This window comes from Sapajus apella, unplaced genomic scaffold (assembly GCF_009761245.1).
Source record: "Sapajus apella isolate SASKATOON/1434 unplaced genomic scaffold, GSC_monkey_1.0 scaffold168, whole genome shotgun sequence".
Taxonomy (NCBI): domain Eukaryota; kingdom Metazoa; phylum Chordata; class Mammalia; order Primates; family Cebidae; genus Sapajus; species Sapajus apella.
The window spans coordinates 2,029,245-2,098,248 of NW_022437108.1; the positions used below are offsets into that span (position 1 = coordinate 2,029,245).

At 58.5% G+C, this 69,004-nt stretch overlaps 2 protein-coding genes across 2 annotated transcripts in view; one reads left to right on the top strand and one right to left on the bottom strand.

The window, feature by feature from the left end:
- Positions 1-5,807: 5,807 nt before the first annotated feature.
- On the top strand, positions 5,808-43,523 carry CSPG4 (chondroitin sulfate proteoglycan 4). The gene is made up of 10 exons (XM_032267339.1): positions 5,808-5,982; positions 24,733-24,896; positions 26,561-30,097; positions 31,576-32,058; positions 32,351-32,527; positions 34,150-34,348; positions 34,449-34,583; positions 34,727-34,893; positions 39,998-40,181; positions 40,505-43,523. Exons 1-10 carry the CDS (start codon positions 5,895-5,897, stop codon positions 42,337-42,339), a joined length of 6,969 nt encoding a protein of 2,322 aa, XP_032123230.1. The 5' UTR covers positions 5,808-5,894; the 3' UTR covers positions 42,340-43,523.
- A 12,301-nt stretch (positions 43,524-55,824) lies between these two features.
- Positions 55,825-69,004, bottom strand: part of SNX33 (sorting nexin 33) — a 14,981-nt gene continuing 1,801 nt past the window's right edge. Inside the window, exons 1-2 of the mRNA XM_032267334.1 lie at positions 68,172-69,004; positions 55,825-61,067 (exon numbers count right to left, since the gene is read on the bottom strand). The exon at positions 68,172-69,004 is cut by the window's right edge and continues 1,801 nt beyond it. Coding sequence (XP_032123225.1) covers positions 60,814-61,067; positions 68,172-69,004 — 1,087 coding nt within the window. The 3' untranslated portion in view covers positions 55,825-60,813. The remainder of the gene's footprint in view (positions 61,068-68,171) is intronic.

A 69,004-nucleotide genomic window follows, 5' to 3' on the forward strand; every position in this document is an offset into this window, starting at 1 on the left:
ATGTGCCCCAGGCCTGAGGAGGTGCTGGGAACCTCTCCATTCCTAAAAACCCAGGAGGCTTTGGGGCCCTGGGGCCTGTCACCTCCACTGATTCCTGACTCAGACTGGGGATTTGATCTGAACCCGGTGAGCTGCGTCCACCTCCGGAACCAGATGCCTGCTGGCTTTAGACAGGGGGCCTGTCACCACCCAGGACACCATTAAGGAAACTAGGGCCCAGAAAGGATCAGGGACTTGACCAAAGTCTCCTGTCACATCAAAGTAGCAGAGAGAGAACCAGGACATGAGACCCAGGGCTCTCCTTGGATCACAGTCTCTGACTGAATAGAAACCAAGCCGTGCTCAATGCCTTCCAGCCAGCAGGCACAGTGAAGGCTCAGAGCAGCAGGCAGGACAGGTGTGCAGGCGTCCAGAGGCCCCCGAGGGACCGCAGGCCTCACAGCAGAGGACAGGGGCCCATCCCCTCCCCAGCAGCAGCAGACCCTCTGTGTGCCCCGCATGCCCATGGGGCAACCGAGCCTCTGATTTCTCGGAAGGGAGGCCTGGGCCAGGCTGAGGGTGACCCAGCCTTGGTGGCCTCGGGTCAGGGCCAGTGCTGCCTCCTCAGCCCCATCCACGTGAGCTTTTCCTGCAGGAGGCTGTGAGCCCTGATGGTCCGCCAGTGCTGACAGGGCCGGATCTGGGGCTGGAACCCCCACCCTCCTGGTGAGGGGGCGGTCTCCAAGCATTTCAGGCCTGGGGAGCCCCCTGCCTTCCTCCCCGACTGCTTCTGCCCATCATCCTGGTGCAGAGCTGTTTGGGAAATCAAGTCACCCCACACCCCAGCAGATCACAAGCCACCCCAGTTTGTTTCCTGTGCTCCCTTCCCTCCACCTCTGACAGACCCAGCTCGCCCCTCCAAAGTCCCCAGACTGTGCTCTCCTATAAAATGCATCATTCCTCTGGGGCCCTGGTGTCCAGGGGTGCCCCCCAACACCTCCTCAGGGCTTCTGTGGATCCCTCACTTGTAAACCTAGCAGCCACGGCTCAGGGCCACCTCTACCCCACTTTTGGCCACCTCCAGCCCACCCCAACTCCTGCCATTACCCTGATGGCTCAGGCCTCCCAAGGTCCACCACGAATGCCCTGGCCTCCCCGATCCCAGACCTCCCCATGTGCAGACCCCTTCACTCCCTTGCAGCCCGGACCCCACTGCCATCCTGGGCTTCCCACCACTTCCCGCAGCACTGGCAGCCGGTCTCCCTGGAAGGCCATCCCCTGCTTCCATCGCTGAGACCCCACCGCTGACCCTGCCCTCCCTACACTTCCTCCTCGTCCTTCAGGCCCCTCCAGACTTCACCACCCTCCTCGTCCAGCCGCTTTCCTGGAACATCCCAGCCCTGCGTCCCCAAGGTTGGCCTTGTCCATCTGCACCAGGCAGCTAAAGCTGCTGGGGACAGTCTCACGGCCGGAACCCTGGACCTGCCCTCCTTGCCACCTGCCAGCCACCTCACCTCTGGGCACCCCACCCTCCCTACTTCCCCACCCCCAGAGGTCATCCCCAGTGTGGTTCACTCTCCTCTGTATGCCTGGCTGTCCCTCAGTCCCCGTCCACCTGCCCCATCAGGCTGGGCTCTGAGAAGCACCCCTCACGATGGCCTCAGAACCACCGCGTCTGCTATCATTCGCTCCCACTTCCCAACTGGGACGCTGTGGATTGGACAAGGACTCCCCACGATGGCCTCAGAAACACTGCGTCTGCTGTCATCTGCTCCCACTTCCCACCTGGGACGCTGTTGGACAAGCACCCCCCACGACGGCCTCAGAACCACCGCATCTGCTATCATCCTCTCCCACTTCCCACCTGGGGACGCTGTGGATTGGACAAGGACCCCCCACGATGGCCTCAGAAACACCACGTCCACCGTCATTGCTCCCACTTCCCACTTGGGACGCTGTTGGACAAGCACCCCCAACGACGGTCTCAGAACCACCGTGTCCCCTGTCATCCGCTCCCACTTCCCACCTGGGACGCTGTGGATTTCACCCCTCTCCTTGGACTTGCGCCTCTCATCTGGCTCCTCCTGTCACACTCTAGATGTCCTAAGTCCCCTCCATCTATTCAAAACTGTCCCTCCCCCGCCCCCATGCTTCTCCGTCCCCACCTGTTCCTCTCTGCCCAGCCACAGACCACCTTCCCCACAGAGGCGTTTCCCAGTCATCTCTATTCCCACCTCCCGCTCACACTTGCTTAGCAGGAGTTGGCTCTGGGCCCACTGTGCCACCCGAACCAGGCTTAACTCCATGCCTGCCACCTGCAGGTGGCACCTGCCTCCCAGGGACACTCTTCTGCCTCTTCTGCACGGTCTCTCTGCCTCTCTCGGCAGCACTGGCCCCAAATGCTGGCCCCGCCCCGCTCCTGCCACCCCTCCTGCCGGCTCCAGAATGCCCTCCTGCTTTCCTCCGGTCTCTCAGATGCTCCTGCTCCGCGCTCTTCCTGGCTTCCTTCCTCAACCTGACCTTTCAATGTTGGCGTTTGCTTATTCATTGCAAAGGGGAAACCGTAACTTTACAGGGGAGAGGGCTGGCAGGCATCACCTCAGCCAAGTGATGCAAGTCAGCATCCCGATGATGACCCTATGGATGGGTGCATCTTGTTTGTTTTTTGAGGGTTTGTTTTTTTTTTTTTGGAGACAGAGTCTTGCTCTGTTGCCCAGGCTGGAGTGCTGTGGTGTGATCTCAGCTCACTGCAAGCTCCGGCTCCTGGGCTCAAGCGATTCTCCTGCCTCAGACTCCTGAGTAGCTGGGATTATGAGAGCCTGCTACCATGTCCAGCTAATTTTTGTATTTTTAGTAGACGGGTTTCGCCATGTTGGCCAGGCTGGTCTTGAACTCCTGACCTCAAGTGATCTGCCTGCCTTGTCCTCAAGGTGCTGGGATTATAGGTGTAAGCCACCGCACCCACCCAGATGTATGTCTCTTGATAGGCTCTGTAAGAAGAGAACGGCTTCACTTCCCAGGCGTTCCCACCATGATGCAGAACCTGAATCTAATCATGAAGAAACCAGACACACTCAAACCAAAAATCACCTGCAAAAGAACTGGCCTGTATCTGTCAAAAAGGGCAACATCACAGAAGACAACGAAACACTGAAGAACCGTGCCAGATGACGGACACCCGGAAGACAGGATAACTAAATGCAATGTGGACGCTGGGGTTTTCTTTTGCTATAAATGATACTATTGGGCCTCAGGTTTCTGCCAGTCTGCCTGGCATGGTGCTGTTCATCACTGTCCTGGGTTTGAGTCCCAGGTTACAGGCTGAGCGAATGCCGGGCCTGTGTGTGCTGGAGCCACGGCATCCCTGTTTCACTGAGAGCCTCCGTTTCATCTGAGGCCAGGACACTGTCCCCAACACACACGCTTCCCAAGGTTGTCAAGAGACCAGGTGAATGTTTTGTAAACTGGGAAGCCCCAGCAGAGACGTGTGAGCCGGGATTACTGGGAGAGATTACCGCCCTGCTGGTTGCCAGGATTACTGGGAGACATTACTACCCTGCTGGTTCCCGGGATTACTGGGAGACATTACTGCCCTGCTGGTTGCTGGGATTACTGGGAGAGATTACCGCCCTGCTGGTTGCCCAGATTACTAGGAGAGATTACTGCCCTGCTGGTTGCAGCTATTTTCCAGTCCCGTGTCTCTCTGCCCAGCCAGCAACAAGGCAGGGGGAGGCTCCCAGCTAATCCCAACTTGAATCTCAGCTGTGGGCGGGAGTGCCCTGTCTGGAGGCTCCACAGACATCTGTGTAGTTGGAGAACAGGGAAGATGGGGAGGGGAAAGGGCGGGGGAGATGGAGCCGGCAGAGATCTTCACCCAAATTTTTGATTCATAGAGCAGAAGCCTTCTCTATTCTTTTTTTTCATTCCTGAAAAGAAAGCTCTTTTCCTCCAAACACAGTCTTCCAACAGCCCTCTGACCCCAGGCCCATAGCTGGCCAGTAATTAGTCCCTAACGAGGACCAGGTGCCCTGGTGACTTGAGGAGAAGGAAAAACAAGGAACAGGTTGTGGAATCAATGGCTTCACCGCCACTGAGGCCTGCCTGGCACAGCCTCCATCCCAGGCCTCCTAGGGTACCCGGATGGAAGCGCTTAGGTTTGCCTAGATCACTACAGAACAATAGTCATTTGTTTCTTAGTCAACCACGGCAGGCATTTATTGCACACCTACTGTATGCAGCAGCCTCTGGAGGGGACGTTTCAAGCTTTGCCACAAGGGAGGTGATACGTGTAAAGCTGTATGTAAACCATGAATCACAGGGATGTACAGGATGACAGAGACAGAGGAGAAATGATAAGCATTTATTGAGCACCTACTGTATGCCAGGCCCTGGGCTAGGCACTTGAGGTACATTAAAGCATTTAACCTTCATCAATCCAATTTCACAAATGAGGAAACTGCCACAGAGAGGTGAGGGGACTTCTTCAAGCCAATTAGGAGAGCTGGGATTTGAACCCAGGTCTCTCTGGTTTCAAGACCAGTACTCATAGCCCCCCACACACACAGATCAGGCACCATCACACCTGAGCACTGCACTTAGGGTCAAAGACCTGACCCCACCTCTGAGCAGCTATGTAAACTAACTCCAGTCCCTTAATCCCGCTCAGCCTCAGTTTCTTCATCTGCAAAATGAGGCTCGGTTTCGTTGCAAAGTATGAAGTGCTGTACATACTGTGGGATTGTCACTGGTCAAAGGCAGGAGCTGGCAAGAGGGCACAAGGTGGGGCTGTGCTGGAGATGGGCTGGAGCAGACAGATGGAGGGACCCAGACAGAGGAAGGAGACCAAGGCCGGTTAGCACTGGGACTGGACAGAGAACAGGCAGAGCCTCTAGGCCCCGGAAGCTACAATAACATGGCCTTTCTGCCTTTTCTCCTCCTGTTTGGGACTAGGCTGATGTTGCTGCCTGGAGGGGAGCCAGCAGAAGGGCCCTAGCCTGAAGCTGTTAGGTAGGAGCTAAATCCAGGGCCAGATTTCCAGGAGGCAGCCTTGGGAAGTTGAAACACCCAGATTCAGGGGTCAGGAAGCCTGGGTTTCTAGGCCCCAAATGGCCAGGGACCTACTTTCCACCTGGAGCCTTGTAAGAAACACTTTCAACTTCATCTACACTTTCCTGCTCCATACAATGGGGAGGCGGTAGTCCTCACCCACCTTGTAAGGTGATTTTGAAGCAAATGTCACTGCCTTCGGGACTGAGAATTTTTCTGCCCTGTGAGGAAGTCCAGACACCTCTCCTTTTCAGACAGGGAGACTGAGGCCCTTCTGGGCAGAGAAGGTCACGGTTGCAGCCGCGGGCAGTGCGCCACAGGACCTTGGGCGGTGCCCCTGGAGTCTGCAGAAGTTCCCAGGAGGCAAAGCAGCCCGAAGGCCGCCTGTGACCGTGGTGGCTGTCTGTCCTTCCTTCTAAGGCTGGAGTGCGCCTGTGGAGGGGTCTCCTGAGCTCCCGAAAGGCAGAAAGGCGGGAAGTGGGGGCTGGCCCAGCTCGTGCCTCCTCCCCTAGGGGGTCTCCCGGGCTCTTGGGGTCAGAGTTCAGGGTGTCTGGACCTCTCTATGACTTTGTTCCAAGTCTTCAGGGTGGGGCTGTGGTCTGGCGCAGCTGTAAAGGCCCCCTCACCCCTGCCCCGGTGAGAAGCAGCCCGCACGGGCCCTTTAAGGTTGAAGGTGGGGGCAGATGGGGGAGCCCAAGCCTGAAACCCGAGCGCGCGCGCGGGTCCGCGCCTGCCCCGCCCCCGGAGTTAAGTACGCGGACACCCAGAGCCGGCCCGCGCCCAGGAGCAGAGCCGCGCTCGCTCCACTCCGCTCCCAGCTCCCAGGACTCCGCGGGCTCCGCGCAAGTCCCGCCACCCAGCCCGCCGGGATGCAGTCCGGGCCGCGGCCCCCACCTCCAGCCCCCGCCCTGGCCCTGGCTTGGACCCTGGCTATGATGGCCAGACTTGCATCCGCAGGTGAGTGAGGAGCCTGAGACCCCGACCCAGCCTGGCGGAACTAGAGGGGCTCCTCAGGGAAGGAAAAAGGACAGGAGGAGCCAGAAGTGGCCCCAGATCGCGAGTCAAGCAGGCTGCGCTTCTCCCACCACAGGCTGGGGTTGTCGGGGATCAACCCTGGAGTGGACACGGACCCCGCTATCTCAGGTTATGGGGTTTCTAGCTAGCCAAGGCTGTCCAGTTGGGGGTAGGAGCAGGCGACCCAGGCATGGATGGCCTAGGGCGTGGCTTTGCCCGTTTGGAGTGTTCGAGACACCCAGTGGGGCCACCCCAATGCTGGCTGGACTTCATTTGCCAGACAAGTTTGAGGTGACCATGTTGGGGCCCCAAGGGACCCAGTGACAGTGAGAAGTGGGTCTTGCAGCCTCAGCTGCCCTGGGCCAGGAACGGGGAGGGCTGCAAGGTGGGAAACAAGGAAGGTGCCACCCTGCCCTCCCTGTGAGAAGCCCCACGCACCCCTCCAGCTGCTCCCCAGCTCTGCCCCTTCTCCCTCCGCTTGCTCCCCTATGGACCCATCTGCCTATCCACCACTCCCCTCCTCCTTCTGCCCTTCTCTCCCTGCTCCTGTTGGTGACAGGAAGGACCCCCCACTCACCATCCACTCAGCCTCCTAGAGGCAGAGCTGGTGCCCCTCAGATACCCTGTCTCCCGGCGGGGGCTTGTCCTACAGATAGCCCTGGACCACCCCCTGCCACACCTCCTCGTCCTGGCACGGATGCCTGACCCAGCAGAGGCTGAATGGAAGTTTGCTTTTGGAGAGGCGCTGGGATACATCCCCTCTTTGTCCCGATGCCAGAAACCCCACATGACAGCGTTCTTCCTTCAGCCAAGGCAGCTCTAGTTATGCCGTAAGAACTGCGGCCTCAGGGTGCACCCATCATCACCTCCCATGCGTGATTCAGTGCCTCAGCTACCTCTTCGGGACCATTCCCAAGAGCAACGTGGAGCGAGGAAGGGCCTAAGCCTCCTTCATCGGGGCCCAGGCCACACCCTTCTCCCCTTCAGATGGAGCAGCCAGGTCTCAGAGAGGGCATCACGGGGTTCCTGGGAGGGAAGTGAGTCAAGGGAGGACCCCCCCGGGGTGAATCAGTGCTGGATCCCCAGGCTCTCTGTTCCTGTCTGCAGGGACCAGATCCCCTAAGATTTCAGGGCCTGAGGGAAGGGCTGGACCTCCAGGGAGATGGGAAGGGAGCATCCAAGGTGACCAGGGCAGTCAGCTCATCCAGGCCCGGCCTCCAGCCAAGGAGGGATTCCAACACTCCCACCTCCCTCGGCTTCAACTGAGAGCCATTCTCAAATCCCTTCTTAGCCCCAGCAACGTGCAGGCATGGTGCTGGACTCTCAGGGGCACAAGGAAGTTGAGAGGCTGAACTTAGGCTCATTCAGGAGGCAGAAAGGCAAATTTGATCTCAAACAGCAAAGATGCGGATGAAAAGTACAATGGAAGAAAGTCAGGGGCAAGCTGGGGCGGGACACTGGGTGGTCCTTGAACCAAGCGTTGGTGGATGGGAAGGGAGTCAGTACTCCAGGCAGGGGCGCTGACTCAGAGGCACCGAGGTGGGCGTAAGCAGAGGGGTGTTGAGAGAGGAAGGCCAGCAGCCTGGCTGGGAGGCATATTTCAAGCACAGGCCAGAGAGAGCCACTGGGCTGGGGCACGGAAGCCTTAAATGGCAAAATGAAGCCCATGACCTATGCCCTGTTGGCAAAGGAGAAGCCACAAGGGTTTTAGGACAGGAGAGCGGCATGGTGCTGGGGGGTTTTATAACGTTCCACCACCCCTTGCCTTTAGGACTCAGAAATGAGGAGGGGGTGGGAGAGCTCCGGTCCAGCAACCCATCTCTGTCACCACACCTGGCCCTGCTCCCTGTCCTGATGTCTGCAGTAGGGGCAGCCCCTGCCTGAGGAAGGCATCCCTCTCACCCCTCCCAGATGCCCCCAGCCGCAAAGGCCCTCATCCTCCTGCACCCTAGTGAGGCATGCTGGGAGGCTCTCCCTCTACTCATCAACATTCGAGGAATCCAGGTCAGTGGGCCTGGAAGTCAGCACCCTAGGAGGCCATCTGGGCCAATCTTCCACTTGTATAGAGAGGGAAACTGAGGCCCCAGAGAGGAAGAAAAGTACTCTGAGTGCCACCAACAACCCTAGCAGCCCAGGAAGAGCCCCCAGCCCTGCTTTGAGGGTGCTCCCAGCCTGCGTGGGGGGGCTAGGCTTGGGCCACTGTGAGTGTGGTGACAGATGCAGTGACCAGCTCCTTCTGAGCTGTGTGGGAGGCCCCAGCAGAGAGCCAAGCGTGGGAGGAGACTGGATTTGAGCTGATGCTGGAAGGACAGGCAGAGAAGGAAGGAGGTGACCTTCCAGTCGGAGGGTCAGAGTGAGCACAGGGCAGGCAGGGATGGTGACTCCCACACCTCTTCCCTGGCCTGGCATTGCTGACTTTGAAAGGCAGAATGTGAGGGGATGAAGTGGGACCCAGGTGGGTGTACCTGGCAGGGAGGGCTTGTGTCTTACCTGGGGGGGGACTCAGAACTGATGGGCGTGTCTCAGTGAGCAGGGCCAAAGGGGCACCAGGTACAAGAAATTGAAGGAGGGTAGATCCTGCTGCCTCTGAGGATGGCTTGGGGGGACCGACAGTGCTCAGGACAGGCACTGAGCCTTGTGTGCCGCCCCAGGCCTCTGGAGCAGGGCAGGGCCCGGGGGCCAGCGCCCTTAGCCCAGCGCACCCAGACTCGAGAAAACTGTTGCAGAGCCAAGTGTAACTGGGCCTCCCTCCCTACGCCTGCCCACCCAGGCAGGACAAGGAGGGCCTTTTAGTGCTGCCTGCCTGGGGGCCCGGGGATGGGCCACACCAGGTGGGCCTGGCGGCTGTCGATGACAGCGGGAGGGGAGTGGGGTGTGTGTGGAGCTCACGGAGGAAGTGTATAGGCTGCGTCTGGGAACTGGGCGTGCTGCCCAGGAAGGGTGGGCAGGGGAGGGGGAGTTGGAAATAGCCCTGACACCCACACTTACTGGGCACACAGATGTGGGCACACACACGGCACACGGCCACTCTCACAGACCTGGCCGAGGTGGCGGACACCAGGAGCCCAGCATGGCTACTGTCTCCAAGTCCCCTACATTGAAGACCTGGGCCAGTGGCACTTGTGGGAAAGGAAGTGAGCACAGGATGGGGACGGGTGCCACACTGAGCTGTGTTCCATTCAAGATGAGGAGCAAATGAACAAGAGGCTGTGGGTCTGGCCTGGAGCCTGGTCCCTCTGCTCCTTCACTGCCTCCTCGCGACTCCCACCCCATCCAGCTCTCCCCTTGCCTCCACCGGGCCCTCCGCCCCAGCTGTCAGTTCTATAGAGGCTTCCAAAGCTGACTCTTCCTCCAGCTGCAGGCTTAGGCCAGGTTTCAAATGGTCCGTATTACTCTTCCTACTGAGTTTGTACGAGAAGCGTTTGAATGAACTGACATTGTATGAACAGTTTTGTCCTTAGCTCTCCATGGGGCAAGGGTTCCCAGCTCTCTCCGCTTCTCAGGAGGGTCCATAAGTCCACACAGGAGAGGCCAGCGCTGTCTGTCGCTGTGCTCTTTCCTCCAGGGGCACCCCAGTGTGCCACTAACCATGTTGTCAGTCCTGCCGCCCACAGCAGCCCTGCAGGTCAGGAAACAGTCCCCCCACCTGCTCTTGTTTTATTTTTGAGATGAGGTCTTACCATGCCCCCCAGGGCTGGAGCAATCTCAGCTCACTGCAACCTCAACCTCCGAGGGTCAAGCAATCTTCCCACCTCAGCCTCCTGAGTAGCTGGGACTTCAGGTGCACACCACCACGCCAGAGTAATGACTTTTTTTAGAGACAAGGTCTCACTATGTTGTCTAGGCTGGTCTTGAACCCCTAGGCTCAAGCCGTCCTCCTGCCTTGGCCTTCCAAAGTGCTGGGATTACCGGTGTGAGCCACCACACCTGTCCAACATTCACATCTTACAAATGAGGAAACTGAGGCTCAGAGATAAAGCAGGGACTGTCTCAAGTCACTCTTTGGGCGCACAGGCCATGGTGTTCTCACCCCAACAGCAGCGAGCTTCCCCACATCGGGCCAGGGGGGCAGCCACCCACCAGTGGCTCTGACCCCAGCAGGGGAGAGAAAGAAGTCTGCAGGGACAGACAGCTCCCTGAGGACACCAGATGTTTGTTCCTGTCTCCCCATCTCCCACCCGCCACTGTTCTCTCCCTCTCCAAAACCCCCTGCTTTCTCACAGCCTAAGCAAACCCTCTTCAATAAAGCACCCCCCAAAAGCCGGGGTTGCCAATGAAGCCACGTGTGTCTCTGATGCAGGGTGATGGCTGTAGGGCTGCTGTCAGGGTGGCCTGGTGGCAGGGGTGGGCTCCACAGGGACAGTACCTGTCCTGTTGAGCATTCCTGCCCCTCACTCAGCCCCTCCCCACGCCCAGGCCAGCTCCCAGCCTGTGGAAGAGCCCGCTGCTGTGCCAGCCCTGACATGCGTTAGCCAGGCCTCCAGCCATCACTCCTGCTTCAACATGTCCATGTGCGGATCTGCCGCGGCCTAACGGTTTGGGTGTGTCAGCGAGGCTGCCTCCCTTCCCGGAACTTACTGCAGAAACCCCTGACCTCTTGGTTGGGTACGGTGGCTCATGCCTATAATCCCAGCATTTTGGGAGGCCAAGGCAGGCAGATCACAAGGTCAGGAGATCGAGACCATCCTGGCTAACATGGTGAAATCCGTCTTTACTAAAAATACAAAAAAATTAGCCAGGTGTGGTGGTGGGCATCTATAATCCCAGCTACTCAGGAGGCTGAGGCAGGAGAATCACTTGAACCCAGGAGGCGGAGGTTGTAGTGAACTGAGATCACCCCACTGCACTCCAGCCTGAGACTCCAACTCAAAAAAAAAAAAAAAAAAAATTAGCTGGGCATGCTGGCGAACACCTGTAATCCCAGCTACTTGGGAGGCTGAGGCATGAGAATCGCTTGAACCGGGAGGCGGAGATTGCAGTGAGCTGAGATCACGCCATTGCACTCCAGCCTAGGCAGCAGAGTGAGTGAGAGTTCATCTAAAAAAAAGTTCTTATGTGTGGGATTTTCCACTTGTGGCATCCTATTGGCGCTCAAAAAGTTTTGGATTTTGGAAGCATTTTGGATATTGAATTTTCAGATTGGGGATGCTCAGCTGTGCTATGCTATGTCCTTCTCTCCCCGAATATATCACCTTCCCTGGTCAAGGTGATCCTCTGCCCCACGGACTGGCTGATCAGATAGAACTAGGCTGTCAGGTGATAATCCATAACCTCTGGCACCCTTCCACCTCTGCTCACACTGCTCTGTGCATCTGGCCTTCCCTTTTCCCCATCCTCCATGGCTCAGCTCCAGTATCGCCACGCCCAGGAGCCTGTTCTAACCACAGATTGCTCTGAGACCCATGACCTGGACTGCCCCTCTCCTGGGGCCCTGCCCTCCATCTCTGTGGGGCTACAGGCTTTTCTTCCCCTACCCCCTGGCCTCTGCCCCCAGTCCATGACCTTCTTCAGTCTGACACCCAGTAAGTGCACGTGTGTGTGCACACACTCACACTCACACAGAGTTGCTCTGCAGGCAAGGAGGGTGTCCCGCCTCGAGCCAGGAGCCCCAGGGAAAACCTCCAGCTCAGGACACAGCGCCTTGCTCCACCGCCAGGGCAGGCCCTCTAGCCTGGGACAGGCCTCTCTGGGGAGATAGAGGGAGCTGGGGAGAGGAGACCAACTTCCGTTCCCACCTAAGAGCAATCTCTTCCCCCACCCACATTTCAGGAAGGGGAGCTATAAATACCAGTGGGCCCAGGACACTGATTCCCACGACACCCGGCCCTCCGTGCTCCTTCCCTGTGCACAGCGGTTGGGGCCAGACCAGCTCTCCTGCAGCTGGAGGCCAGGCAGGCAGGCCTTAGGTCTAGCCACACGCAGACACACAGATACAGACACATACAGAGACACACACACAGACACAGACAGACACACACACACACACACACACACACACACACACACTTCCCACCCTGGTCAAGGAAGAAGCAAATCATCCTTTATGGGGGTTTTCGACTGAGAATGAGCTCCTCCCCTGCCCCTCAGCCCTGACAGGCCCCACCTCTCCCTCCTCTGAGTCCTGACCTATGGGAACCCATACAGGGAAGCAGGAGGCCAGGCACACAGTGGGTGAAGACGGCGTTAGAGAACTCAGGTTGAATTATAGCCCTAAGACTCCATGCGTGACCTTGGGCAAGGCTCTTTCGGAGCCTCGGTTTTCTCCTCTCTAAAATGGGGATAAATAATTTCTACCTCTTATATGTTGTGAGGATTAAGCAAGACACTTTGCCTGGAATAAGTGCTCAGTGGACATCTGCTCCTGAGGCTGCGGTCACTCTGCAATCCCGAGGTGGGGCAGCCGGCAACATGAGGGCTTCTGCTCAGGAATCTTTTAATTTTTTTTTTCTTCGAGACAGAGTTTCGCTCTTGTTGCCCAGGCTGGAGTGCAATGGTGCGATCTAGGCTCACGACAACCTCTGCCTCCCAGGTTCAAGCGATTCTCCAGCCTCAGCCTCCCGACTAGCTGGGATTACAGGCATGAGCCACCATGCCCAGCTAATTTTGTATTTTTAGTAGAGACCAGGTTTCTCCATGTTGGTCAGGCTGGTCTTGAACTCCCAACCTCAGGTGATCCATCTGCCTTGGCCTCCCAAAGTGCTGGGATTACAGGCATGAGCCACGCACCCGGCAGGAATCTTTAAGGAAGATTTCAAGACAAAGGCTGGAGGAGGTGGCACTGTGAGAGAGTCTGTGTGGGACCAAGTGACATGGGAAAGGAGGTGGGCTCTTGAGGCAGGGTGTCAGCTAGTGGCTGCCTGCCAGCCCAAGACCCTTCAGAAGGTGGGAGGGGCTGGGGCCTGCATCTGCCTGGCTAACTGGGCTGAGGCGCACACCCCTCTCCCAGTGTGAGAGCACTGGGGACAGCCCCTCTGAGACCCTCCCCGGGACCTGTTTCTCCCAAGCCTGACAGCCCTAGGATGGAGCTCACTGGGCCAGGGCATGGCAGGACCCCTGTGTCCCCAGAGCAGCGGGTGGGGAGAAGGGAAGGAGTAGGTACCAAGGGCCTTTTATGGGACACGGGAGCTTAGAAGCCTGTCTTTTCCCTGCTCTCTACCAAACCCTCTCGAGTCCCTCTCTGGAGGTGGGGGCTGGAGGCCAGGGCCCAGTGACATGAGACAGCTCACCTGCCAGTTACCATGGGGCTGTTACCACCTCTCATGATAGAAGCAGTGATGGCTGCATCACGAGGAGCAGAAATCTGGACTGAGGGAGGGGACCACCCTCTCTGCTCTGGGCTGCTAGGACCCTCAGGGGCATGGGTGTATGTGGGAGTTCAGAGTAGGGGGAGGTGACTGTGAGATGTCCGCAGAGCGGGGTGTGCAGCTCAGGGCAGTGACATCTGAGGGGCCCTGGTCAAGGGGCTGGCCCATGCCTGAGCCCCCAGGCTGAGTTCTCACTGTGCGGGCCTCCCCACCTCCTCCCCATAGAGGTGACTCTTCTCCATAGACCCCTGGGCAGGGCCCAGCCAGGCCCCCCACCTACGTGTGCTAACGGAATCCAGGCACCTGCCCCCAGCCGAGGTTCCATCTCCGGGTCTCTGGGGCCCATGTATTTCTGGCCACCCATCTGGAGCCTGGCTGAGTCCCTCCAGGGGTGGGTACTCAGACAGGGGTCTGTCCCTCCAACCATCGACAGCCCTGGGGCGGGAGAGGTGTGGTAGAACCAGCTGGGTGATGATGCCTCAGCCCTTGGGCCACCAGGCTCTGCTTTGTGGCCTTGGGTAGAACCCTGGCCCTGTCTGGGCCTCTGAGTGGAATCTTATCCCCTAGGTTCAGCTCTAAATTCTGAGCTTGAGCCTCCTGGGAACAGGACAGGGGGCTCTGCCTCTGTCCAGAGAGAGCCAACTGGTTGTCCTGGCCCAAACAACAAGGCAGGCTAGGCCTGGAATGGGGCTGAGAAGCAGCCCAGCCTGCCAGGGCTCCTGGCATTGGAAAGCCGCTTTCTTAAGTTGGTGTAGAGCCCTGGGGCTCCCCCCACCCTGGGACGAGAGCATCGGCTCCTCTCCACCCCGGGTTCCCATCTTCCACCTCCTGGCCCCAGCCCCACCCTGCCAAAAATAAACCCAGACCACCCCATCTTGTACCAGCCAGACCCCACCCAGCCCCTGCAGAGCCAATTGAGTCACCACTCAGAGCTGCTCCTTTTTTTAACTGTCTGAGTCACCGCCTGTGGCTCCATGACACATGCCCCAGGCTACAGTTACCCCGCAGCCCCCTACAGGCGCAGCCAAGGGAGGAGTCTAGTAGAGGCTGGCAGCAGGTGTGAGTCCAGGCCGTAGCCGTAGCTTGTGAGCTCTCCAGGCCTGGGAACTCACCCCATAGCAAGCCAGAGGCCAGACTTCTCCCTCAAGCTCGCGGCCGTGCCCAAGACAGCCCTTGGGGATCCTGGTGACAAGGTCATTCTCACGGGCTCTGCCCCACGCATTGAATTGCCTCCAACAGGCCTGGGCTTCCCCCGAGGAGACTGCCAGGAACGGAGGGTCTCCAGGCACTGGGGCCTGGGTGCTGGGAGTGGGCAAGGCTTAGCCTTCTGGGGTGAAGGAAACAGACGCCTGCTTTCTCCCGTCCTCACCGGCTCTACCCGGACTCTGACCATGCTGCCTGGAGCACCATGAAGGCTCTCTGCAGGGCAGAGCCACCGGAGTCTCCCGTCACGGCTTCTGTCTCCCCCTGCTCAGGGTCGGCCGGGCTGCAGGGCTCTCCCCGTCTCTCCGCTCATCTCCCCGTCCCGGTGTCTCCATCTCTCTGCCCTTCCCACCCTGGCTCTGTCTGTCTGTCTGTTCCCTTTCTGTCTCTTTCCCATCCCGTCTCTGTCTATCTGCCCATCTCTCCAGTCCTGCTCCGTCCTCCTTCCCTTCTCTTTTACCCAGTTCCGTGGCTGTCAGAAGGCCTCCCTGCCGCCAGCACCCCACCCCTCCCCAGGGCCCCCTCTGCCTTCTCAGAAGACATAGACCCTCACCTCCTCCCATCCCACAAGGGACTCCGGGCCCCAGGGACCAATCCTGAGAACACTTCCGCCCCCCCCACCCAGGTCCTCCTCCCCTGCCCCAAAGCGCAGGCTACATCCTGTCCCAGGGAGCGTCAGGATTCCACAGGCACTTCTTTGGGGGTTGAGAAAGGCGGGCAGGGGGCCTGGGAATGGCCCCACCCCCAGCCCCTGCCGGGGGTGAGCCTGTACAGCCTCAAACCCAACGTCTCCTGTCTGTGGCTGTGGCCTACGGCTATAAATAGGGGCTTGGATTCTATTTTCTTTAAAAACAAGCACCAGACTGTCACCACAGGCCCAGAAAAGCAGGCTCTGGCTGGGGCAGTCCCTCAAGCCCTCCCCAGTCGCTGTGTCCAGCCCCCTGCCTCTGAGCCCTGGGGCCCTGGAGGGCAGAGGAGGCTTGAAAGGAGCCTGGAGGTAAGACGCTGTGGGGAGGCCTGGGGCGAGCTCCCAGAGGCAGCCCCTCCCAGCTGGGCCCACGGCCGTCCTGCCCTGGTGGGCTTCTCCCTCCTTTCCTCCCACCTCATGTCCCCAAGCAAGGTCAGTTTTGTCCCCAAGGCTCACAGTGTAAACAGAGAGAGGTGAGAGCAGCACAGCCCCCTGGGCCACAGCGAGTGTCTTTGCGCCCCAAGTGCAAAGAAGATGCTTTGGGCTGTGCTTTGGGTTTTTTTCCTGAAAGAGCATGAGGACATTTCACAGGCCGACAGGAGAGAAGAGCTGGCCCGCAGCAGGCCCAGCTGGGTGTGCTGGGAAGCAGTGCAAGGTCTAGTGAGGCGGAGGCGACGAGTGTCCCAGGAGGGGAGCAGGAGACCCTGGCAGGCAGGGCCGAGGGCACACTGGCCTTCAGCACCACCTGGGGATGGGGTCTGACCCTGGAGCAGTGCGAGCCACCAAAGGCTTCCGGGCAAGGGTGGCTGAGGGGGCGACTTTCAGTTTGGGTTAACTCGTGCTGCTATTAGCAAAGGGAGGTAGGAGATTCATTAAGCCAGGCCAAGGATAGTGACCAGCCGCTTTATGGATGGCACTGGGAGCAAGAAAGGGAGATGAATTTGAAGGAGAATTTGGGGGCCAGTGGCCGTGTGGAGGGAGGAGGAGGAGAGTCCAGTGTGACCCTCAGATTTTACTCAGGGGGGACAGGCGGGCCTTCACGGGGCTGGCAAGCAGGCTAGGGGAGAGAGGATGCTGAGTCCTCCTTGCTTTGGGTGGGATTGAGCTTGAGGGTTCCTATGGGTGTTCTGGCGTGGACATCTGAGGGACACTGGGGCCCAGAGCCCTGGAGAGTTGGTGCTAGTGAGAGAGGTGGTGCATCAGCAAAGAGTCAGGGCCTGAGGCCGGGAGAGAAAAGGAGAGCCAGAGGGAGTGTGGCAGCGGTGGACACAGCTCCGGGGGACCCACAGGCTGCAGGCTCCCAGGCAGTTGGCAGGTGGGGTGCTAGGCGGGAACCTATTCCAGGGTGAGTCACGCCTTCCCAGGAGGAGAGGTCTCAGTCTCAGGATCTCTGGAGGGCCTGGTTAGCCCAGAGGTCACTAGCAAGGACACTGAGGATTCCTGGTGCCCCCTCCTGGCCGCGCCCTCCCGCTGGAGCACCCCCAGTGCCGGCGCTTGCTGTGGTGAGACAGCTCTGCCCGATGAAAACCCCTCACGTGGGCCAAATGCCACCTCATTTGATCCTTTCATTCCCGCAGATCCTGATGTTGCCCCCCCATCACAGGTGCAGGGGCCTCCTGGCTGCACAGATGCCCCAGGCAGGGCATGTGGGCCCTGGGTCCTGTCCTCAAGAGTTTCCAGTCTGGCTAGGCCTGTGGCCATTTAGGCCAGAGGTGGCTCTACTGTACCCACTATAGTGGCCACACCTCTTGCCAGTTGGCTGGGCTGGTTGGAGGCCAGATGTGTGTCGGTCCCTCCAGCCAGGTCCCCTTTTACAGATGGGGTCAGTGAGGACAGAGAAAGCACGGAAGCATATGGCTCTGAGTGTCCTGTGCATGTGCTGGGGTGTGAGTCCAGACCCAGGCGTCTGCCCGCATTCAGTTGGGGGAGCCGAGGAGGAGGCCCATGGGCTGCTGTCCACAAGCTGTGCCACCAGAGTCAGGGCCAGGCGTCCAGGCCACAGTCACCATTTCCTCTGTTCTTCCCTCGTCCCAATCCACACACTCACCATCTCCAGGCTGGGGAAGCCCCGAGACGCCACCGCCCGCCCAACAGCCCCGTCTTCGGCAGTTTCTGCTGCCAGAGCCAAGGGGAGACTCAGAGATGAGCCGTGGGCCGCCTGGTCCGGGATGCTACCCAGGAGAGAGCCTGGCCCTCAGCCTCCTGGGGGCAGCTCCCACCCAGACCCCCTGCCTCTCCGCCCTCCTCTCAGATCTCCAAGCCCCCAGTGGGCAGGGCTGGCACTTATCACTGGCTTCTGGACTGAGTCATCCCCTGCCAGCCCCTGCAGAAGGGTCCTTCCTATTCAGCCAGCCCCGGAGCCAGAGAGGCGGGGCTGCCACACCGCCCAAGGAGAGCAGATGCTTCCCTCCTCTCCTGGCTCTCCCCATCACCCGGCCCTGACTGAAGAGCCCCGGGGGACAAGAAGGGAAAGAGTGTGTCTTCCCCTGGCTGGGGTCCAGCTCTCACACCCTCCTCCCGCTGGAGCCATTGGCCGATGCTCCACTTCTCATCCACAGGCAGCAAACAAACCCCTCTGCGGCTCTCTGGGTGCACACACTGTGCCCGTGCCCCGCTAACACCCACAGCCCCCAGCTCAGGATCCACACCCGCAGGATCCTCTGCTCTGTGGGCTAGCACGGGGACTGCCCTCTCTGAGCCTCAGTTTCCTCACCTGTAAAATGGGAGATGCCTCCTAGGAGCCCTGCTAGGGCAGGGGGCTGGGCAGTGCCAAGTCAAGGTCCTTCATTCTTCTCTTCCCTGCCAGAAACCTGACCCCAGCCTGGGTCCACTGAGGTCAGGGTCCCACATCCCCTAGGGCCAGGAAAGTGGGTAAAGGAGGATTTGGAAGGGGCCTGGAAATCCACCCACCTCCCCGTACTAGGAGGAAAATTATAAGGCAGGGAAAAGCCTCTTGGAACCACTCCCCACCACAGCCACCCCACCCTCCTCGCCTGAGGCCTGGGGAGCAGCAGGGCTTCCACAAAGACACTATTGAGGCTCTGCTTCCTCCTCCCGCAGCCCAGCCCTCCAGCCTGGGTGGACTCTGGGCAGCTCCTTCCCTCAAAACCTCTCATTTCCCCTCCTGCTTCCTCCGTGCTCCACAAGGCCCTGGGGTTGGATCCTGTGGCTGGGAGCCCAGGGCGTGGCCCCTCTCAGCCTCTGTGGACCAAGCTTGGCTTCTCCCACCCCACCTGCCCCTGCTTCCTCTCATCTTCCAGATGGGCTTCCTCAACTGGAAATGGTCCCCAGTATATGCCCCTCTACGTGGGTGCCTCAAAGCGCTTGATTAGGGGACAGTAACTGAGGCCAGTGACCAGGGTCAGGGTCCAGCCAGTAGATAAGGAAACTGATTTCCTCCCTGGCCTCCTTGGTCTTGCATGGGACCGGAAAGGCAACCGAACAGAAGGTCAACTGCCCTGAGCCTGCGTCTCTTGGCTCAAGAGTTCTTGGGGCAAGGAGGGATGGGGCTGCCCTGACTCCGGCAGAGGTCTCTGCAGCTTTAGACGTGGAGGCAGTCACCCGAGCAGGTGCCTGGCACTCCAGCACCCCACTGGAAAAAAGCAGTGTCTCTGGAGAGGATGGCTGCTGCTGTGAGCTCCGTGGGATTTGGAACTAATCCACTGTTGTCCGCATTTCGGTAGCTCAGGAGAGGAGCAGGCAGTCCCTGTGGCCCTGGGTGGTGGAATCCCAGTCTAGGAGTAGCTGGGAGGAGTGGCCAAAGAGCAGTGAGCTCTGTGGGGTCTGCAGGTGTGTGAGCGTCTCCAGGTAGCCCACCCTGGCCAGTGATGAGCCATCTAGCCTGGGCCCTGGTGACCCCAGTGTCATCACTGGGCAGGCTATGTTGTCCCCTTAGTCTGACATTAAGTCTCCCCTGTAACCTTCCCTCTTGTTAGCCTCAGAGTAACAGGGTTGGGGAAGGGTGATAGCTCAGGGTGGATGGCTGAGCCCTGGGGGGGTCTGCCAGGAGGAGGTTTGGGAGGGGTTGGTGCCTGAGTAGGCACTCCAGACAGCTTCTCCCTTGCCTGGGTAGCCCAGGGAGGCAGATGTGCTGGGGAGGGGAGCCTCCAGTCATGGCTTTGTGTCCAGAGCCCACAGCGGGGCCAGCCTTGGACCCGGCGCCACTTCCTCCCCGCCCGCCTTGCCTCCACTCACGTGTGCACACGTGACACTGACCCACACTCCCGCACAGGCACTCACCCACACCTGCCTGCTGGCTTGGAAGTAGATTGCTGGCGGAAGAAAAAGCGGGGAGTCCCTTGGAGGGGAGCTGACCTGAGGTCTAGAGGGCCGGGTGACCTCGGGGGGGTCCACTGCTGGGGAAGGGCACCTGGCCTGTCCATGCTCTCACGTAGCCGGCATCCAGCCCCCAGGTGGGCCATGCCCTTGCTGTCACCCTGCCACACACACACCCATGAGAGGAGACAGAGCTCTTCAACCCGGCCTTGGCCCTCTCAGAGCACCCCACCCCACAGCCCCCTCAGACTCCCTCACCCCTGCCTGCCCAGACCTGGAGTCAGGATCTCCACCCCTAGAGCTAAACCCCAAGGGGCTATGCTAGAGAAGTCCGGCTTTGCCTTGGAGCAGGGCCCCTCCCTCCCCAGCGGGCGGGCTGGGCTTCCCCTCCTCACTCCCGGGCAGAGCAGCAGGCTTGCTGCCCACACCCCACCTCCTCTGTCTCCTTATAGTTTTCCTCCTCTATCCCCTTCCTCGGGCCTTGGTCTGGATCTGGATTCAGTCTTTATGGAGGAGGGCATCTCTATAGCTGCTTCTCAGTTTTAATAATTTTCTCCCATGTTAGCTGTCTGTTTCCCTCCCATCACTGCTATATTTGTGATGGAGTCAGTGAATGAATGAATGAATGAATGAATGGGTCTCCTTTATTCATTCCACCTCTCACCTCCTGCTCTGTCTCTGTGGCACTGGGTGTCCCTCCCCAACCTACAGATGTACAGGTTTCCTGCCCCCACCCCCAACTGTGGGCACAGGCACTCCCTACCCACCACCCTGCCCTGCAGCTCCGGACTCCCAGACTTTCTCCCTTATAAAGTCAGGCGGCAGCAGACTCCCGGGAATGATGCTGCTCCCATGACGCAGGCCAGCTGTGGGGCTGCCCCAGGCAACCGGGAATGTGGCGGGAGTGGGGCACACAGAGATCTGTTGCCAGAGAGTGGGGTGCAGTGGGGGTGCCTAGGTGGCTGGGGGCTCACACTGGCGCTGGGACCTGCCGGAGCTCTTTCTGCTTCTCTTTGTCAAATCGCTTCTCCTCTGGAGCCTCACTTTGTCTGTCTGGAAAGTGGAAGCTGAGTCCCCTACTGCAGGCTTGGACTGCAGAGAACGCTGACATTGTGGGACTTGGCACCCAAGGAGGGTGGGGCTGGGCCCTCCAGACTGTCCTGGGTGATGTGCCCAGGGAGAGCCAGGATGGGGCAGAGGGAGGAGGGAGCCAAAGACAGATCTAGGGGGAGCAGAGGCAGAGCCCTTTGGCAGGGATGGCCAGAGGTGAAGGAGAGATGGGGTACAGACAGGGACAGAGGCAGCCTCGCCCACCCCTGGGGCTTCTGAGGACTCAGAAGGAACAGGGCCCGCCGCAGCCCTCAGACTGGAAGAGGCATCTGTGCCTGAGACGGGGCCCTGGCCTGGCTGGGGAAGGTGGGGTCCTGGCCAGGGTTAGGGGCTGATGGGCAGAGATGCTCCCCTCACAGTGACCCCTTGTCCCTGGAGTCTGGTGTCAGACAGAGGGCTGGGCGTCGGGGGGAAACGGGCCTCATGGGCCCATCCACACTCCTCCTAGCAGTGCCTCCAGGGAGCCAGGATATGCCAACACAGCTCATGCCCTTCCAGAGGGGGCTTGCTGGGGGACCTCGACCTAGGCTTTCTCTACCCACTGAGAAGGGACTTGGCAGGGAAGAACACAGGCTTTTTCTGTGCCCCCAGGCCTAGGTCTCAAGAAGAAGGATGGAGCCACCCCACCCTCAGGCCCAGACAGCAGTGCCCTGTTCATGGGGAGGAAGGGTGGGAAGCCGTGAGGACGTACCCACCTTTAGCAAACCTCTCTATGGGTGCCGAACAGGAGGGGTGGGAACCCTCCGAGAACACACGGCCCCTTTCATGGAGCCAGGCCCAGCCAAGTCATGGCAGGCGGGCACCGAAGGGCAGGACAGGCCTGGGCACAATCATTGCTCTTGTCCTGGCAACTCCCAGCCCACACACATGCACGCACACACAAACACACAGCCTTACGCAAACCCAAAGCACACCCCCAGCAGCCACCCACACACTTGCACACACGCACAAATACGCATCTATTAATATAGAGCCCTGGACGCCCACCAACACGCCTTCCAGAAAGAGAAGCCCATACACCAGGCACTCTTCCCGCCCCTCCCACGGGCCCCAGACCTGTGGGGCATCCTGCTCCTCCCATGCCCAAGGCTTGGCACCTCCAGGCAGCCCATGCCATTAACACTCTGCATATCCATGTCGACAGCAAAATCCCAGACCAGGGAGGGACCCCCAGGACTAATCCCCACAGTCAGGAGGGGGGAGGGGTGGGAGTGCCCATTTTACAGAACAGTGACACTGAGGCTTGAAATGGGCCCCTTCTCCTGGCCCAGAGGGCAGCCCATGGAGCAGCCGCAGGTCTGTATTGGTGTTCTGATGGATCATGGGTCCTCTTGACCTAGGAGTCAAGGGCAGGTCTGATCCAGCCTGTGCCGATGTCTCCCCACAACCTCTTCCATCCCCCCCGCCCCAGTCAGGCTGCTGAGCCTGGCTTGACCCATTCTACTCTTCCCTCTACTTGTCTGCCTTCAAGTTAGCCAGATGCTCTCGGAGGTGAGGGAGCAGACACCTTCCTTGCCCCACCCAAGGGGGACCTGCTACCCCTGCTAGTCTCTCACTTGGTCTTGCTGCTGTCCTCTGAGACTGCCTATTCCTCCCTCTCTGTGATGCTACACCACTGTCACCTCCTCCAGGAAGTCCTCTGAATTGACTCCTAACATCACATCTTTATCCTGCACACCCTCTCCATACGAAGCCCCTCTTCAACTGCCCCCCACCACCTCCAAGGGATTCTGGGTTCTTGCAACTGCAGTCCCTCAGAGACAGTAAGAGGGGCAGAAAAAGTAGACCAGGAAGGGGGGGAGTAGCACTGTCAGAGTTTCCAAAGCTCTGGCCAGCAAAGCCTCAGAGGCCTCTGTTGGGATGGGGGGCTGCCTGGCTATGCACTCCAGCAGCACAAGGCAGCCTGTGTGAGCCCCTCCCGCTCAGCCCCACAGGAAGCAGCAGGGCCCAGCCCCTCAATGGACCCATTCAGACCCCAGGACTCTGGAGAGTACCTCTGCTTCCTGCCACCCTCCCACTCTGGCCAAACAGGCTCTACTCTCTCCCGCTGGGAGGGGGTTGCAGGCAGGTGATTCAGTGGTTAGGGCCAACCAGCTACTTCAGTTCCTGCCTGGCCAAGAGTCCTGACATTGGCCATGTCCTGGAGGGTCTACATATACCTTTAGTTCAAGGGTGGGTAGAGGCAGGGACATGTGTCCCCTTCCCTGTGAGTGCTGGGCAGGTAAATGTTTAGCAATGGGCTATTGGGGGAGGGGGATCCCTGATTTGCAGTATTTGCCTCTTTTCCTGGCATAAATATTCTCACTGTGGGCAGTACCACCTGACTCTCAAAATTCCTGAAAATTCAACAGTGGGCTCCTGGCAGCTGTTGCGAGCCGCTCCAGCCGGTGCCGGGGTGGCTCCATCTTGCAGGGGCCATGTGCCCCCACCCCTTGTGTGACATCCTCCCTCACTTTGCTGTGTTTTGCTCTTACGAATCAATGTCTTTGCAGATAAGACACACCTGTAGGTGGCCACCAGCTGCAGTTTCCTGGTCTGTCCCTTGCTGGCCCCGAGCTGTGCAGGGCCTGCTGAGCCTGCTGGTCTGCCCCGGGCAGATGGGCTGCAGCGCTTGCTTGACTCCCTTAGCTCTCTAGACAGGGTGCTGGTGTCACCAGCAGTGCCAGCAGGAGGAGATAACTAGAGGGGACTTAACTTAGCCCAAGGGACTCTTACGGGATCTTTCCTAGACATCCCTCCGGGTGTATGGGTCTCCGACTTCTCCAATGGCTGAAGCTACTTCCTGGAGCGGATGGCAGCTGGCTCAGGCTGGCCCGGGACCAGCACATGTGGGGCCAGGGCTAGATCACCCCTATCAAGGCCGTCAGCCTTTGCTCGCTCTGGGGGTTTGAGGGAAACCCAACAGGGATGAATCACCATTTTTAACCTGTGTTTGCCTGCCCTGCAGCCCTGGACATCTGTAGGCAAAGTCAAAGTTGTATTTGGTTCTTATCACCACAAAAGGCATGGACCGGAAGTTGTGGCAGCAGGTTGGAAGTCAGGGAGGCTAATTTGGGGAGACTGCCTGGAGGAAACAGCAACTCTAGAGGAGGAGTCCTGGTGTGGGACAGAACGGGACCCACACAGGAATCACTGACCCCAGGCAAGCCCAGCCCTGGCCTTCTGCCTGGGGAGGCTCTCTTTGGCCTACCCAGCAGCCCCTCAGCCCCTCCCAGGCCTTGTCTTCAGCCTCAGCTTGAGTGGTGGCCTGGGGAAGTTGGGAACTCAGCTGTTCTCATCCCTGATTCCTTGGCCACGGTGGAAACAATGGGGCCGGATCTGACTGCTCATCGGGGAGTGTGAATAGCTCTCCAGCAGGAAGCAATAGCTGGGGTCATGGAGGAAGTTTGGGTCCACTTTGGTCTGACACTGCACATGGTCTCCATCTGGCCTCACAGCCTTTGCTCCTTGGCAGACTCAGGCCAATAAACTCCCGCCCCCACCCTCAATGGCGGCTGGAAGAATGGCCTGAGAGAGAAGTGGGAATAGATGGGCCATGCTGACACCACCACCAGATCCCAGCTGTGGCCTCGGCCAACCCGTGGAGGTGGGGCATGCACGGTGAGCCCAAGCACAAGGACATGAAGGAGAAGGAATCTGAGCAGAGATCAGTCTGGATTGGAGGTGGTTCTTTAGAAACTCCATTCCTCGGGGCTGTGACCACCAAGCCAGGTGATTAGGCCAGTGATGTTTTCCTTTGGAGCCGGTAGGGGAGCCAGACGTGGGAGAGAGACGCCGCTGGGGCCCAGGGGAGGTGAGTCAGAGCTGGCAGAAACCTCTGGCTCCAGGAACCTCCAAGGAGGAGACCTGAGTTGCTGGGAATTTCTGGGTCTGGCCTCCTGCAAAGTCAAAGTCTGGGCTGGACACAAGGCAAGCCTGTGCCTTCTTCCGGTGCCAGGACCGAGAAAGAAGATGCTGGGATCTGGGCAGTGCTCAGAGGCAGCACCATACAGGGGAACCATGAGGGTGCGCCAGCATGGACCCCTCCCTGCAACCCACCCGTCCCTCTCCGGAGCACCTGGCCTCCTCCAGGCAAGAGTCTGAGCCTTGACCACAGTGCCCTCTCTCATACAGCTTCCTTCTTTGGTGAGAACCACCTGGAGGTGCCTGTGGCCACGGCTGTCACCGACATAGACCTACAGCTGCAGTTCTCCACGTCCCAGCCCGAAGCCCTCCTTCTCCTGGCAGCAGGCCCAGCTGACCACCTCCTGCTGCAGCTCTACTCTGGACGCCTGCAGGTCAGTGACATCTCCCTGGGATCGGGGTAGGTTTCTTTCTCTAGCTTTGAGTGAACCGCAGCTGGCTGTCTGACCTTGTGTAGTCACTTTTATCTTGGGGGTCTCAAGTTCTCCACTGTGAGATGGGCAGCAGCATCCCAGAAATGGTAAATCCTTCATGAACTGGCTCTGCCCACCGGCTCCTCCAGCCATGTTTCCTACCCCCCACAAGCCCTCGCTGGCCCTTTGTGCTCTGACTGCACTGAACTGCTTTCAGTTTCTGGCCATCTTACAGTCGCTTGCTGCCAGGCCTTTGGTCACCACACCACTTCTGCCAGGTGCATGCCTCACCCATTCCCTGCACCTGCCTAACTCCAGCCTCTCTTTGAAGTCTCAGTGTGAGCATCCCCTCCTCCTGGGCTAGGTCCCCTCCTGGGCCCCCACTACCCCCGTGCATCCCGGTGGCACTGCACCAATTTCTCTGCAGCACCACTGTCTGTCCATGACAGTAACAGCACCAGTACTGCCTCAGCTTCCTCATTTCCCCATTTCATCCTTCAAGACACCACAAGCTTTGTCAGCAAGGAGTCTTGTGGCTCCTTCTTGAGTCTTCCCCCAAACCATGAAGAGTTTAAGAACCCAGGGTCTTAGTCCAAATTTGGAGCAGGCAGGGTGCAGTGGCTCACACCTATAATCCCACCACTTTAGGAGGCCAAGGTGGGAAGATCACTTGAGCCTAGGATTTCAAGACTGGCCTGAGCCACACAATGAGACCCCATCTCTATTTTTTAAAAAATGAATTTGGGGCAGCCATCTCCTTCCACACCCCAGTGGGGAGAGGACTAGCGCTTGGTCAGTCTGCTGCTTGTCATTGCTTCTCACTGCCACAAGGTGTCACTGTTGAACACCAGCATGGTGCAGTCTGGCACTGATAGCTGTTCAGTTTTGTGGGTACAACGATGCCACACCCCTACAGAGATGCACCATATCAGAACTCCAGAATTACAGCTCTTAGTGCTCTGGTTCTACAGTTCCCATTCTCTGCCACCTCCCATTCCACCATGTGGGAGCACTGTACCAGAGCCATTTCTGGTGTCAATGTCATGGGGACGGAAAAATGTCCTTCATCTCTCCCAAGACTTCCCTCTACCCCAGGTCAGGGAGCTGTTTTTCAGAACACAGGGCATTTAAATTCTAATTTAAAAATCAGCCTATCCCTGAACAGTGAACCTGGCTGCCTTCAGTGACCCCAAGAAACTTTGCCCTGTTGAGGGGCACTGATCAAGGGATTCCCAGTTCCCCATTATTCTAGGGTTGAAATCCAGATTCCAAGACAATATTTCTGGCATGTCTCACTCAAGGAAAGATGGGAAGAATTTAAAAATACAGGTTGGAATGCTAGGAGAGTATCTTGCTGTATGTCATCAGTTCCTTGTGGGCAAGGACCACATCTGATTCACATCAGGACCCCCAGAGCCCACCCAGGCCTGACCCAGAGTTCCTTTTGGTGAGTGTTTGCAGGATAAGTAAAGAGATGGCAGGAAGGCAAGAGGAGTGGCACCAGAGGCCCTTGTCCTACTTTTCCACTCTGGGGCCTCGACTGTGGGGAACCCACTGTGCTTTTATAAGGGAAATGATGGATTCAAAGTGCTGTCCCCCATCGCCCATTCCCTGTCTCTCCTCAGGTCAGACTTGTCCTCGGCCAGGAGGAGCTGAGGCTGCAGACCCCAGCAGGGACGCTGCTGAGTGACTCCATCCCCCACACTGCGGTGCTGACTGTCTCAGAGGGCTGGGCCACGCTGTCGGTCGATGGGCTTCTAAACGCCTCCTCTGCAGTCCCAGAAGCCCCCCTAGAGGTCCCCTACGGGCTCTTCGTTGGGGGCACTGGGAGTCTTGGCCTGTCGTACCTGAGGGGAGCCAGCCGACCCCTGAGGGGGTGCCTCCATGCAGCCACCCTCAATGGCCGAAGCCTCCTCCGGCCTCTGACCCCCGACGTGCATGAGGGCTGTGCTGAAGAGTTTTCTGCTGGTGATGATGTGGCCCTGGGCTTCTCCGGGCCCCACTCTCTGGCTGCCTTCCCTGCGTGGGGCACTCAGGATGAAGGAACCCTGGAGTTTATACTCACCACACGGAGCCGGCAGGCACCCTTGGCCTTCCAGGCAGGGGGCCGGCATGGGGACTTCATCTATGTGGATGTATTTGAGGGCCACCTGCGGGCTGTGGTCGAGAAGGGCCAGGGTACCGTACTGCTCCACAACAGCGTACCTGTGGCCGATGGGCAGCCCCATGAGGTCAGTGTCCACATCAATGCTCACCAGCTGGAAATTTCCGTGGACCAGTACCCCACGCGTACTTCGAACCGTGGTGTCCTCAGCTACCTGGAGCCACGTGGCAGTCTCCTTCTCGGGGGGCTGGATGCAGAGGCCTCTCGTCACCTCCAGGAACACCGCCTGGGCCTGACGCCAGGGGCCACCAATGCCTCCCTCCTGGGCTGCATGGAAGACCTCAGTGTCAATGGCCAGAGGTGGGGGCTGCGGGAAGCCGTGCTGACACGTGACATAGCGGCCGGCTGCAGGCTGGAGGAGGAGGAGTATGAGGACGATGCCTACGGCCATTATGAAGCTTTCTCCACCCTGGCCCCCGAGGCTTGGCCGGCCCTGGAGCTGCCTGAGCCGTGTGTGCCTGAGCCTGGGCTGCCTCCTGTTTTTGCCAATTTCACCCAGCTGCTGACCATCAGCCCACTGGTCGTGGCCGAGGGCGGCACAGCCTGGCTTGAGTGGCGACACGTGCAGCCCACGCTGGACTTGATGGAGGCTGAGCTGCGCAAGTCTCAGGTGCTGTTCAGTGTGACCCGAGGAGCACGCCACGGCGAGCTTGAGCTGGACATCCCAGGCGCTCAGGCACGAAAAATGTTCACCCTCCTGGACGTGGTGAACCGCAAGGCCCGCTACATCCACGATGGCTCTGAGGACACCTCCGACCAGCTGGTGCTAGAGGTGTCAGTGACGGCTCGTGTGCCCATGCCCTCGTGCCTGCGGAGGGGCCAAACTTACCTCTTGCCCATCCAGGTCAACGCTGTCAACGACCCGCCCCGCATCATCTTCCCACATGGCAGCCTCATGGTGATCCTGGAACACACGCAGAAGCCGCTGGGGCCCGAGGTTTTCCAGGCCTATGACCCGGACTCTGCCTGCGAGGGCCTCACCTTCCAGCTCCTTGGTACCCCCTCGGGTCTCCCCGTGGAGCACCGAGACCAGCCTGGGGAGCCGGCGACTGAGTTCTCCTGCCGGGAGTTGGAGGACGGGAACCTAGTGTATGTCCACCGCAGTGGCCCAGCACAGGACTTGACGTTCCGGGTCAGTGACGGACTGCAGGCCAGCCCCCCAGCCACACTGAAGGTGGTGGCTGTCCGACCAGCTATACAGATCCGCCGCAGCACAGGGCTGCGCCTGGCCCAGGGCTCCGCCATGCCCATCTTGCCTGCCAACCTGTCAGTGGAGACCAACGCCGTGGGGCAGGATGTGAGCGTGCTGTTCCGCGTCCCCGGAGCCCTGCAGTTCGGGGAGCTGCAGAAGCAGGGCGCAGGTGGGGTGGAGGGTGCTGAGTGGTGGGCCACGCAGGCGTTCCACCAGCGGGACGTGGAGCAGGGCCGCGTGAGGTACCTGAGCACCGACCCAGAGCACCACGCTGAGGACACCGTAGAGAACCTGGCCCTGGAGGTGCAGGTGGGCCAGGAGATCCTGAGCAATCTGTCCTTCCCAGTGACCATCCAGAGAGCCACGGTGTGGATGCTGCGGCTGGAGCCACTGCACACTCAGAACACCCAGCAGGAGGCCCTCACCACAGCCCACCTGGAGGCCACCCTAGAGGAGGCAGGCCCAAGCCCCCCGACCTTCCACTATGAGGTAGTTCAGGCTCCCAGGAAAGGCAACCTTCAACTAAAGGGCATGAGGCTGTCAGACGGGCAGGGCTTCACCCAGGACGACCTACAGGCTGGCCAGGTGACCTATGCGGCCACGGCACGTGCCTCGGAGGCAGTCGAGGACACCTTCCGTTTCCGTGTCACAGCTCCACCATATTTCTCCCCGCTCTATACCTTCCCCATCCACATCGGCGGTGACCCAGACGCGCCCGTCCTCACCAACGTCCTCCTTGTGGTGCCTGAGGGTGGTGAGGGTGTCCTCTCTGCTGACCACCTCTTCGTCAAGAGTCTCAACAGTGCCAGCTACCTCTATGAGGTCATGGAGCGGCCCCGCCATGGGAGATTGGCTTGGCGTGGGACACAGGACAAGACCACTATGGTGACATCCTTCACCAATGAAGATCTGCTGCGTGGCCGGCTGGTCTACCAGCATGATGACTCTGAGACCACAGAAGATGATATCCCATTTGTTGCTACCCGCCAGGGCGAGAGCAGTGGTGACATGGCCTGGGAGGAGGTCCGGGGTGTCTTCAGAGTGGCCATCCAGCCCGTGAATGACCATGCCCCTGTGCAGACCATCAGCCGCATCTTCCATGTGGCCCGGGGTGGGCGGCGGCTGCTGACGACTGATGACGTGGCCTTCAGCGACGCTGACTCGGGCTTTGCTGACGCCCAGCTGGTGCTGACCCGCAAAGACCTCCTCTTTGGCAGTATCGTGGCCGTGGATGAGCCCACGCGGCCCATCTACCGTTTCACCCAGGAGGACCTCAGGAAGAGGCGCGTCCTGTTCGTGCACTCAGGGGCTGACCGAGGCTGGATCCAGCTGCAGGTGTCCGACGGGCAGCACCAGGCCACTGCGCTGCTGGAGGTGCAGGCCTCAGAGCCCTACCTCCGTGTGGCCAACAGCTCCGGCCTTGTGGTCCCTCAAGGAGGCCAGGGCACCATCGACACGGCCGTGCTCCACCTGGACACCAACCTCGACATCCGCAATGGGGATGAGGTCCACTACCACGTCACAGCCGGCCCTCGCTGGGGACAGCTGCTCCGGGCCGGTCAGCCAGCCACAGCCTTCTCCCAGCAGGACCTGCTGGATGGGGCCATTCTCTATAGCCACAATGGCAGCCTCAGCCCCCGAGACACCCTGGCCTTCTCTGTGGAAGCGGGGCCAGTGCACACGGATGCCACCCTACAAGTGACCATTGCCCTGGAGAGCCCACCGGCCCCACTGAAGCTGGTCCAGCACAAGAAGATCTACGTCTTCCAGGGAGAGGCAGCTGAGATCAGAAGGGACCAGCTGGAGGTGAGGAGCTGGGGGTGGTGAGGGGGGTGTGGGCCAGGTAGAGGCCTTCCTCCCAGCCTCCATGCCGGGTACACGCACGACCTGGGCTGTGGTGGCTCCAGGTTGATGTGTGCACGGGCCTCAGATGTGCTCCCATCTATGTTGTGTTCCTAAGACTTTCTGGGGAGCTTGCTGTACCCCATCTTCCTGGGAGTTGTGTGTGCCTCCAGAGGTTGTGATGGCGTGGCTGAGCACGCAGATTCCTGGGCCCCCCCAGCCCCACAGAATCTCTGAGGTGGAGCCCGAGAATCTGCATTGCAGTCAGTTTCCTGGGAAGGTATCACGGGTCCTGAGCTTTGGGGATGGCTGACCGTGGAGACAGGCCACTGCCCTTCAGACCCCCGTGTCCCCCGCTCTTTTCTCAGAGCCCGGACTGGCTCTAGGAGGGTCTATCAAGGGCTTCTGCCCACCCGGGAACCCCATAGAGCAGCCACGGGCCCTCCAGCGGGCTCACAACTTGCGCTGTGACCTCAGGCCGGTCCCTGCCCGCTCTCGGCCTCACCCTCCTGCACTGTCCTCTGGTCTGCACGTCTGGAGCTTGGGGCGGACGGCAGCCAGCAGTTCTGGCGTCAGGATGGGCTCGCGGGATGAGGCAGCGTTTGGGCCGAGCTCTGAAGAACACAGGCCGTCTGAGCAGAGAATGGGAAGTGGTATTCCAGGCAGAAAGAACATTCCGGGCAAAGGCACAGAGCAGGAATGTGTTTGGGGTAGTTTAGCCTCTTGTGGCTGACCCCTCAGGTGAAGGAGCCCGTGTGGCCTTCGGGGCGTGAGCCCTGCAGGGCCCGTGCTGGAGGTGCCTGTGCCTCCAGGAGGGGATGGAGCGGGGCGCCCTCTGATGGTCCTGGGTGGTAATAGCAAGGGCTGGGGAGGATGCTGCCTGCAAACCAGCCTGAGCATGTGTACGTGTGACCGTGTCAGCGTATGATGAACTCATGTCTGTGTCCCTGAGTCTGGGGACATGTGATTATGCACCTCTCTGAAAGAGTGCATCTCAAGCTGTGTGACCGATCCCTGTAACCGGGTGTGGGGTGGGTATTAACATGTGACCAGCAGCCGGGGGCAACCCAGTGAAACCCCATCTCTACAGAAAAATTTAAAATTCAACCGGGCATGGTGGCTCGTGCCTGTGGTCCCAGATGAGGTGGGAGGATCCCGTGAGCCTGGGAGGCTGGGGCTGCAAGGAGCCATGACCGCACCACTGCACTCCAGCCTGGCTGACAGTGAGACCCTGTCTCAAACAACAAAAAATGTGACCAGCTGCATGTCTGGCTGCTGTGTGTGTGAGCTCACGTGTGTGTTTGTGTGTCTAAATGAGCAATGGTATCTGGGAGAATGAGGGGGGCAAGATCAAGCCTGTTTTGGCTGCTTAGGGCCACAGTGGCCCCCTCTGCGACCCTCTCTGTGGCCCCCTGTGAGTCCTCATGACCTCTATTAACCAGGCAGCCCAGGAGGCAGTGCCGCCAGCAGACATCACATTCTCAGTGAAGAGCCCACCGAGTGCCGGCTACCTGGTGATGGTGTCGCATGGTGCCTTGGCAGATGAGCCACCCAGCCTGGACCCTGTGCAGAGCTTCTCCCAGGAGGCGGTGGATGCGGGCAGGGTCCTGTACCTGCACTCCCGCCCTGAGGCCTGGAGCGATGCCTTCTCGCTGGATGTGGACTCAGGCCTGGGTGCTCCCCTTGAGGGTGTCCGTGTGGAGCTGGAGGTGCTGCCCACTGCCATCCCACTGGAGGTGCAAAACTTCAGCGTCCCCGAGGGCGGCAGCCGCACGCTGGCCCCTCCGCTGCTCCGCGTCGCCGGGCCCTACTTCCCCACTCTGCCTGGCCTTAGCCTACAGGTGCTGGAGCCGCCCCGGCACGGGGCCCTGAAGAAGGAGGACGGGTCTCAAGCCAGGACCCTCAGCGCCTTCTCCTGGAGAGAGGTACGGCTGTGAGAGGCCCAGGGCTGCAGCCAGCTCTGGGTGCAGTGAAGGGAGCCCCGGGACTCCCATCTGGGGTTTACACAGAGGAGCCGGGAGCCGCATTTCGGAAGCACCTCTGCTTTCCACGCTGCATCTGCTTTCCTCCTCACAGCTCCTCTGGGAGCTGGAGCTTGTTCTCCCCATTTCCACAATGGAAACGGAGGCCCTGAAAGAGTCAGTCTCCTCCTGCACCAAAGGCAGGACATGGAGGGTGCTGCTGGGGCCTGACCGCCAGCCCTGGGCCTGCCCCTAGGTGGAAGAGCAGCTCATCCGCTACGTGCACGACGGGAGCGAGACACTGACAGACGGTTTTGTCCTGATGGCGAACGCCTCCGAGACGGACCGCCAGAGCCATCCTGTGGCCTTCACTGTCACCGTCCTGCCTGTCAACGACCAACCCCCCGTCCTCACCACTAACACCGGCCTGCAGGTGAGAGCATCCCTGGGACCACCCCCATGTCTGCTTCGAGAAAGAGGCCAGCGCCCCCTCCCTCCTGGCACAGAGCTCCCCCTCTCTGAGCCTCAGTTTCCTCCTCTGCAAATGGGGCACTGCCGTGTGCCTCACGCGGTGGCTGGAAGGAGAGATGTGAGATTGCTGAAACAGAACAAGGCGGGAGGTTTTGCTGTTGGACGCTCGCAGGTACGGCAGGCTGACTTCTGAGCGGCCACGCGTGGCTCTGCTGTTTCTTCTCCTGCGGCTCAGGACCAGAACACCTGCCAGAATCACTTACAAGCCCTTAAGGGCAGGCGTCAGGGCGGGAGCTGTTAAGCTCCCCACCTTCACCCCAGCAAGTGAAGGCCACGGCCTGGCTCCCCAAACTCCTGCCCCTTGTGCCACAGCAGAGCAGCACCCCCATTCGGCAGGGGTGGAAGTGGAGGCCCAGACATGGGCTGGAACGTCTCATGGCTGCACAGGTAGTTCTGCTGGAACAGAAGGGGCGTGCGTTTACTAAGCCCAAGTGGCAGGGCTTTGAACACCAGCTTCTGGGGGGCATCCTCCCTGGTCAGGAGCCACTGAAGTTTCCACAGAGGGCTGACTTGGGCTGTCTCTGATGTGGGGCACTGGGGGGCTTTGGTGGTCCAGGATGTGCCCGTAGAGGGCGGCCTGGTGGTGGGGAGGCCGCTGAAGAGTGAGTGGGACACAGTGCTCAGGGACCACAGGCCGGGACGGCTGTGTGGCAGCGCGGCCACCAGGTGGGGCCATCCACCCGTGTTTGCTTCAGGAGCCCAGCGCTGGGGCCCTGCCCCCCACATTAAGGCCCCTCCTGCCAGGGCTGGGCCTGAGGGCTTCCTGGGGCCGGGGAAGAGGGCCCAGGAATGCCAGAGGGCTCCATTTTCTGGGCATGTGAGCCCCACACCGGCACTGCCTGCAAATAATCGGCCCAGCAAGACCAGACCTCAACCTCAGGAACCGGCACCTGCTCTGCTGGCCCGTGGGAGGCCTGAAGAGGGGTCCCCTTCGCCCAGCATGAGCAGGGCCTGGAACCACTCTGGAAGCACCTGGCCCGTCCCAGCACTGCTTCTGTGCCGCAGGACACTGCCAGCCATCAGCCCACCCAGTTTGCATGTCCCACCCCTCCCTCAGCTGGAAGGAGGGCTCATTTCCAAAATCACCATTCCCACCGTGCCCAGCCCCTGCCAGACACACATGGAGGGCCTGAAAGGAGACCCCGGCCCCATCAGCGAGGCAAATTAGGGAGCACTGTTGGTCAGGGTCGGGGGTTTCTGGGGATGAGAGCTTGGTGAGGGTAAGAGCTGGGGTCTTCCTGGGCAGGGGACACAAGCTGGCCTTGAGGGACACATGGGACTAGAGCAGATGGAGAGCAGGGAGGCTGGGCCTGGAGGGCAGCCTTCCCTGGGTCCTTCCCTGGGGTGACAGGGAAGGTGAACGCGGGGAGGGCCCTTTGTGCAGGGGAGCCAGAGTGGCGCCAGCCTCGATGCCAGCTGAGGCCTGAGCTGCAGTGGGGTTGGAGCCCTGGTGGCCGCCCAGGCCGGGGACGAAGGGGTGGGTGAGCGTGGCAGGGCAGGACCTTCACAGGCCCGTGTCCCCAGATGTGGGAGGGGACCACGGCGCCCATCCCTGCGGAGGCTCTGAGGAGCACGGACGGCGACTCTGGGCCTGAGGACCTGGTCTACACCATCGAGCAGCCCAGCAACGGGCAGGTGGCGCTGCGGGCGGCGCCGGGCACCGAGGTGCGCAGCTTCACGCAGGCCCAGCTGGACGGCGGGCTCGTGCTGTTCTCACACAGAGGTGGGTGCTGAGGGCCGGGCCCCGGGTTCCTGCTGCCCACGGGGGAGCCCTGAGGCGGGGAGCCAGCTCGGGCCAGCGGACCCAATGTCCCCATCCCCAGGAGCCCTGGATGGAGGCTTCCACTTCGGCCTCTCTGACGGCGAGCACGCTTCCTCCGGACACTTCTTCCGAGTGACAGCCCAGAAGCAGGTGCTCCTCTCGCTGGAGGGCAGCCGGACCCTGACCGTCTGCCCAGGTGCGTGTGCTGACCGTGGGCGTTCCTGGTTGCTGGGAGCCCGGGAGGAGCTTAAGGTCGCACGCAAGTGTGACGCTGCCTCTCTGCAGCCACAGGCCTGGGCCTGGATCCCAAAGGCTGATGGTGTCTTTTGCCTCCGGCAGGGTCCGTGCAGCCACTCAGCAGCCAGAGCCTCAGAGCCAGCTCCAGCACCGGCGCCGACCCCCAGCTCCTGCTCTACCGTGTGGTGCAGGGCCCCCGGCTGGGCCGGCTGTTCCATGCCCAGCAGGACAGCGTGGGAGAGACCCTGGTGAACTTCACTCAGGCAGAGGTAAGGGCCCCACTCTGCAGCCACCACTCAGACGCCTCCAGCCTCAGGTGGCCACTGTGCCATGGACATCACATGGACATGGGCGCCAGCTCCAGCATCGCTGGCAGCAGACACTCCCAGGTCTGTCACGGTCCAGGCCCTGGTGTCCTGCCCTCCAGGAGCTGCCAGGCTGGCAGGGCAAGTTCATATTCCCAGAAGGAGGGAGAAGGATGCAGGATGTTGGGGCAGGGCCCTAGAGCAGGGCTGGGGTCTTGGGTGTGGCTTCCAGAAGGAAGCTACAGCCAGACCCAAGGGGCTGGAGAGGGGGCACCATGTGGGGGCACTAGTGGCACCCCAACAGCTGGTGAGGGGCAGTGCTTGGTCCAGGAGGATGGAGTTGGAGGTGAAGCAGCTGCTGGGCCTGTGGGCAGAGATGTGAACCTGGGACTCAGGTTCAGGTGCCAGCCAGAGGCAGAGTGGATCCTAGGAGCAGACGGGCTGGGCACGGTGGCTCACACCTGTAATCCCAGCACTTTGGGAGGCTGAGGTGGGCAGATCACCTGAGGTTGGGAGTTTGAGATCAGCCTGACCAACATGGAGAAACCCCATCTCTACCAAAAATACAACAATTAGCTGGGCGTGGTGGTGCATGCCTGTAATCCCAGCTCCTTGGGAGGCTGAGGCAGGAGAATCCCTTAAACCTGGGAGGCAGACACTGCAGTGAGTCAAGATCATGCCACTGCCCTCCAGCCTGGGCAACAAGAGCAAAACTCCATCTCAAAAAACAAAAAAGGCAGCTGAATAGGTCAAAAGGGTGAAGCTGCCATTCATCCATCCTGGAAGCTTCTGAAACTAGCAGGAAGAACTAGAGCTCTCAGCCATGGGTAGCAGCAGACTCTCTGTGGTAACCGTGCCATGGGGCCCAGCAGCCGCTGCTTAAATGAACACCTCTTCCCGAAGGCAGAACAGGAGTTGCTGCATAGCAGGGCAGGGCAGGACAGACTCTTCCATGGGCCGCCCTGGGCAGGCAGCACACCTGATGCTCCCGCCAGGAGGCTGCATGGGCATCTGGACGCAGCACGTGATGCCAGTGAGTTCTGGATAGAGAGAGGTCTTGTGAGGTGCAGAGCTGACTCTGTCACTCAGAAGCCATGGCACACAGGACTGCCCCACGTATCTCCATAGGGGCTCCCCTGCCAGCTCTTGAAAATGGCAGAGCTACCCCCCCAGCCCCCTTTCCAAGCTCCCTTGCTTGGGCAAGGACCTCCTGAACCTGACAGTCTCCCTCCTGAGAGGTGCAGGTGGTGTTCAGCAAGTGGAAAGCTGAGGTCCCCACCCAGCAAGTGGCTCAGATGGGGAGCCTTTGGGCATTGGAAGGAGGTGGCCTTCACAAGTGTGGAATAAGGTTTCTTGGGCCTCTTACATCAACACCTCCCAGGCCTGGGATCTGTGTTTTCCTGGAGCCCCACTCCTGCTATGGCCCCTCCCCATCATTAGATATTCAGCAGGCGGGTGGCAACAGCAGCTGTGTACCCTCAGTTGCCGGGAGCCTTTGTCAAGAAAAGACCAGGTCATCAGTGACCCTCTCGCACTCTACAGCCTCATGTGACTCAGAGCTGCCCCACGCCCCAGCAATATGAAGGACTAGACTGAATGGCCACCGGGGACCAGGCTGGCAGTGCCACCCAGGAAAGCCGGGAAGAGGCTACGTGGGCTACCTGGCCCACTTGGGGAGGAAGGCAGGACTGGGTATTGTCTTGATAGCAGCCCTGTCCCCCAACACTGAATGGGCAGGGAAGGGGTCAGGTGTCCCCATTTTTCAGATACAGAAATGGAGGCTTGTGGAGGGCAAGTAACGTTATTCAGAGCACATGGTGAGTAAGAGGCAAAACTTCTGCCTGCAAGTCCAGGATTTCCTTCGCCGGAGAACACTGCTCGCTCCCGGAGCTCAGGACCCTGTGCTGTGTCTCACTCCCACCCACAGAGCTCCTGTATCCAGGCATCAGCTCCCACTCCCACTCCTGGGGACTCCATTTCCTTCCTGCCCACCATTCAGCCCGGGCCAAGGTTGCCACTGGCAGCTTTTTAGTCCTTCTGGGCCAGATCTGGCCCACAGATGTGTTTGTTTGGCCTGCACAAAGCAGCTCATACTTTAAAGTTAATTGTCAACATACAACCTTTGGGAAATTAAACAAAAAACCTGATTCCCATTTTCTTTTTTTTTTTTCTTTTTTGAGATGGAGTCTCGCACTGTCTCCCGGGTTGGAGTGCAGTGGCACTATCTCAGCTCACTGCAACCTCCGCCTCCCAGGTTCAAGTGATTCTCCTGCCTCAGCCTCCTGAGTGGCTGGGATTACAGGCGTGTACACCCAGCTAATTTTTGTATTTTTAGTAGAGACGGGGTTTCACCATGTTGGTCAGGCTGGTCTCGAACTCCTGACCTTGTGATCCACCCACCTTGGCCTCCCAAAGTGCTGGGATTGCAAGTGTGAGCCACAGTGCCCAGCTTCCCATTTTCTTAAAAGGCCTGTGTTCCCTCTTACAGCGAAAGCAGAGGAGCAGCCGCTTCCTTTAGAACAGGTACTAGGCCCCATGTAGACAGCTCAGCTTTCCTTCAGACTGGGCTCAGCTACCCTTTCACCTGGGCCCTGCTCCTCCTTAGACAAGGCCCTGCTCCCGCTTAGCCCGCGTCCTACCCCCTCACTTAGACGGAGCCCTGCCCCACCTCAGACCAGGCCCTGCCCACTCCTCAGACTGGGCCCTGCCTCGCCTTAGCCAGGGCCCTGCTCTCCCTTAGCACTGGCCCTGCCCCACCTTAGATGGGGCCCTGTCCCCACTTAGCCAGGCCCTGCTCCCCCTTAGTCTGAGTTCGGCTCCCTGAGTCCGGGCCCTGCTCCCCCTTAGTCTGGGTTCTACTCCCCTAGTCTGGGCTCTGCTTCTAGAGTCTTCGCAGGTTAAGACCCTATTCAGTTTCCATGTTACTATTGCGCAAGTCCTGTTTTTCTTTCAGAAGAAAAATAGTTCCCAGTGTTTCCTAAAAGGAGAAAATAAGGGCGGGCGTGGTGGCTCGTGCCTTTAATCCTGGTACATTGGGAGGCTGAGGCAGGTAGATCATGAGGTCAGGAGATCGAAACCACCCTTGGCAACACGGTGAAACCCCATCTCTACTAAAATGCAAAAATTAGCCAGGCGTGGTGGCATGTGCCTGTAGTCCCAGCTACTCGGGAGGCTGAGGCAGGAGAATCGCTTGAACCTGGGAGGTGGAGGTTGCAGTGAGCCGAGATGGCACCACTGAACTCCAGCCTGGGAGACAGAGCAAGATTCTGTCTCAATAAAAAAAAAGGGGGGGTAGGGGGACAAAAGATAGGCCAAAAGAACACATTTTGATTGGAGGGGGAGGAAACCTCTTTTCTTTCTGGAGTGAAGAATATTCCTTGGTGTTGAACTCCAGGCAGCCCCGTGGAACAGCAGGTGTGGCTGGAACGGAGGTGAGGGGGGAGCTGAGGTTGCAGGGGTGATGTGGTCACAGCCAGGACTTAGTGGTCAGATGGGGAGACACTGCACTATGTGAGCCACAGAGCCACATAATCTTATCCTTCAAAAGGCTCACTCTGGCTTCCGTGTTAACAAAACGTAGTGGGAGGGGGATTGCAGCTGGGACACGTGAAGCTGTTACCATAATCCAGGTAAGAGAGGAAGTGGTTTGAGGGATGGCGAGGAGGCAAGGGCAGCTCCAAGGATTTGACCTGAGCCACTGAAAACGGAGCTGTGGTCTCTGAAACGGGACGACTGTAGGGCGTGGGGCTGATCGGGAGTGCAGCCGGGGCACGTTGGGTTTGAGATGTCCACGAGATATCCACAGAGGCGCCTGGAAACGTGCATCTGGGGCTCAGGGGAGAGCAGGCTAGGCCGGAGCTACAAATAAGGGGGTCTTCAGCACAGCTGGCATTTGAGGCCAGGAGACTGAACAAGGCCCATGGAGAGTGCCTGTAGACAGAAAGAAACCTGGAGACCCAGCCATAAGATGTTGGGGAGAAGAGGAGGAACAGCCAGGAGAGTCTGTGAGGTAGGAGGAACCCCAGAGTGGTGCTTCCTGGAGCCCGTGGCTCTCCTGGAGGAAGGGCTGCTTGGCGGCACCCGTGCTGCTGAGGAGGTAAGAGGAGGCTGAGAGCCGACCGCTGGATCCAACAACACGGAGGCTGCTGGTGCCCTTGGCAAAAGGAGATGAGGCAATGGGGGAGCCGGGAGAGACCCAAGGATGCCTGGGGGAGAGCGTGGACTCTGCTTTTTGGAGTTTTGCTGCAAAGAGAAGCGAAGGGGCAGGGGTGTTGTGGGTGGAAAATGTGAAGTGAAGAATATTTTTTTCTGGCCAGGTGTAGTGGCTCCTGCCTGTAATCCCAGCACTTTGGGAGGCCGAGGCAAGCGGATTGCTTGAGCCCAGGAGTTCAAGACCAGCCTGGGCAATATAGTGAGACCCTGTCTCAACAAACAATAAAAAATAATGAGGTGGGCATGGTGGCAAGTGCCTGTACCTTCCCCACTACTCGGGAAGCTGAGGTGGGAGGATTGCTTGAGCCCTGGAGGTTGAGGCTGCAGTGTGCCGCGATCACACCACTGCAGTCCAGTCTGGGCAACAGAGCAAGGCCCTGTCTCAGAAATAAATAAATAAATAAACGGAATAAACAGCTTTCATGTAAGTGAGACAAAAGAATAGCATGGTTGCATACTGAGGGAATGATGCATCTGGGGGAAAGCTGACACCACTGCAGAAGGCCAGCAGACAGGAGGAGTGGTATCTTCAGTAGGCGAGAGGGGTTAGGATCCAGTGCACAAGAGGAAGGACTCGCTTTAAAGAGCAGCATGGACGGGCCATGGCATTCCCCAGAGGTCACAGAAATTAGGCAGTTTCCCCAGGGTGGCAGAGCTGGCGTTTGAGCCCAGGTACCAGCTCTAGAGCCCAGCTCTGCACTGCCTTGCCTGATGAGATCCACTGTGAGGGAGAGAGTGGGTCACACGTACAGACCTGGGCACAGCCAGAAGAGCCCAGAGTGGGGCCTGAGGAGTACTCAGATCTGGACAACACGGGCTGGACCTGCCTCTCACCCCACAATGGTGTCTCCCCTAGGTCTATGCTGGGAATATTCTGTATGAGCACGAGATGCCCCCTGAGCCCTTCTGGGAGGCCCATGATGCCCTAGAGCTCCAGCTGTCCTCACCACCTGCCCGGGACGTGGCTGCCACCCTCACTGTGGCTGTGTCGTTTGAGGCTGCCTGTCCCCAGCGCCCCAGCCGCCTCTGGAAGAACAAAGGTGAACAGCATGAGGAGCTGTCAATATTGCGGGATTGGGGGGGACAATGGGAGAGGCCCAGAGAGGAGGGGACACAAGGCCAGGGTCAGCAGTTCCTGTCTCAACCCCCAGGACCAGGGAAGTCACAGGGATGGTGAGTGGGGAAGCTCTGACATCAGAGCAGGGACACAGTCCTCATCCTCCTGGGGACCCTGAGCCCCGCCCTGGAGGACCTGGCTTGAGGGTTGTTGGGAGGCACACCCTTGCCCTGGGCCACCCCAGCTGAGGGTCCGTGGCTCTTCCCTCAGTGGGCTGGACCCTCATAGCCTGTGTCCCACCCCCAGGTCTCTGGGTTCCCGAGGGCCAGCGGGCCAAGATCACAGTGGCTGCCCTGGATGCCTCCAACCTCCTGGCCAGCGTCCCATCACACCAGCGCTCAGAGCATGATGTGCTCTTCCAGGTCATGCGGTTCCCCACCCAGGGCCAGCTGTTGGTGTCCGAGGAGCCCCTCCACGCCGGGCAGCCCCACTTCCTGCAGTCCCAGCTGGCTGCAGGGCAGCTGGTGTATGCTCACGGCGGTGGGGGCACCCAGCAGGATGGCTTCCGCTTTCGTGCCCATCTCCAGGGGCCATCAGGGGCCTCCGTGACAGGACCTCAAACCTCAGAGGCCTTTGCCATCACGGTGCGGGATGTAAATGAGCGGCCCCCTCAACCACAGGCCTCTGTCCCACTCCGGCTCACCCGAGGCTCTCGAGCCCCCATCTCCCGGGCCCAGCTGAGCGTAGTGGACCCAGACTCAGCTCCTGGGGAGATTGAGTATGAAGTGCAGCGGGCACCCCACAATGGCTTCCTTAGCCTGGTGGGTGGTGGCTCGGGGCCCGTGATCCGCTTCACGCAAGCCGACGTGGATTCGGGGCGGCTGGCCTTTGTGGCCAACGGGAGCAGCGTGGCAGGCATCTTCCAGCTGAGCATGTCTGATGGAGCCAGCCCACCCCTGCCCATGTCCCTGGCCGTGGACATCCTACCATCTGCCATCGAGGTGCAGCTGCGGGCACCCCTGGAGGTGCCCCAAGCTTTGGGGCGCTCATCACTGAGTCGGCAGCAGCTCCGGGTGGTTTCAGATCGGGAAGAGCCGGAGGCAGCATACCGCCTCATCCAGGGACCCCAGTACGGGCATCTCCTGGTGGGCGGGCGGCCCGCCTCGACCTTCAGCCAGCTCCAGATAGACCAGGGCGAGGTGGTCTTTGCCTTCACTAACTTCTCCTCCTCTCATGACCACTTCAGAGTCCTGGCGCTGGCTAGGGGTGTCAACGCATCCGCCATAGTGAACGTCACGGTGACGGCTCTGCTGCATGTGTGGACAGGCGGGCCGTGGCCCCAGGGTGCCACCCTACGCCTGGACCCTACCATCCTAGATGCTGGCGAGCTGGCCAACCGCACGGGCAGTGTGCCCCGCTTTCGCCTCCTGGCGGGACCCCGCCACGGCCGCGTGGTCCGCATGCCCCGATCCAGAACGGAGCCTGGGGGCAGCCAGCTGGTGGAGCAGTTCACTCAGCAGGACCTTGAGGATGGGAGGCTGGGGCTGGAGGTGGGCAGGCCAGAGGGGAGGGCCCCCGGCCCCACAGGCGACAGCCTCACTCTGGAGCTGTGGGCTCAGGGTGTCCCCCCTGCTGTGGCCTCCCTGGATTTTGCCACTGAGCCTTACAACGCTGCCCGACCCTACAGTGTGGCCCTGCTCAGTGTCCCCAAGGCTGCCCGGACAGAAGCAGGGAAGCCAGAGAGCGGCACCCCCACAGGCGAGCCAGGCCCCATGGCATCCAGCCCTGTGCCCACTGTGGCCAAGGGAGGCTTCCTGGCCTTCCTTGAGGCCAACATGTTCAGCGTCATCATCCCCGTGTGCCTGGTCCTCCTGCTCCTGGCGCTCATCTTGCCCCTGCTCTTCTACCTCCGAAAACGCAACAAGACAGGCAAGCACAACGTCCAGGTCCTGACTGCCAAGCCTCGCAACGGCCTGGCTGGTGACACTGAGACCTTTCGCAAGGTGGAGCCAGGCCAGGCCATCCCGCTTACAGCTGTGCCTGGCCAGGGCCCCTCGCCAGGAGGCCAGCCTGACCCAGAGCTGCTGCAGTTCTGCAGGACACCCAACCCTGCCCTTAAGAATGGCCAGTACTGGGTGTGAGGCCTGGCCTGGGCCCAGGTGCTGATTGGGCCAGGGAAAGGCTTGCCCGTGTCCCAGGCCCCATTGCTTCCATGCCCGGGTGCTGTCTGAGTATCCCCAGAGCAAGAGAGACCTGGAGACACCAGGGGTGGAGGGTCCTGGGAGATAGTCCCAGGGGTCCCGGACAGAGTACAGTGGAGTGAAGAGCTGGAGCCTGGAGAACTGTGGGGGCCGAGGCAGGATGCAGGCTGAAGTTCGGTCCTGCTGCCCCGGAGCTGGTTTGCGCTGTCAAAACCAGGGTAACCTCCTACGTAGGTCATGACTCTGGATCCTGGGTCTGTGACCTTGGGTAAGTCACGCCTGACCCAGGCTTCGAAGAGGGCAAGGAGAAAGTACCCTGGGGAAGGAAGGGGCACAGGAGGGATTCCTGGCTTTTCCACTCCAACCCAGGCCACCCTTTGTCTCCAGAGTTGAGAGAAAAACTTTCCCCTCTGCTTTTTTAGGGAGATGGGATTCCCTGGAGCAGAGAGCAGGAGGAGAGAGCACCTCCAAGCTAGAAGGCGTAAACCAGTAGAATAATATATTCAGGGTGCAGGGCGGGTAGGTTGCTCTGGGGATGGGTTTATTTAAGCAAGGAAGCTATTTAACATGGCGCTGAGCTAGCCAGGACTGATGGAGCCCCTGGAGGTGTGGGATGGAGGAGGGTCTGCAGCCAGTTCATTCCCGGTGCCCCATCTTGATGGGCTAAGCATGCATGTGTCAGCGGCTTGGGAGCAGGCCAGGCTGGGGCTCTCAGAGGGCCTCAGGCCGAGGCCACTGCAGTGCCAGTGCCCCTCTAAGGACTAGCAGGCAGACAGCTGGGGGCACGTGACTCCCTGGAGCCTGGAAAAACGGTGCTTTGGAGGCTCTGGACAGCTGTGTGGTGTTTGTGTCTTAACTGTGCACTGGGCCCTGTCCATGTCGGCCTGCGTACAGAGGGCCCCTGGGGTCGGCCTTCTGGCCTGGTCTCAGCCAGGGGGAAGGACAGGACCAGGCAGGCCTCTGAACTGCCGCCTCCTGGGGCCTCCCAGACCTCCTGTGCCCCCTCCTGTGTGGGCAGGTGGCCAGTCTTCGGGTGATGGGTCCAAAGCCCTCCAGTTTAGTAGAGAAAGGCCGGGTCCTCTACAAAGAGCTTCAAAGCAAAAATAAAAAAATGCTCCCCCCCCCCCAGATTTATTAGCCTGAGTTTTGGCCTCCACACCCCTGTCCCTCACCGGTTACCTCTCAAGGGGTTGGAACAGCAAAGTGAAGGGAGTGGGGGGACCTGGACTTGGATCCCAAGGCTGGGACATGGTACCAAGGGGGAGGGGAGGGGGAGGGAACCACCAAAGGTGCCTCCTGGAGACTTTTACAAGGATGCCTTCTGCTGGGCTCCACCCTCCCGACAGGAGGACCAAGAGCACTGCTTCTCCAAAGCCAGAGGAAGCAGGAAGGATTCAGAAAAGGCAGGCATCCCCTCACGTGGCCCGAGAGGCCTGCATTGGGTTGCAGAGGGGCCCTGAGGCCAGGCCTCTCCAGAAGGTGCTCTCTGACTTGCTGAGTCATCACTCTCTAGACCTTTCCCTCTTGAGGGTGTCCCAGGGTTGGGGGCAATGGAGACAGATTCTGGGTCCCAGAGGATATATGCCTGGCCCTGAGGGTGGACAGAAGCGAGGAGGGGAGACATGAGAGGCCTCTGAGCACTGGCGCCTGAGCACAGCCAGGGTCAGTGGGTGGAGAGCCCCAGCCAGCCTCTGGCAGCTGACCTGCATCTGGGGACCAGAGTCACCTCTTTCCTGCACCCCAACATCTGAACATTTGAACCAGGAACGAGAGCAAGAGAGAAGGCTGTCTCCTCCCGTCCTGTCCCTGCACCGCCCCTCCTGTGACGCCTTCCCTGTCGCAGGGTCTGGCCACTCTCAGAGGCTTCGGGCGGGAGCCGGGAACATCCTGCTGTGAAGGCCCCCAGAGGACCCAGGGGAAACTAAGAGTCAGGGAGGGGAAGAGGGCTATCACACAGCAAGGCGCTTCTTGCCACACTGAAAAGCAGGGCTCCCCAGGGAGGGTGGCCAGGGCCCCAGAGATCCCTCTGCATGCCGCGCTCACCGTGCTCAGGGCTCGGCGTGAGCTCGCTCAGTTCTTTCTACAAGCCTGGTCTCTCCAGTTCCCCAGGCCAGCTTCAGACTGGGGCCGGCCAAGGGTGTCTCCACGCCACACCCCATGCTCTGCCCTCCCGTCCCAGTAGGGAGCTCGGGCTGGAGCCTCAGGGCTGTGATATCTGGAGCAAGTCTCTACCCAGGGCGACCAGTTTCCCTGGAAGTGTAAGCCGAGAAGGGGGTGACAGACCCAGCAGGCAGGATCTGGCCTGGTCTCCGATTTCCCCCCGAGGACTGAGGACACACTCTGTTCACAGATCCCGGCCGGGCCTCCCTGCCCCCAGGGAGCTGGCACCAGCTGACACAGTTCTGGCTCCTCTGAGCTCGAGCGGGACAGCGGACTGGCACCCGGGGCACTGTGCCAGCAGCTCTGCTAGGACCTGGGAGAGGGTCTTTCGCTGGCACAGCAGAGCTGAGAACCCAACCTAAACCTGGGACCTTGGTTTCTGTAAATCCCTTGCCTCAGGGCTTAAGGGGCTGGTCTCCACGTTACAAAGTAACTCACCATCCCCCTCCTTCAAGGAGCCATTTCCTCCCAAGCACTGGAGGTAGCAGCCAACTCGTGTGCACATGTCCCGTTTGGGAGCTCCTGACCCTCTCCACACGAACACACATACACGAATGCATAATGTGCATTAGTGCACGCCACTGGATGTGAGCACAGGCTCATGCATGACCTTCAGACACACAGCACAGAGATAAATACCAACATACACATATGCAGGGCACACACAAATTTCAGAAGTACCTGCTCCTCACCTGCGACCCCTCCCACCCGCCCCCGGAGTTCCAGCTGGCCTAGTTGAGCAAAGGGGTCAGGATTTTCTGCCCATTAAGGGACCCAAGCTGACATCAGCAAAATGGTAAAGTGAGCCCATGGGTTGGGGAAATGAGCCCATGGTAGGGGTCGCCAGAGGGGCCCAGATCCCCAGAGCCCCAGCTTGGAAACCCCGCCCACCTCCCTAAGTGGCTTAGTCTCTCAGGCACTAGAAAAGGGGCTCCCTCTGAGAGCCTTCTCCGCATCCTAGAAACCAGCCCTTTAAGCGGGTTCGCTCTGGCAGCCAGGGAGCCCACTGAACTGGCACACTCATCCCCCAATAGGAAGCCAGAGAAGTGCTTCCGCCACCCCACACTGACCTCCCCTGGCCAATGGGAACTGCCAGGGCTGCTGGCAACTTCCTCCAGGTCCTGAAGATTCCAGATCTTAAAGAGATGGAGGTTCTACCTGGGCAGAACTCCAGATACCTCTGGCTGGATCTCCCATTCCTGGCCATAACATGTGGGGGAGCCCTGGCAAGTAGGTGGAGCAAAGACAGAGGACCAGACCCACGGGGCTCCTCTGCACAGCTCCATTCCGACCCTAGGGCCTCTCATAGGTAACGCCATCCCTGTGGAGTAACTGCTAAGATTGGTCAGGCAACAGCAAGGCCATTTTGTGCCGAAAATGCAATGGAAGATGCAGACAGGAATCCACCCAGCCCTTCCTGAAGAGCCGCAGACATGCCAGTGAGTAACTACCTATGCCTGACATGTGCCTTCATCCCATGGTATAAGCCGGCCAATGAGGGAAGCTCGCTGCCTGTCTGCTTCCTCCTCTCCTTAGAGAAGGCCGGACCTTCCATGGAAAGGCCCAGCCACATGGCAGCTAAAGCGAGCATGTTCAGCTACATCCTGGTCACATTTCCATTCTCAGTGTAATGAATTGTAGTATTTAACTGACGGCGGCTAGCCTCATAAAGGGTGTCAGTGCCTTGGAGGGCCCTCTGTGGCTACCAAGATAATCGATGGGTTGTGTTATGTTCCTTCACGTTCCAGATGTCCTGTGAGCCCCTAGAGACAGAAGCAGCCCTTGATTAAATCGACCAGTGGTCAAAAAGGACTTTTTTACCCAAACATAGCTTCAGCAAGGGACAGGGGGAGTTCCCCTGCCTGCCAACCTGAGATCTGCCAGCTCTGTTGTCCAGAGCCTGGAGCTAATCCCAAGGCTTCCTTCCAATGCCTCGTGAGGTTGCAGAGGGCTCGAGACACACACAGTCTCTGGGTCTTGCAGACTCAAACTTCATGAGTTGCCTAAGTCTTTGCTGCTCAAAGTGGAGTCCATGGACCAGCAGCACTGACATTACCTGGGAGCTTGTTGGAAATGAAGACTCTCAGGCCCCACTCCAGAGTAGCTGAATCAGACCATGTGGTTTTTTTTTTTTTTTTTTTTGGAGACGGAGTCTGACTCTGTCACCCAGGCTGGAGTGCAATGGTGTGATCTCGGCTCACTGCAACTTCCGTCTTCCTGGTTCAAGCAATTCTTGTGCCCCAGCCTCCCAAGTAGCTGGGATTACAGGTGTGTGCCACCACGCCTGGCTAATTTTTGTATTTTTAGTAGAGACAGCGTTTCACCATGTTGGTCAGACCGGTCTTGAACTCCTGACCTTGTGATCCGCCCACCTCGGCCTCCCAAAGTTCTGGGATTACAGGCGTGAGCCACCGCACCCAGCCCCAGACTGTGTTTTAACAAGGTCCCAGGAGATCAGAATACACATGACATAGTAAGTCCTGATTGAAGTCCTGCCCTCACCCTCTAATTAGGGGACACTGAGATGGCAGAGATGGGCCCCAGGCCAATACCACATGGTGAGCTCGTTGGCTGAGCTGTAAGAAGGTCAGACTTTGAGCCCCGTCTCGGGGTTCTGTATGCCACTTCAGCTCTCTATTCCTGTCTCCCACACTCTTGCAAAGTCCCCACATCCACTGCAGGTTTGGAGGGATGGGGTTCTGACGTGGGTTCCTCCTCCAGGGGACTCCAGTGAGGACAAGAGGGGAAGCAGAGGAGGATGAGGCCGGTGGCCAGATCTGATCCAGTGGGGAGGCTCTGCAGGAAACAGCCCACTCCCGTCCTTACCTCCCAAAGACGGGGCCCTGGGGAGTGGCAGCAGCCCCACACCCCACACCCCACCTTTTGCAATCTGGCTAGTCCTTCCCTTCCTGTCTCCTCCCTGCCCGTCTGGTCTCACCTGTCAGGGGAGGGATGAAGGGAAGTGTCTGGTCAAGGTCACCAGTCAGTGCCTGTGTCATGCACAGGGCCTCCCCCATGGAGAAGCAGGGTACCCACCAGGGGAAGGGAAAGAAGCCACCTGTTAGGCTGCCAGCCAGTCCTGGTTGGGAAGGAGGGCACGGGACACCCAGGACTCTCCGTCCTACAGAAGTGCCACACTGTCTTTCTTGCCCCTGGAAGGAATGCTGGTCAATGGCCCACAGCCTGTGGGGTACCCTGGTGCTGGGAGTGCCTTTGGGACCCCCACCAACTCCCCTCCCCTCCTGGATTGTTGAGCCAAGCCCAGGTGAAGGTGCCAGACCCCACACCCTGCAGTAAGCATCATTAATTCTATACTCTTCACTAAGAAAGTGTCCAGCCTGGCCCAACTCCCGCTGTGTCCATGCTAGATACAGAGCAGCTGTCCAGCAAACATCTACTGCCAGAACACAGCACCCCCTTCCCTCAGCATGCCCTCAAGCCAAGAGGCCTCTGACCATCTATCCTACCCAGACCTCTCCCGGGTGCCCACTCTGGCTCCCCTGCTCCCCTCACCCCTAGGGTTGCTGGCTGGGCTCTCCACGGCTGCTCTGGCCCCAGGTCTCTTCTAGGGCCCAGGCAGACCTGGCCCCAGGGCCTGAGTTTCTGTGGGGCAGGTTTAATCTCTCCCTCCCAGATGCTTCAGAGCTCTCTGCACACCTCCTTCAGACTCATCCATGGCTCCCTCCCACTCAGATACCTGAGGTCTATCTGCCTGAATGTGTTCTGCCTAGAGGGTCTATCCCAGAATCCTATGGGCAGAACATGTTCACTGAATCACACACGGTCGTTCACCACAGATAGAAGCAAAGTTAAGTGGGGCAGGAGGAAGAGATGACCCCCAAACCCCTTACACTCAGCCTCCACCTGCCTGACAGCCCTCCTCAGAACTTCCGGGCCCATGGACCACTGTGCCCGCCAAGCTAACCACTCACAGGGCTCACCTGATCCCAAGCTTTGGGGACAAGGGGCAGAGCAGAGCCACTGATGCCCTCACCGCCCGCCCAGACGACCCTGCATTCAATCAGGAGGCCCAGAGAAGAGGTGTGACACACCCACAGTCACACAGCACTTCACCACCTAGAGACTTGACACTTCCAGATGCCAAAGATGCATCTCTCTGCAGTGGGATGCCCAGCACCTGGAGACGCATCAGGGCCAGGCAGTGGGCCAGGGACGCCAGACATGCTGGCCAGGGCAGAGCCCTCCAAGAACCAGACTGCGGCAGGGAAACCTTGTTGAGTCTTGGGGAAGGTGGCTCCTGGGCCGGGATGACCTAAAGGGCTGCTGGGCAGGCAAGCAGGTGGGCAAGGCTGGCAGAGCCTGAGCACTCCTGGAAGGCAGTGACTCAGGCTGGAAGGGCCCCTTCTGAGTCAGCCCTGCTGAAAGGTCGCCTTGTGAGTGCTGCACCTGGACAAACGACTGGGGCAAAGCCAAGGGACCCCACGAAGGTTCTAGGCCCCATGAGCTCTGCTCCATAATCTGCCCTGAGAAGCTCTGAGTCTGAGGATAGAACCCATGAACTGAAGGAGGGAGGGCAGAGGCAGTGACTGTCCATGCGGTGAGCTTGTACAAGTCTACCCAGCTATTCTAACTCAAGAAGGGACCCACTGGTTCCAGAGAGTATGCAGCCAGGCCTGGGAGCTCAGTGCCTGCTCTCTGCCTAGAAGCCCTCCCGTCCCACAAGGATTCACTTCCCAGCCCAGCTTCCTCCGTCTCCTCAAGTGAAGATCCACCAAAACAGTAGATCTGACCAAGGCTCCTTTCCAAAGGGTCAGTGTTAAGCCAGAGCTCTTAGAACAGCCCCTCACACACAGTAGATGCTCAATAAATGTTGACTGTTTTGTTTTTTTTTTTTAATACAGAGTCTCTCTCTGCCACCCAGGCTGGAGTGCAGTGGTACAATCTGGGCTCACCGTAACCTCCGCCTCCCAGGTTCGAGTGATTCCTGTGCCTCAGCCTCCCGAGCAGCTGGGACTACAGATGCACGCCACCACCCCTGTCTGGCTAATTTTTGTATTTTTAGTACAGATGGGTTTTTACCATGTCGGCCAGGCTGGTCTTGGAACTCCTGACCTCAAGTGATCCTCCCACCTCAGCCTCCCAAAGTGCGGGGATTACAGGTGTAAGCCACCGCGCCTGGCCCAGCCCGACCATTGCTATTACTGGCGCTGTTATGATGGTTCCTCCTATACGCCCAGCATATGGTCTGGCGTGTTGTAGGTGCTTGATAAATGGTCGAAGCTGACGTTATTGTTATCGCCATAATTTATGGCGACCATTTCAGTGCCCGACACATAGTAGGTGCTTAACAAATGTTCAGTCCTTCTTGTGAATGGCCAAATGCATGTGTTCCCTATCTGGCAAAGAGAGACACAGGGACATTCCTCACTGGGCTGTGGCAGGAATGGAGTCAGGGGTGCAGCGAAGGGTCAAGTTCTGGGTGGGAGCAGCTGGCAGTGCCACTCTGCCCTTCCTTCCTCCACACCCACCTCGCTGATTCGGAAGTTCTCCCTGACCGAAGGGATCCAAGGGGGAGGAGTCACAAAGAACCTGACTGCCCAGGTGGAAGGGGCAGGCCCCTCCCGGAACATAGCAGTTGTCTGGGCTGGACCCTGAGAAGGAGAACTGAGCCTCAGGCAGGGCAGGAGGTAAGAAGGACCGTGTAGAGCCAGAGGAGGAAGACCCTGGCCTCAGGAGGCAGAAGGGGCGCTGGGGAGCAGGCTGAGAAGCCAGTGTGGAGCTCCTGGCCCGACCGGGAGGCGTCCCCTGAAGGAACCTGGCGCTGGGCTGAGAGCACGGTTTTCCACCACTGCCCACCCTCCAAGGCCGGCCCTTTAAGATGCAGAACTTGGGAGGGGAGTGGGGGTGGTGCTGGGACCCTGGGCCAGACATCTACCCCCAGTTGTCCCCAGCTTAAGTGGCCTCAGTTGCCCAATTACCCAGCAGTCACCCTAGGAGCCTTCAGAGCTGGCCAAGATGGGCCACCACCACACCTCATACACACACACTCCACACCCCACCCAGCTGACGCCAGCCCAACTGGCTCGGTTTCAATGCCAGGGAGGAAGAAGGCTGCCTGCTGTACTGGTGGGGACAGCACGGAGTCCTGCTAGTCAAGGAAGGACAAGAAGGGGCTCCCTGGATCCTCCAGAGGACTGAGCAGGGACTGGTGCACACCCCTCTTCCACCCCTTCACACCCCATCCCTTGCTGAGAAAGAGGGAAATACTTCCCAGCACGAGTCATTGGGTCCCCAGGGGTGTGGGAGATGACATCAGGGAGTAGGCATGCATTTAGCCATCAGCTGCTGTGGCAACGTACACTTGCATGCACACACATCCGCAGGACAGCCGCATGCAGCTGCGCGTGCAGGTGCACACACTCCTGACACGGTGGTGGACGTGTGCAAACCAGCCCCTATACACATGCCCTCCCCGGAGACCTGCAGACACAGACATGCAGCTCTCCTGAGTCACCTAGCGGGAGCCAGGCACTGTGCCCAGAGCTGGCAGTGCACAAGACAGACAGACACCACCTCCCCGGAAAGCTGCTTTCTGCTGCGGGAGACAGACCAGGAACAGCTACATTTAAAATATAACCTTTGCACTGAAGTATCATCCACACCTGAGCCTGTGTGATGCTGGAGTCTGTTGGAAGGCAAGAGGTGTGGGGGAGTGAAATAGAGACCCAGTGTTGAGAAGTGAAGCCAACAGATGGGCACATGGGGTTCGGTATGTTTGTTTCTCTACTTTTCTGTACGTTTGAAACTTTTTTTTTTTTGAGACAGAGTCCCACTCTGTCACCCAGGCTGGAGTGCAGTGGTGCGATCTTGGCTCACTGCAACCTCTGCCTCCTGGGCTCAAGTGCTTCTCCTGCCTCAGCCTCCTGAGTAAGTGGGATTACAGGTGTGCACCACCACGCTCGGCTAATTTTTGTATTTTTAGCAGAAAAAATACAAAATGTATTCATTTTCACCATGTTGGCTAGGATAGTCTCAAACTCCTGACTTCAGGTGACCCGCCCACCTTGGCCTCCCAAAGTGCTGGGCATGAGCCACCGTGTCTGACCTGTATTTGCTTGGGAGACTGAGGCAGGAGAATCGCTTGAGCCCAGGAGGCAGAGGTTGCAGTGAGCTGAGATCACGCCACTGCACTCCACCTGGGTGACAGAGAGAACTCTGTCTCAAAAATAAATAAATAAATAGATAGATAAGAGTTAATTACATGCAGGTTTATAACTGGCAGTTGGTAATAAGAGAAATAAAGAAAAAATAAGGCAAGGTAAAGAAACAAAGGGACGAGGAAGTTTGTTTAGACTGCAGGATCAGGGAAGGCTTCTCCAAGGGGCGACATTTAAGCAGGGACCTGAATTAACTGAGGTGAGAACCACCGTTTATCTAGGAAGAAGAACATTCCAGACAGAGGAGACAGCCAATGAAAAAGCCCTGAGGTCCCAGAAAACACGAAAGAGGAAACAGTCAGCAGACCAGTGAGTCTGGAGTTCCATGACTGAAGGGCAGAAGGGCCCAAGGCGAGACCAGGGAGGAGCCCTGTGGGTTGAGCTAGGAGTTTGGAAACTTTCCTAAGTATGCAGGAAGCCCTGAGGTTGAAAGCAGGGAGAGACATGATTTGATTTAGAATACGGTTTGGTTTGGTTTTGTTCTTGTTTTTGAGAGGGAGTCTAGCTCTGTCGCCCAGGCTGGAGTGCAGTGGCACAATCTTGGCTCACTGCAACCTCCGCCTCCCGAGTTCAATTGATTCTCCTTGCCTCAGCCTCCCGAGTAGCTGGGATTTACTGGTGCCTGCCACTGCACCCAGGTAATTTTTGTATTTTTAGTAGAGACGGGGTTTTCCTGTGTTGGCCAGGCTGTTCTCAAACTCCTGACCTTGTGATCCACTAGCCTCAGCCTCTCAAAGTGCTGGGATTACAAGCGTGAGCCACTGCGCCCAGTTTAGAATATAGTTTTAAAAGTTCACTCTGAGCCAGGCACAGTGGCTCATGCCTGAAATCCCAGTTACACAGGAGCCTGAGGCAGGAGGATCACTTGAGGCCAGGAGTTTGAGACCAGTCTGGGCAACATAGCAAGACCTCGTCTCTAAAAAAAATAGATATATATATGTGTGTGTGTATGTGTGTATGTGTACATATATATACATACATTCACATGTTTCTGTAAAAGATCACTCTGGCTCCTGTTAGATCGTTAGGGAGAGGGGAGGCAGCAGAAGGGCAGCTTGGAGCCTGCTGCAATAGTCCAGGGAAGCCTAGTGATTTGGACCTGGGGGGTGAGAGCATCAGATTTCGGGTCTCTTTTGAGGGGCTAACATGGCTGTGCTCGTGCATGGGATGTGGCGTGTGAGAGAAAGAGAGGAGCCAGGCTTGGGTCCAAGGTGGACCTGAGGTTCAAGGTGAGAGGAACTGCCTTTTCCAGGCTGAGAAACAGGAGGAAAAGCTTGTGTGGCTGAATGACTCTAGGCACCAGGCGCCACTGCAGCAACATACACGCAGGTACACATGCACACACTGACAGGCACCCGCAAGCACACGGGTGGGTCCACACACTCCGGGTACCAGGCACAGGCACAGACTCCATCACCCCACCTCCGCCTGCCCCACCTGAGGTCCCAGCCCAGCCCCAGGGCCAGACCCCTTTTTGGCTCAGCACTCACAAGCCCCCGAGTCTCAGCATTTTCCTGCCAGCTTTCACTGCCCCTGCCCCCTTACTGTCTCCTGGATTAAGGAGGCTCCTGACTGAGTTCTTCGAGACCAGAGTCCTGCTTCTGCCCCCAGATCACTGCCCATGGCCTCACCTGTCTAGCACTCGCTCCGCAGCCAGAACCTGACCCCATGCCCCAGCCTCGGGCCTTACAGAAAATTATCTCTCCACAAATATTTGCTCAGCACTCTCTGTGGGCCAAGCCCTCTGCCCTTTCACCCAATGACTTGAAGGAACACAGCCACCTCCACCCAATACCCGCCACCTGCCCCCTACGGCCACCTGCCCCTCTCCCTCCTCACTCCCTTCGATTCCCAGCACCCCTGTGTTCACACTGTGGCAGGACAGTGGCCCCCACCCTGCCTAGCCCCCCAGCCTTCAAAAGGCAGCCTGGTACAGTGGAAAGGGCACGGCGCCAAGCGCAGGCGGACCTCATCCCAGGCCTGCCACAGGACAGTGCAAAATGTCACAGTGACTCAATGCCTCTGAGCCACCGTCTGCTGGAAAATGTTGACAGTAGGAGTTCCTACCTTCCAGACAGTTAGCACAGAGTAGGACTGAAAAAGTGGTAGCTCGTGCCCTCAAGCCCACCCGGCCCGGCTGACCCGTATGGCTTTGAAGATGCAGCCACCCTGAGGCAGTGACAGTGTCCGCACTCGTGAACTCTCGGCCGTGTGTCATCGTGATAACCATCTCTTGAGTGATGTCGGCAGAAACTGACTGAGTGATGATCTCGCCTGAGGTCATCCAGTGAATCTGTGTGTGGGAGGCACTGGGTATGAGACTCTCTTAACCTTGGGCTGTGCTATCCTGTATGTGTTGGTGTATGTAACTGTCAGTGGCACAGTGGACCCCTCCTGCCCTGGATGACAAGTACCATGACAGCCCAGGGACCCCAAAGAATCTGCTCCCCACGGAGGCAGCGTGGCAACACGGGGCAAAGCCCAAGGTCTGGGGGTGGTTGGGGCTTGGTTCCAGGCCCAGCTCTGCCATCTACCCACTATGTGGCTTTAAAAGGCTTGCCCAGTCCATTTTCCAGCCTATGCAGTAGAGGTACCAATATCCTTAGCACTGCCTCTCCCCATGCCAGCTCCAGAGGCTCAGAGGCCGATGACCCCAGCTGCTCCTCACTGGCGCTGGCTGTGCAGGCACTGCCCAGATGATGTGTTCTGTGCATGTCACCCTCCTAACAGCCATCTGGAACTCCCCTCTCAGTGGAGAAACAGAAGCATGAAGCAGTTAAGAAACATCCCTAGGCTGGGCACCGTGGCTCATGCCTGTAACCCCAGCACTTTGGGAGGCCGAGGCGGGTGGATCACGAGGTCAGGGGATTGAGACCAGCCTGGCCAACATGGTGAAACCCCGTCTCTACTAAAATACAAAAATTAGCTGAGCGTGCTGGCGCCCACCTGTAATCCAAGCTACTCAGGAGGCCAGCAGAAGAATCGCTTAAACCAGGGAGTAGGAGGTTGCAGTGAGGCGAGACTGCGCCACTGCACTCCAGCCTGGCAACAGAGCGAAACTCCATCTCAAAAAAAAGAAAGGATAAGAAACATCCCTACAGCAAGGCCGCACTGGGCAGGATCTGCCCTTGGCTCAGCCACTCCGAAGTCCTGCCTCTGGGTGGTGGAGGGATAGGGGCGGGGTCAGGGTGGGGGCCGCTGCTATCTGGGGTCAGCACGGCTATACGGAGGAGCCGCATACTCCCCTGCTCAACGCCAGAGGCAGAAACGGGGTGTGGGTCAGCCCAGAAGAGGCTCCAGGTGCCTCCAGGCTTCAGCCAGCCTCCAATGCCCAGCTCTGGCACTGGCCATCTGCCTCTCAGCACAGGTGGCCCAGGCCTGGGTACTGTTTCACACCAGCCTTGGCTGCTCCAGCACCTCCCTCGCTGGACCCCATTTCCTGGTCTGTAAAATGATGCTAATAATCTCTTGCACACGGGGTGGCTGTAAAATAACGCACATCCAGTGCCCATCACGGTGCTGCCTGGCACTGGGAGATGGTAGAATCCCCAGAGGCGGGGAGATTCTGAAGCAGTGGGACTCAAACCCGCTTCCCAAGTAGAACACGAAGAAGGCAGCCAGACCCCTGAAGAAACAGGGTGGCATGGGGTGTCTAAGCAGCACCCAGAGCTCCCTGTGCTTGACTGCAAAGTGGGAGCTGTGGAATGAGGACCACGGGCCCCAGAGGGGACCACGGGCCACAAAAAGGACCTCTCCCAGCCCCTTAGTACAGGGCAATGGAGGGAGCCCTGAGTGCCCAAGAACACAGAAGGAGCCGGACCCACAGAGCCTCAGGGAGCAAGCAGGGGGAAGGCAGGAAGCAGGGCAAGACAGAGGGCCCAATGCTGACCAGGACCATGGCGGGCACCACAGGCCCATCGCCAGTGTCTGAGTCCGGGAGTTCTGCAAGAAGCAACCCATAATAATGTGTGCCGATGAGGGGGCGGGGCGGGGAGGAGGGAAGGGGGCAGTGCACCAATGGAAAGGGGCAAAATCAATATTAATACAGTTTAATCAAGTTTCTACAAGACAGGACACTGTCAAGTCATAAACTGAACACTTCATGTGGAATGCAAGTGAATAGTAGTATGTATGATAGAGTGTAGGATTCAACCTTTCAAATGCAAAGTGCTAGGGGCTCCTTAAGGTCTTCAAATGCGCCATCCCCAAAAGTTCTATGTGTCCCTGGGGAAAGGAGAGGTCCCCAAATTGACTTGAGATTACACGTCTACCATGTGGGGCATGGGGGAGGAAAAGAGAAATTCAGGTCAGATATAAAAAAATGAAGCTGTGTTCCTCACTCATGTTCCTTCGTAAACGGAGCTCCTGAGTCACTGCAGCTGTCACCACGCAATGCCATCTTCAGACCCTTCATCCCTCAGGGCTGGGGGGACTCAGCCTACCCTCTCACCATTCACATTTCAGCCATTGGGCTCACCAGCCTCCTGTTCTTTCCCTCCTTGAGAGGGGAAATCTGCCTCCCCTTCTTCCTTTGGCCCTAAGTGAGTTCATCAATGTGACTCTAAGGAGTGATGGCAGGAGCTGGGTTCAAGCCTGGCCCTGCCAGAGATTCTCCGTGTCATCCTAGGCAGGTCCCAATTTCCCTCTGGCAAAGTCTCTGTCTCTCCTTGTGAAAGGGAATAAATGCTGCTGAGCAGACCCAGGCCACAGCTACGTGAGCGCTGCTTCTTAAACAGACTGCACTGCACCGGGGTTTGACTAACAAACCCAGCCAAACGAAAAAAACAGTTTGTGTTAAACTATGCTGAACTCCAGAGCTGGGTTTCACAATCAGCCCTTCTGAGCCATGTCTGGGGGTGGTGAAGTTTCATTTTTCCCCATGGTCTTCTTGCCAGGGCTTACTGTGGCCTCCTGCCCCAGCCAATGGAGAAGAACCGGAGCTGAACTAGTGAGGAAGCACCTTGGGATGGGTTGGGGAGCTGAGCAGGCTTGGCTCCTGGAGGCCTGAGTCAGCGGGTGGGCGGGCAGGGCGGGCTGGGTCCTCACATGCTTGGGGAGGAGATGCTGCAGGAATGTTCCTCCCGCCCCAGCCCAGGCCCTGCCCACCGCATCCTGGCTCCGGCTCCTGTGGCCGCTGCAGCTCGGCTCTAGCTTGAGATGGGAGCTGCCTGGAGCTCTGCTTGATGGGTTCAGCCAGGGGGCCTTCAGAGGCAGCCTGGCCTCCCGAATAATTGGCCCAGGGGAGGGCAGGGCCAGGCCACAGAGTCTGCCCAGAGCCAGCCTCTGGCCCCAGAGTATCCCCTGCCCTGCTGGGTGATATGGCCAGCCACCACTGCTCCCTGGTCTCAGGTGCCCATCTGTGCAATGAGGAGCTGAACTCGGTGGCATCCAGCCATCCCAATTGCATGCCTAGACCTCTCCGGCTGTGTGCCTGCCCACTTCTGACTCGCTCTACTCTCCCTTGGAGCCACCTGCTCCAGGGGTTGCTTGGCACACAAAGCTGTCCTGAAGCTAACGAGCTGGGGGCCCTGGGAGGTGGCACAGGTGCAGTCCAGGCACAGCGATGCTTGTGACCCCTCTGCTTTGGCAAGCATGGCTTTGTGGCAGTGTGCGCCTGAGTGTGTGTCACTGTGTGAGGCTATGACCGTGTGCATGGGGCTGTGGTGTGCCTGTGTATGACATAGTACCTGAGACTGGTGCTTTGAATGGATGGCAAGGCATGTGTGGATGTGGCTGTGAACGTGCAATAGCGTGCGTGTGGCAGTGGGACTGTATGAGCACGCAGCCATGCTTATGTGGCCTGCGTGCCTGTGGGCAGGTGTGTGGCTGCATGTGCTTGTGTCTGCTTGGGGTTGTGAGGCTGAGTGATTACGTCCATGAGTCTGAGTGTGTAGACGCGTGGAAGACATATGGCTCTGTCATGGATAGAGGGCTGGTGCCGAGCAGGGGCCGACGGTGCCACCTGCCTCTCCCAGGCCTGGCTCTGCTCCAGCCAGTGATGCAGCAACGGCCCAGTGGATATAGCCCTCCTGTGTCCAGCGGGTGACGAGGTGCAGGATCCGAGGTCCGCCTCCGTCCCCAGCCCCCACATGTGGCCACAAAGGGGACTCCTTTTCCTGTGCTGGGCCAAGACTGGTGACCAGGAGATCCCCTAGCCTGGGCACTGGTAGCTGCCCAGGGCAGAAAGAGAAGCCTTGTTTTCCACCCCCTCAGAGCAAAGCGAGGGAGGAAACGAGGCAGTTGGGTCCAGCTGAGTCGGGACCATCTGCCTGGCATGTGACAAGGTAGGCATCTGCCATCACCAAGATGCCCCCAACACTGGTCCTCCAATTCCCTGCTGAAAGGGGCTTAGCTAGCCCAGAACAGCCCCAAGTTCTCCCTATACCCCACCCCAACAGAGGCAGAAAGAAAAGAGAGAGGGGGGCTGGGACAGCCGCCCTCCCCACCACACACACACCTGCCCCAGCCCTGAGACCTCAGGATACGAGGAGCAGCCTGCTGCTATCCCAGGACTCCACTTCCTGATGCTTCTCCCAGATCCAAATCCCTCCTGAGAAAAGTGTCAGACTGACAGCCTCACCCTGAGATTGGGAGGCCTGGGAGGTGGCCCCCTCTCAAGGAAGGCACACAGAGGGCAACACTGTTCCCAGAGCAGGAAGCATGAGCGGAGGGACTTTCCAGGCACTGTGGGTTAAGGGGAGCCCAGCCCCCACTGCTCAGAGCCCCCTCTGCCGAAGCCTACAGGGAAGGCAGAGCGGCGAAGAGGTTAAGGGCGGGAAGTTCCTCGGTGGGTTGGAAAATGGGGCAGGGTGGAGAGAGGAAAAATTCCTCAGAAAGTCCCAAATCTGACCTAATGTTGACCAAGGGCCAGGGGGACCCATTCCAGAAGTTCCTCTGAGGACGCTATGCCCTGAACAGGGAGTCCTGCCCACCCCTTCCCCCACTGCACCTGCTGGCCCTTCCCCATCTTCCTACACAAGCTCCCAGGTCCCTGGCCTGGCCAACCTTCCCTGGAAGCCCTCCTTTCACCAAGTCCCCATTGCCTTCAAAGGAGAGCCATGTCTCAGCCAGCCCCCTCCTCTCCCCTGCAGATGAACAGATCCAAGAGCAAGATCCGCTCATCCTGACCAGGACACCCCCAAGGGCACAGCCAGGGTCCTCTTCAGTTTCCAGTGTGGGAGCCTCTGCAGGGCTGGGTACCCAGGACAGCTTGGGGAAGAGACGCAGCTTCGGAGTCCCCCACTTCCCTCCCTGGACTAGGGCTTTTCAAGGGCAAGGCCAGGACATGGCTCCCTAGGGAGAGGAACCACCATCTATTAGATGGTCCTGGGGCACAGCGTCCTGTCCCTTCTTCATACAACCCTCAGCCTCAGATCACAAGGCAGGACAGCCAGTTCCCTCGGCAGCACTCCACCCATTTTAGAGACAAGAGTGTGTTCTAGGGAGGGAGGCATCCACCCGGGCATCCACAGCTGCCCCTAGCTCCCCCTGCCTGCTGGCACCTCCCACCCGCACAGCCCTCCCCCCAACTTCTGAGGTTCCATAGTAAATCAGTGCCCACCATGACCTCAGAATCTGGTCCCATGGCTCCAAGGAGCAATTAAGGCTCTATCCTCCCACTTCTGCCTTTCTGGGACCCAAACAGAAAAAACCATGTTTGTGTTCTCTTAATTGTAAAAGGTTTATCAAGAAAAAAGATTCAAGCAGCAGCATCCAGAAGGAGACCATGACCCCCCCCAAGGGCAGGGAGGCCAGTGATAGCACAGGTCAGCACCCCCTAACAAGCTGCTGGACCACACCTTGGCTTGGGCAGGGAGGAGGCAGTAACCCCTCAGGGATGTAAACACAGATCAGAGACAGCACAACCTGAAGCCGAGCAAGGGCCTGCATTCCAGGTCAGACTGGCCCGGAATCCCTCGCACGGGAGCGGGCAGGCCCCTGTCTTTATCCACTTAGGTTTCCCCTTTTGCAACAGGGAGGATCTGGGAAGACAGTGCCATGGAGGCTGAGGACCCTGGGATCCTGGGTTTGGGCCTGCTTGGAGTGTGGGGAGTTATTGCTGGTGAACTCAGACAGACAGTCCTTTCGAGAGTCTTCTCTGGGAAGCTGTCACCAGGCATCTGGGGCCCAGGGCTCACCTCAGCACCTTGGTCCTGAGGGGGGAGGGATGCTGCGATGGTCACCCACCCGAGGGAAGCTGGGGGTGCAAAAGTGGAGGGGAGTCAGAGGCCTACAGGAGGGAGATGATTTGTGTCCCCTTCCTACAGGGGACAGGGTGACACAAGGACAGCCAGCAACACGGGACCACAGGAGATCCCTTCCTGCTACTGCACAGGCCAGAATCCCCACGGAAGGGGCACCTAATTTGCTAGGGAACATAAGGAGGGAAGAGGGAGATGTTTTCATGCCTCCGTAACTTTGCCTATGCTGTTCCTCTCCCCTGAAAGTCCTTCTCCCCATGTATTGTCTGGCAGGTCCTTGTCATTCTTTAATGCACTGCCCAAATGTTGCCTACTCTATGGAGTCTTCCCTGACCAGTGGAATGCTGTGGTCCCTTCTAGGAGCTTCCAGAAACCCCTCACTGAACCATCAGTCATAGTGCATTGACTCTGTCTGTTTCTGCATTGACTCTGTGTCTGACCCCCATCTTCACTGAGGACTCCTGAAGAGCAGGCGTGTCCCAGCCCTGGGTGCCCCGTGTCCGACCCAGGAGTGCAGCAGGCTAGATGTCTGCTGAATGGATAAGGCAGCAGTGGCCAGGTGAGCAAGCAAAATAGGCTCTAGGGGACGCTGAGACCCTGGCCTGACCTTAACTGGCTGACCGGCAGCTCAGACCTTGGCCTCGAGGGCTCCTGGCTCCATTCTCACCCCTGCTGTGCCCCACTTCTAAGGAGTGGGGAATTTCCCAGGGGTACCCATGACTCCTTGAAAGCTCCTTTTCCCAGGAGGCAGGACAGACCGCTTATCTCCCCACCGCTGACCCCTCCCCCAGCCACCACTGGTACAGGGAGGTCAGGAAAGTGGGGTATGCTGCAGTGACCAGGCCCAGGGGAAGGAGGGGCTCAGGCACACACGGTCAGAGGTTGTCATACATGCGCAGGGTCTTCTCCAGCTGCTGGCCCACCCGCTGGTAGAAGAGGATCTGCTGGCGCAGGTAGCTCTGCATCATGTGCTTGAAGTCGAGCTCGCGGCGCTGGTGGAAGTGGTTCATCTCGGCCTGCAAGGCGAAACCCACCACGCGGCAGCGCCTGCGAATGCCATCTGCCTCGTCCTGCGCCATGCGGCCCTCGTCACTCATGCGTTGGCTCTCCTTCACCTTGGCGAAGGCGCCTGGCACAGGCAGAGCAGAGGACAGCGGGTTAGGGCTCTGATCTCCATGTGCTCCGTGTGCCCTTGAGGGCAGACAGCACCCTCATCAGCTCAACTCCGACCTCACGCCCAAGCTCCAGACCCACGTTCCAACCGCCTGGGTGTCTCTGCCAGGATATTCCCCAGGCCTTCACCCTTAGCACCTCCTAAATAGAGCACATCATCTTCCCTCCAAATTTGCAGCATCACCAGCGGCCCACACATGACCAATCGCAGCCCTGCTTGATGGACTACGAATTCAGTGAGGACAGAGACTGTCCCCATCCTCTCTGTGTCCCTGGTACCCAGATCAAGGCCCGGTCCACGGCAGATCTTGATACAGGCCTGTGAACTGGTTCAACCCTGTCGCTCACTGGACTGCTACCACATCCGTCCCACGTCTCCCCACCCTCTGTCCAGCCTCTGACAGGTTCTCTGCAGCATCTAAAGAGGTCTCTGAAGCTGGGCGCCTTTCCTGGCTCTCCACTTGCTACAGAGCAAGGTCCACACCTATCTGCGTGCCCTGGGGGGCCCTCCCCTCTGGGAGTTGGCCCTTGCATGCGTTCCACACTGACCCCATGTTCGTCAAACTCACCTGCCTCTTTCCTACCTTCCTCCCTCTGCCCCCTGGATTCCTATTCATAATACACACCCCGATCAGGGGCCACTTCTACCCTAGAGCCTCTCCCGGGTCCCCAGGCAGAGTGCCTCCCCCGTGTCACCTGTCCCCTGGCTCCCCACCCCACCCCCATCACACTGCTGATTCTACAACTCTTCAAAGGCCACCTGGTGTGTCCCCTAGACTTGCAGGCTCTGTTCCATCCTCACCCAGCCCCCAGGGAACTAGAGGAGGCTGTGTGACAACCAGGTGACAGATGGGGGGTGGAGAGAAACCTGCGCAGAGGACCCAATTTAGACCAATCTGAATGAATGAACAAGCCGCTGGTGAATGAATTTCAGTTCTGAATTCAAAGGCATTTGACCAACTCTGCCTGTAAGCCAGTAGGGACAGTTGCTGGGAAGAGAAGGGAGTTTGTCGGTGCCTGGCGCTCAGGCACTGAGGGATACAGGGAATCCACCGTGCAAAGATGAAGGAGGTGGGAAGGGTTAGCAGAGAGGACAGGACACCCCTGAGCACTTCAAAACGCACCCACTGCACACAGGTACCATGCTCAGTATCCATGCCTTCCCACTTCTCCTTTAAGAGGCGGGCTCTTAAAGGAGGGCTCTTGAGGGCCATCTAGATGATACTCTCTTCACTGGGCTCAAGCTGTCCAGTGCATTCTAAACGCATTCATTGAGCACTTACTGTATATCAGGCCCAGGGCTCTACATGCTGGGAATAACTCTGGATGCATTTAGAAGGGGCAACACCCATGCCAGTTGGCAAGTGCGTGGCTAACTGGCTAACAGTAGCATTTCAGGCAAACAGGCAAACAGACGTAAGTTCAGAGAGTCTAGTCTCCAGGGCTGCTCACACAGCACCCAAAAGAAATATGCAGTTCTGCCGGGTACAGTGATTCACACCTCTAATCCCAGCACTTCGGGAGGCCGAGGCAGGAGAATCACCTGAGGACGGGAGTTCAAGACCAGCCTCACCAACATGGAGAAACCCTGTCTCTGCTAAAAATACAAAGTTAGCCGGGTGTGGTGGCGCATGCCTGTAATCCCAGCTACTCGGGAGGCTGAGGCAGGAGAATCACTTGAACCCAGGAAGCGGAGGTTGCAGTGAGCCGGGATCGCGCCACTGCACTCCAGCCTGGGCGACAAGAGCAAAACGTCGTCTCAAAAAAACAAACAAGAAATGTGTAGTCCCCAGCTCCCAGCTCACTCAGTCCTTCTGCCACCTTCCCTGGACCACCTCCTGTGCCATCTCAACAGACCAGCCCTGGGCAGCAGCAGGGGGATCACCCCAAGGCCCAGGATAGGACCCAGCAGGAGACTTCAGAACTGAAGAGGCCCAAAAGGTCAGGAGTTTGACCCTCGATTCCACCTCCACCCTACTACTGTACATCGGAAGCCAAGGCAGGAACTTGCCAGGGATGCCCGGCCTCCTTCCTGCCTCCACAGCTGGGGGCTGGACACCACTTCCGTTGCAGGCAGCCCATGTCAGGTCCTTCAGGCATATGTGTGGGGCCCCCAGACATGAAACAGGGATTCAAGAAGGTCTCAAGGAGTAGGAAGGACTGTAAGAAGAAAGGCAGAAAACAGGAGGGTGAAGAAACTGGAGTTAAACTTCGCAGAAGGAACCTAGCTGAAAGGGAGATACAGAACTAGCCCAGATTCCACCTGCCCAAGAGAGTTGGCACCATGAAGTGCATTTGTAGACTTTTCCTGCCCATGGCCTTGGAGGAAGGAAAAACCTCTTTTGCTGATGAGCCCAAAGAGTAAGAATGAACCTATTGCAATGGCTAGGTGTCCACAGACAGGCAGGGGACCAGGAATGGGGAGCAAAGGCCACAGAGGTTACAGGGCAACAGAGGCCCCACCCTGCTCTCCGTCACCCCTCCACCCTGTGACTCAGCTTTGAGGCTAGGACCAGCTAATGCTAATGCACCCCACCTGACAGGCTGGGAGTCGGGGCTCAAGCCTACCCAGCATCCCCACTACATTCCACTTAGGACTCAACCTGATAGCTGAGGACCCAGGGCAGGGGGAGCTCCTGCCTCAGCTCTTCTCCTACAGGCTGGGTCCCAAAATGGGGGAAGGAGGTTGGAGGCCACCAGCTGCAGAGTCCTGGAGATGTTCGCTAAGCTCCTGCCTCAATCCGTCTTGCCCCGACCTCTCGGAGATAGTTAACATCTACCCCAGGTTGGGGGCGGGAGGGAGCAGGAGGTCTGAGTCCCAGGCCTAGCTGTGTCCCCTCCAGCAAGCCACTGCCCTTGCCTGCGTTCCAGGTCTCCCCACTGTCCAGTGGGACAGGTTGCACTAGGTGTGATGCTGTTGACAACGTCTCACACGGTATAATGCTTTAGAGTTTCCACATCTGTAAAATGGGATAATAATAAATGTACCTGCCCTGCAGTATAGTTGAGGCTTAACTGAACTAATATGTACGCAGTACAAAGGAGCGCATCTGAGATAGAATAGGAGCTCCAGATGCTACATGGTACAGTTGACAAACTGCCTTTTTCTTTTTTTTGAGATGGAATCTTGCTCTGCTGCCAGGCTGGGATGCAGTGGCTTGATCTCGGCTCACTGCAATCTCTGCCTCCCAGGTTCCAGCAATTTTCCTGCCTCAGCCTCCTAAGCAGCTGGGATTGCAGATGAATGCCACCACACCCAGCAAATTTTTTGTATTTTTAGTAGAGATGGGGTTTCACTGCGTTGGCCAGGCTGGTCTTGAACTCCTGACCTCGTGATCCACCCGCCTCATCCTCCCAAAGTGCTGGGATTACAGCCATGAGCCACCAGGCCCAGCGCAAACTGCTTTTCTATTAATGAGCTCACAGCAAGTACCGGCTGGTGGTACCTCACACCAGTATTATTCTCCTTGTTTACAGAAGCCTAGGAGGGGCAGTAGAGACAGGGCTAGATGACGGCTCAGATACCTAGAGGCTGAACCCACCTGTCCCCCAAGCAAGAACCTGCCCCTACAATGGCCACTTTGCCTTGGCGACACTGTCCCTGTGGTCCCCCACGGATGCTCTGTGGTCCTGGGCCTATCTCTAGCCCACGGGACCAGTGAAGGAGCACCCAAGCCTTCCTCCCTCTCCTTCCCCTTCTGGCTCAGCGGCCCATCCCTAGAGACCCCCACCCCCATCAGTGAAACAGCCTGGGCTGCGGAGCCAGACGCACTGGGTTCCAGCTCCTGCTCTGAGGCTCATCTGCAGCACTGCACCTTGTCTATAAAACGGAGGTGACCACATCACCCTCCCGACTTATCAAGAGCCTTAGGACCAGCCCTGCTCTTGCTGGCTCTCAAGTTGCGGGGGAGCATAGGTCCTGGCTTGCCTGGACAGTCACTTTCCCCTTCTTGTCCTGGGATCACTATTGCTAGGGCCCCCTTTTATACCCCAAACTGCCCCAGTTTAGACCATTAATTATATGGTTATCCTTCTCTTAGGGGACCCCTGGATTGGGCTTCAGGGACTAGGCCCGTGGACAGACCAGACTTCCTCTGGGCTTCCTCTCAGCTCCGGCCAGGGTTTGTGTCCCATTTTATTTTTATTTTGAAAAGCATATATTTTTGTTTAATGTAAGTTTCACAGGACATAGAGCCCTCCAAAGGAAATGAAGACCCTCAGGCTGCATTTTACTCACCTAGAGACGGAAGGGATAAATCTCTTCCAAAGTCATGTCAGATGCAAAGTTTGTCCAAATCCTGAACTCCTGACTCCCACCTAGGCCTCCACTCTCCTTCCTCCCACACACTCACCACCCATTCAGATGTCCAGACAGGCTGGACAGAATCCTGGGAGCCCTTCCTTTGAGAAGGGCTCCAACCATAGGGCCAGCATAGGACCCCCTCACTATCACACCCTGTCGGGCTGTGGTCCCAAACCTGTCCAGTTCTGTCTCAGTACCCATTCCTTTCTTTCTTTCTTTCTTTTTTTTTTTTTTTGAGACGGAGTTTCGCTCTTGTTACCCAGGCAATGGCACAATCTTGGCTCACCGCAACCTCTGTCTCCTGGGTTCAAGCAATTCTCCTGCCTCAGCCTCCCGAGTAGCTGGGACTACAGCGTGCACCCTCATGCCCAGCTAATTTTTGTATTTTTAACAGAGACGGGGTTTCACCATGTTGACCAGGATGGTTTCGATCTCTTGACCTCGTGATCCACCCGCCACGGCCTCCCAAAGGTGCTGGGATTATAGGCGTGAGCCACCGCGCCCGGCCCCCTTTTTTTTTTTTAATTAATTAATTTATTTGATAAGAATTCTCATCTGGAAATACCCACTCCTTAACTTGCCCCACACCACAGGCCTGGTAGGCGCAGTGCAGAGCCCAGAACCTAGAGTAAGCCAGAGAGGGCTTGGCCCATTGGGAGAGGTTCTACCAGGGAGGAAAGGAGGTGGGCTGGCCTCCGCTTCAGATCAAATACATCAGCACAGAGGACAGTGGTCCCTGACTCTTAGAAACACCTCAAGTAGAAACTCAGAAATGGCCTCTCTCAGCTCTGTCTCTCTGCCCAGGGTCAGAAAGGCCAGCCTGGCTTCCGCCTGAGCCTGCAAGGCCCTGGTGTCCTTCCTGCGTGTGGGGCTGCCCTAATGCCTTCAGCTCTGCTCCGGGGGGTGGGTCTCCAGCCACTGCATGGGAGCATCTGTTTAATCACTGTGCTGCCTGCACTCCCCACTGCTGCCTGCACAGGAACAAGCCATCTAAGGAGCTAGTTAAACCAGCTTTCCCACTTCTGCTCAGGGAGACACCTGCCCCAGTGGGTCCCCAGCAGGCCTGGCCACCTCCTCTGCCCGACTCCTGCCCCTGAGCTCAGAGCCAGAGCTAAGGTGTCATTCTGCTTCTGAGCCAAACCGTCTCCAGGAGTCCCTTCCCATCTACTCCCCTGAAGTCCTGACAGCTCACTGGGACCCCTTTCGCTTGTTTTACAGATCAAGAAACTAAGGCCCAGACAGGCAAAGGCACTCCCCGGGACACACAGCAACCTAGTGGCAGAGCCAAGACTAGCACTCAGGTTTGTGTCTCTTGGAGTTCAGAGGAGGAGGAAGGTAGAGATGAGAAAGAAAAAAATGGCAGAAAGCAGGAAAGAGCAGGAGGATACAGCAAGGAGGCTGGGAGCTGGAAAAGTTCTAGAAGTCAACCTCGTGGTAAAGGAAAGCAAGGCCAGCTTACCCCAGGCCCTCCCTGGTGGTGGTGGGTGACGTTTGCCATTCCCCAAGCTCAGTCCAGAGGTCTGCCTCCTGGCCTCACCCAGAATCAAACTCCCTACCAAGCCAGGCCTGACCTCAGGGCCTAAGGGCCAGAGAGCCAGCTCCACGCCCTGCAGACGTTCTTCCCCGGGTTACCAAGCAGCCCCAGGGAGGACCACACCTCTCTCCTGACATCTGCGCTCTCAGCTGTCCCCAGGACTCAGGCACCTACTGGGGCACCCCCTGACTCTCTTCTTAGGCAAGAAGAGAAGCCAGGCTTGGGAAGCAGGAGTTGGTTAAACGATGTGGGCAGTGCCCTGGACCCCTGATTCCGCTCCCCTGGCACAGCCAGGGTGCCCCTGTGTGACCCGGGATGAGTCATTTCCCTGGCAGTTCCTTGACAGCCCCAGCAGTTAACAGGCAGAGGCCCATCCTGTCCCTCCTCCACAGAGGGGGTCATGAGAACTGAAAACATGGCTAGGCTTGGGAAGCGGCCAACATGGATGTGTCCTTGGGGAGGTGGCAGGAGGAAGAGACAGTCCCAGCTGAGCCACAGGCTGTACAACCACCCTTCCGTGGACACTAGCTCCTTCATCTGCAAAATGGGGGCAGGGATCTTCCCGCACCCAGATAGGAAGTTCACAGAGAGAACACATAGTGGTGAGCTGCAAGGGTGCAACGCTGCAAAGGTGGGGAGGTGAACTTGCAAGGAGAGGAAGACAGGCCCCCACTCTGAGCTCTTGTTATCTAGGTCTGGGTCTGTGTCTCCCAAGGGCCTACCAGCTCCTCGAGGGCAAGGCCTGGGGCCCGGTCATCTGTGTGTTCTCAGAACCCAGCGTGACGCCATGCATGATGGGTAAACAAGATCCAAACAGAGAAAATGAATGAACTGACAAGAAGGTAAATATCAAGCTCCATGAGGACAGAGACCAGGCCTGTCCACAACAATATCCCTGCACCTAGAAGCACACTTGACACAGATGCAGAGCTGAAATTCAACACGTTTGTTTGTTGTTTTAGAGGCAGAATCTCACTCTGTCACCCAGGCTGGCACTGTAGCCTCCTCCTCCTGTGCCCAAGCAATGCTCCTACTTCAGCTTCCCAAAGTGCTGAGATTACAAGTGTGAGCCACCATGCCCAGCCCAACACATTTGTTAGATGAATGACTGAGACAGAGAAATCAAGACGAGTTGCTCCATTCTATCCAGGCCATCCCCGTCTCCCCAGGGCCCAGCAGAGAGCCAGACTCAGGATGGGTTTCCTGCCTGCACTGGGCCTTACCTTTCTGTAGGTGGATGATGTCAGGGAAGTTGGAGAGCAGGCCCTGGTAGAGAGACAGCGTGTCCAGCATCTGGAAGAGGTCATTCTTGGGCTGCTCAGCAAACATCTCGCCGATGGCTTCATAGGTACGGCCCGTGTGAGAAATGGCGCTGTTGAGGGCCTCAGAGCAAAAGGGGGGGTCCATCTGGAAGGAATAACTGATGGCCTGGAAGGCATTGCCCAGCTTCTGGAATTCCTTGCGGAAGCCCCCAACATGTTTGCGCACCAGCTCTGACGCCACAGTGCTGAGCTGCAGGACGCAGTCGTCCATCTTCTTACTGAAGGCTTTGAAGGCATCCACGCGATCTTCCACGTCCTGCAGGTCCTGGTGCTCCGTGGGGATCTGGAAGGTGAGCAAGAAGCTGGCACCCACCATCTCATCCTTCTCCGCCCGGCGTTTCCCCATCTTCCACTGCTTGTCATCCAGGCAGCTGAGGAAATGCTGGAAGCCTTCATACTGGGAGAGCACAGGGTGGCTGGTCATGTGGTCCATCCAGAGGATGAGTCTCCGCTTCCGCTTTTCAATGAAGTCCTCCTCGAAGCGGCCTGTGGCCTGCTTCTCAGGCAGGTGGGGCACCGAGATGACAGTGAACTTGTGTAGCAGGCGGTTATAGAGCCAGTCAAAGTGTTTGTAGCGCCGGTAGACCGGTGAGGCAGCATGGGTGGGTGTGAGCTTGTAGGAGATGTAGCTTTTGATGCCCTTGAACTTGGTCTGTTTGGTGGGGTCCTCCACAGAGCAGGCAAATGGGTGGGGGTTGGCCTTCCACTGGGGGCCACGAGGGCCCATTTCAATG

Excerpts from the sequence above, each read along its gene's own strand:
- CSPG4 (XM_032267339.1), top strand. The coding sequence starts at position 5,895 with ATGCAGTCCGGGCCGCGGCCCCCACCTCCAGCCCCCGCCCTGGCCCTG. Across the intron at positions 24,897-26,560 it reads TCTACTCTGGACGCCTGCAG|GTCAGACTTGTCCTCGGCCA; the intron begins GTCAGTGACATC and ends GTCTCTCCTCAG. Across the intron at positions 40,182-40,504 it reads CCGCCTCTGGAAGAACAAAG|GTCTCTGGGTTCCCGAGGGC; the intron begins GTGAACAGCATG and ends TCCCACCCCCAG.